We start from the raw sequence: 53,587 nt of genomic DNA, 5'->3' as shown, positions 1-53,587 counted from the left end.
GCATTTCTCTGAGGACCTGTATTTATGTCTTTTAGACCTTTCGAATGCTTACAAGAAGGAAAATGTGAATTCAATAAATTGGTTTAAACACTTTTAAATGACTTCACATTTATATGTGTCTTCTCTGTCACATGCCAGTATCGTGCCTTTTTCACAGAGTATAGACCTCTGGGCCATCCAGGTCATCAGAAATGCAGTCTTTCTTTCTCTCTTTCCTTCTTAAGATTTTTTTTAAAGCTATTCATTACTAGATAGAAACAGAGAGAAATCTATAGGGGAAGGGAAGGTAGAGAGAAAGAGAGATCGATACCTGCAGCCCTGCTTCACCACTCATGAAGCTTTCCCCCTGTAGGTGGGGGCCAGGGGTTGAACTTGGGTCTTTGTACACTGTAATGTGTACTCTTAAGAAGATGTGCCACCGCTTGGTTCTGCAATGCAGTTTTTCTTCAAAGCCAGTTTCATGATCGTTTGAGATTCTTTTCCAAGTGACTGGCACTCATCCCCTAAGTTTTGATGTATTCACGTAGATGATGATAGCAGGATGGCCGAATCCCAGACTCGGTGACGTGAATGTATAATATGGTGGCGATAGAGTCAGTGAGATCTGCTAACAAACTGGAGTGCAGAATATAGTGAGATACAGCTAAGAGTTTTGCCCTTCTTCCCTTCCGGAAATTTCCAGAGTAAAGAGTTAAGTGCTAGTTCTGTTGATATGAAGACATGCGATTGTGGCTCTAGGGGCTCCAGTTCGGAGCTCCCAGAATTAAGCGGCTTATTTATGGCCCATCAGAGTGGCTCTGCTATTGCGACCCTATGACACGCTCCCTAGATTCTCTGGGGCAGGTGTGTCCTAGAACCTCTCTTGGATGCACACAGTCAGAGGCACCTTCACAACTTTCGCTCTCAGATCATAGACTTTAAGACTTCCTGAAGTCTGTGGGAGCCAAAAAAGTAAAAAGACTTATTTTTAATATTTTACTTATTTTATTTTAATGGGAGAGAGACACAGAGAGAAAGAGACACAGAGAAAGATGAGAAAGTTGCTCACATATGGCTGATGGTGCTGGGAACGGAACCTGAGACATAGGAGCCTCAGGCATGAAATTCTTTTGTGTAACCATTATGCTGCTTCCCTAGCCCAAATAAAAGTATTTTAAAATATTTATTTTATCTGAATGAGAGAAGGGATTCATTTTCAAGAAGGTCATAATGTGGCTCCTCATTGGGGACATCTTGGAAAGAAAGGAACAAGATATTTTAACATCAGTTTAGAAAACGAGTCTGAACTTCCAGCTCCTGAAGAGTTCCAAGTAAGGAGCTTGGATATTATGCTTATCTCTCTTTCTCTTTCTTCATTTTATCTATTTGTCTCTTTTGAAAAAACATTCAACCATTTTTTTTTACATTTATTTATTTTCCCTTTTGTTGCCCTTTTTATTGTTGTAGTTATTATTGATGTCGTCGTTGTTAGATAGGACAGAGAAATGGAGAGAGGAGGGGAAGACAGAGAGGGGGAGAGAAAGATAGACACCTGCAGATCTGCTTCACCACCTGTGAAGAGACGTCCCTGCAGGTGGAGAGCCGGGGGCTCGAACCGGGATCCTTAAACGCTGGTCCTTGCATTTTGTGCCACATGTGCTTAACCTGCTGATCTACCGCCTGACTCCCAACATTCAGCCATTTATCCAACCCACATACTGTGTAAAGTCTAAGGCTGTTCATTGCTAGACAAACAAATGAGTCTGGTGAGGGTGAGGGTGAGTGTGGTCCCGATTAAGATCTTCTTCCATGATAAGAAGGGCCAGCACTTATGGAAGTGTCATGTTGTCAGAGAAGCAAAGTAGCAGAATCATTTTCGATGCTTCCTGTGTTAATCAGAGATCCCACTCTTCCTAAAATTCCTAGCGAGAATTCCAAATGTCTTAGCAACCACTTGAAACATGACCTTTTAACCTATGTTCTCTATGTCAGATAGTTCTAACCTCTAAATAACTTTCAATACTCAAGCTAATCTCTTTGTCATTTAGGAAAATACCTCTTTTGGCCTACAAGAACAATTTGGTGAGCTGTTAGTCATCCCATACTGGGAAGGGCTGAGGTGGTTGCAAGGAGGAGTGGTGAAGTCTTCCTAAGTGGGAACGGTGATACCCAGCTTACGTTCTGTGAACTGAATAACTGAAGTCTTCCATCAGGTTAGCAGAGTGGAGAACTGGGTGAGACTGAGCTGGATAGTCACAGACTCATTTTATTTTCTGGTATATTTCATCTTCTGGAATGATAAAACTTGACACCTGTGTTTTGCGTTCCCGGACTCAAAGTCTTCATACTTTCAATATTTGTTAGTGATTTAACAATGATTTTTGAAGTTATAAGATTTCAAGGGTATATTTTCACACCCACATATGGTGTATGTGAGTTACTACACCCTCTGCTGAAGTTCTAGGCAAGTGTTCCCCGCTCCCTCATAACCGCTGTAGTTTTCACAAGGTTCAAGAGGAAGTTTTGTAAGCTTTGGTTTTGTAAGCTCATTTGTTTTAGTCGTTTATGTTCCAGACATGAGTGAAACCACCCGGCAGTTGCCTGGATTCAGTTTCTCGTGTGAGTGGGCAGAGGTGAACTACATCAACAACTGTCCCAAACACTAGTAGAATGCTAGCAAACTCACCTCAGCCCTGACACACTATTGCACAGCAGAGCCGACAAATTGTCACCTGGGTTCTTGACTAAGTTACAAATCGGAGAGTCTTGCAACCTTCTCCTCAGGTTTGACTAATTTGCTACATAGGCTCATGGAACTCAGGAAACTCATTTACATCATAAAAGTTACAAACCAACAGCCAAATGAAGAGGGACAGAGGATGAAGTCCTGAACAAGGGTGCTTCTGTCCTCATGAGCTTGGGGTCTAGTACAGTGACATGTGGAAGCACTGTTTTCTCAACCTGAGAGTTCTCCAAAGCCCTCCCTCCTCTTCCTCCTTCTCCCCCTCCTCTCTGTCCTCCTCTTCCTCTTCTACTTCCCTTTCCTCTTCCCCTTCCCCCCGCTTTTTTTTTGTGAAGGTGTTGAGGGTACCTGGAGGGTACCGCACAGAAAATGGGAATGTGACAGGTATGGCTTGGAAAGGGTGTGGGGCTTGGGTGTTAAAAGCTAGACCTGTGGGCTTCTCCTGCACTTTGTCATCATGTTAGTATGAGCTCTGCTTCTCTCCTCTCCCTCTCCCTCTCCCTCTCCCTCTCCCTCTCCCTCTCCCACCCTCTCCCTCTCTCACCCTCTCCCTCTCCCTCTCCCTCTCCCTCTCCCTCTCCCTCTCCCTCTCCCTCTCCCACTCCCTCTCCCTCTCCCGCCCTCTCCCTCTCCCTCTCCTGCCCTCTCCCTCTCCTGCCCTCTCCTCCCGCCCTCTCCCTCTCCCTCTCCCTCTCCCTCTCTCTCTGCATAACAGGTGAATGTTCTCAATTTTCCCAAATAAAATTTAAAATTCCCCAAAATCAATTCTCCTCAATTCTTTGTTGTGATAATTCGTGATGAACTTTTCAGACGCTGGGGAAGCAAGTGCTGGCACCCTCTTTCCCCCAATACAAAGGGTTTATTATTTACGCAGGGCTGACTAAATCACTGCTCACTGATGATTGAACTTAGTCTCCATCCCTTCCCTCCTCAGAGGATCTGGGATGGGAAAAATATTTCTAACCAGTTATCACAAATATGTTTCACCAGGCAACCAGCCCCTGTCTTTAACCCCTTGCTCCCATGTCATTCATGAGACAAAAGATGTCTTTTTAATTTTTTTATTATCTTTATTTATTGGATAGAGACAGCTAGAAATCAAGAGGGTGATAGAGAGGGAGAGAGATACCTGTAGCACTGCTTCACCACTCTCAAAGCTGTTGCTGAGGAGTTATTCTGATGCAGTCTCCGCCCCCAGGTTTTACTACGCCCTGCAAAATCCTAGCAGTGCCTCCTTCAACCAATCCTGGCCCTACATGTCACCCCTGGTTGTCGCCCAATAAAAAGCCCCCTCACCCCCCCCCCTCTCTGGGCTCTCAGCTCTCCCTCTCTGAGGTCTCGCTCCCTGCTCTCCCCCCGTGGTCGGCCATTGCCGACCAAACCCCCCCCATCCTATAATAAAGATTTGTGTACCCCTTTGCTCTGGACGTCCACTCTCTTCTCCGCGGTGCAGCCCAACACCAGACTGCCACAACAACACAAAGCTTTCCCCCTGCAGGTGGGGACCAGGGGCTCAAACCTGGGTCCTGGCGCATTGTAATGCATGCGCTCAACCAGGTGTGCCACTACCTAGCCCCAAGACAAAAGATGCCTTTATCATCTTTAAAACTTAAGAAATTCTTAGATTTTTGGAAGCCGTGAGTCAGGAACTGTGAATGAAGACCAACTATATATGAGAAATATATTTTTGTCATTTGTAGCATGAGAGACATTTTTCTCATTAATCACAATACTTCAATCTATATGGTAACTTACAGTTGAAGTCATGTTTTCACATCTACACTCTTCTTTGATCTTTTTTGAAAGGGATAGTGTTTCTCTATTCATTATATTTTTTTTTCAGAAAAGATGACTTCATGTGATTGTTTACATGAAGACTGGTTGATGTCTTACAATAGGATTGATGCTGGAGCTGGGACACCAGTGTGAATCCTCTGGCTCTAAGTTCAGACCTCTTTTTCCCTCTCACACTCCTTTTCATCAAACATCAGGGTAACACACGGGGCTTCTGAGTTTGAGTTCACAGTCAAATGTAGAAGACAATGTCCTCTGGCTGGAATCTCTCACAGATGGGACTCAGAACTCTAGTTGGAGGAAGAGCCAGCTGTTATAAAAACTTGCCCAACTTCCCACATTGAATCTATCAGAAATAGAGGCAAAGAGAAGTAGGTAATGGGTAGGGATCGCTGCTCACACATTCCCCAATCTAGACATTCTCACTGTAAAATTAGCTTTTGCTAATGTGAAGCCAGGGTTTCTAGTTTTGGCCAGTGTTAAACAAACAAACAAACAAACTCTTGATAGAGGGTGGGTGGGGGAAGGGCAGATACTGAATCTCTGTATGTGGCAGTAAATACAATAGTTTGTACATGCATAACATTTCCCAGTTTTCCACATAACAATACAACCCCCTTGGGTCCTCTGCCATTATGTTCCAGGACCCACCCCAAACTCTTTTCCTTTGGTGCAACACACCAGCTCCAGTCCAGGTTCTGCTTAGTGTTTTCTCTTCTGATCTTATTTTCAACTTCTGCCTCAGAGTGAGATCATCCCATATTCATCCTTCTGTTTCTGACTTATTTCACTCAACATGATTTCTTCAAGCTCCATCCAAGATGGGTTGAAAATGGTGAAATTGCTGTTTTTAGTAGCTGAGTAGTATTCCATCAGAAAAGATAGCAGCAACAAATGCTAGAGAGGTTGTGGGGACAAAGGAGCCCTCCTGCACTGCCGGTGGGAATGTAAATTAGCCCAATACGTGGGGAGAACAGTCTGGAGAACTCTCAGAAGGCTAGAAATGGACCTACCCTATGACCTTGCAATTCCCCTCCTGGGGATAGATCCTAAGGAACCAAACACAACCATCCAAAAAGATTTGTATATACCTATGTTCTTAGCAGCACTATTTGTAGTAGCCAAAACCTGGAAGCAACCCAGCTGTCCAACAACTGATAGTGGCAGAAACTCTCGGTTGAAGTTTGTAGCCGACACTGTGAATGTCTCTGCTATGTTCTAAGTCTCTTTCACATTTATCATTCCTGCAGGCCGCTTTACTGGAGGCACTTGTGATCGCATCCCAATCAACGACAGCCCTGACCTACTCACTAACACAAAACAGAAGGCCCTATTCGGGCAAGAAACCTAGTTAAGACAGGTGCACTTTTAACTTTACTTTTATTAGCAAATGTAACTTTTTAGAAAAAGACCTAGACATCTAATGGATCCCTCTCTGTACCACCACTGGTTGCTTCCATCAGGAAAGTCATCATAAGCCCTTTTGTGGGCCTTCCCAGGACCTTGCCCTCACCATGAAGCAGTGAGGATAGGGACTGCCCCAGTCTCAGAAGGTTGGGATATCCTTCCCTGCCATTTGAGGAACATTGGTCCTGAAATGAGTGCAGCCTGCAATGTTCCCAGCTGTGACCATGAGCTCTAAGCTCAGACAAATAGGGACTTACAGGCTACAAAGCTCTTGTGCTAAATATAAATATATATATGGGCCCTGGGGCAGGTAGATGGAGGTAAATAGTTAATTATATTCAGAAAATTTTTTTTTTCAAGAATGGGAACTACTATCTGCCCTAATCCGACTTTCTAGCCCTTTTCTCTACTCTGATACCATCTTCTCAGACATTATTTTTATCCAACTTCTTTTTAGCTATCAAACTTAGGCAAAAGCTACCACAGTAATGAGCCCCTAGAAATATGCCTAAAATGGTCTCCCATTCTAAGATCCCTAATCTCTTCTACTCTGTTCCTATAATTTGGTTCCTGTTCATTAATCACATTGTCTCTGCCACCTTCCAGACACCACATTGTGGACATGACCATGATTCCATCCTGACTTCTCTGGGCAGACAATTTACCCATGTGTCCTGGAACCCCACCTCTCCAGAGCCTTGCCCCACCAGGGAAAGATAGAAATAGGCTGCGGGTGTGGATAGACCTGTCAATATCCATATCCAGTGGAGAAGCAATTACAGAAGCCAGACTTTCCACCTTCTACACCCCCAAAACAATTTTGATTGTTACTCCCAATGGGGGGAAAGTGATCAGAGGAACCATCAGGACCCAGAGGGAGAGGAAGAAAAAGGGAGGAAATTTGGATGTAGTAATAGAATTATGTGTGGCTTAGAGAGAAAGAAAGGACTAGCCTTGGAAGAAAAAGGGGGCTATTATGGACAAACATAAACAGTTGCAGAGATGATAGTCAACCCTTGTCTACAACCTTAGGAGAACTGCTGTGGCTTGCAATGGAGGGATTAGGGATTCAGAACTTTGGTGGTGGGAAAGGTGTGGCATTATATCCCTGTTGACATGTAATTTTATAAATCAGTATTAAATCACTAATAAATTGTAAAAAATTAAAGCTGCCCAGATCATCAAAGTCTACTTTACTATTGAGTTTGTCTTTATTAAAAGATTGAAAGAAAGAATTGGTGAGGTAATTTTTTTTTTTTTAGTTTTTTGTTAAATCTTTTTTTTTTTTCATTTTTAATTCTTTTTTTTTAAAATTTTTTTATTTAAGAAAGGATTAGTGAACAAAAACATAAGGTAGGAGTGGTACAACTCCACACAATTCCCACCACCCAATCTCCATATCCCACCCCCTCCCCTGATAGCTTTCCCATTCTCTAGCCCTCTGGGAGCATGGACCCAGGGTCGTTGAGGGTTGCAGAAGGTAGAAGGTCTGGCTTCTGTAATTGCTTCCCCGCTGAACATGGGCATTGACTGGTAGGTCCATACTCCCAGTCTGCCTCTCTCTTTCCCTAGTAAGGTGTGTCTCTGGGGAAGCTGAGCTCCAGGACACATTGGTGGGGTCTTCAATACAGGGAAGCCTGGCCAGCATCCTGGTGGCATCTGGAACCTGGTGATTGAAAAGAGAGTTAACATATGAAGCCAAACAATTTGTTGAGCAATCATGGATCCCAAGCTTGGAATAGTGGAGAGGAAGGGTTAGGGAGGTACTCACTGCAAACTCTAGTGTACTTCTGCTTTCAGGTATATATTTTGCAGTAGTTTATGGATACGTGTGCACATAAGCTCTCTCTCACAGAAACTGGTGTATATCTAGATTATGGGACTTTGTTAGAAAGTGAACTACCTGAGATGAAATTAGAGTGTACTATAAAAGGAAAGGTCTCACCCGAGTAATGAAGTTGAAGGGTTGTCATTCCACACGTGAAGTCTCTGGATACAGTCTGAGGTGAAGCATGTTGAGGTGGCAATCGTTGCTTTGGTTAGGTTGTGATCGGCGGATGCCGATAATAAAAAAAACTTTATTTATTATTGGATAGAGAAAGAGAGAAGTTGAGAGGGGGAGGGGAGATAGAGAGGGAGAGAAACAGATAATCACCTACAGCCCTGCTTCACCGCTCATGAAGCTTTCCCCCAGCAGATGGGGACTGGGGTCTTGTACCCTGGTCCTTGCACACTGTACTGTGTGCTCTTATCCAGGTGCGCCACTGTCTGGCCCTATGCAGTAGTTCTCTGGGGAAAACTATTTAAGTCAAGGCATCAGATCCTTTTAAAAGAATGAAACAAGTTTTTATTTTCTTATTACTTAATTTTTACTGGTATTATTTGATAGGGCAGGGAGAAATTGAGAAAAGAAGGGGTGATAGGGAGAGAGAAAGACAGACACCTGCAATATTGTTTCACCACTAGTGTAATTTTACAACTATAGATGGGGACTCGGGCCTTGAACCTGGGCCCTTGCATATGCTCAGCCAGGTGTGTGATTATCTAGCCTCAGAATGAAACCAATTTGTAGACATTCAGACTCTTGATAATAACATTGATGTGCCCCTTTTGATCCTCCTCACATATTACTGAGTCAAAAAGGAGAGTGCAGTGGGTCTAAGGCATGTGTGATCTGTGGCTCGCATGACTTGGCAGTGGCAGAGCTATTTCTGAAAGCCTCTAGGCTGTTCCTCAGAACAGGAGGTTTTGAGAAGACTTTCTGGGGTTTACAATGACTGACCTGTGACCACATAGTTTTTAACATTAATTGTTTATTGGATAGAGACAGCCAGAAATTGAGAAGGGAGGGGAAGATAGAGACAGAGAGACACTTGCAGCCCTGCTTCACCACTTGCAAAGTTTTTCCCCTGCAGGTGGGTGGGGTTCAGGGGCTTGAACCCGGGTCCTTGTGCACTGTAATGTGTGCGCTCGAGCAGGTGTGCCACCACCCACCCCCACCTGTGACCACATACATATTTTATGAGGGTTCTGTCAGCCCTGAACTCCCATGAACTTCTCAGTGTGGGTGTGGGGCTGCCAGACACAGGACTGGCAGCTTAGAGGACCAGCTTGGTCACTGTGACATGATGGGTAAACAGCTCTGCATAACTACGGACACAGACGTCACCCCCGCAAAGGAGGACTCACTGGCTGCCCCTTGATTTGACTTGCCCAAGAACTTCATTTTGCCTCCTCTGGTGGAAAGAAAAAAAAAAAGAATACACTGGTATGTATTTCAGTTTACTACCTTCTGAAAATAGTTCTAGTGACTTGTCTATATGCACATGCAATGTTAAGCTTCTAGTGACTAGATAATACACTAGACATCGATACAACTGACCACAACTGGTGTCCAGACATGAAGACTTTCAGATGGTGCCAACAAGCAGAATTGAACAAAACCCAAAATTGATCAAAAGTGGCTGGAGACATGGCACCCAGTAGAGTGTGCATGAGGCCCTGGGCTGAAGATCCATCACCACACAGAAACACCATCCCACAGGGGAAGCTCCATGTGTGGTGGAGTAGCACCGTGCTAGCTCCTCCTCTCCATCTGTTTCTCTTTCTTCTCTCCCTTAAAAGATGATAAAAAAAACTAGAAAACGAAAACCAAACACACATACAGCTCAGCCAAGCTGAAAGCAAGTCTCATATACCCAGATTTCTTCATTGTCTTTAGAAATTTCCATCTTCAACTTTATAATTTATTTTAAATCAAACCTATCAGGTGAAGAGATTTGTGGGAAAGGCACTGTCAGTATAGTATAGTATAGTATAGTATAGTATAGTATAGTATAGTGTAGTGTAGTGTAGTGTAGTGTAGTGTAGTGTAGTGTAGTGTAGTGTAGTGTGGTGTAGTGTAGTGTTGGGTCAGGTTGTGTAGTGTTGGGTCGGGTTGTGTAGTGTTGGGTCATGTAGTATAGTGTAGCATAGTATAGTGTAGTGTAGTATAGTGTAGTGTGGTGTGGTGTAGTGTAGTGTTGGGTTGTGTAGTATAGTGTAGTGTAGTGTTAGGTTGTGTAGTATAGTGTAGCATAATATAGTGTAGTATAGTGTAGCGTAGTGTAGTGTAGTGTAGGATAGTGTAGTGTAGTGTAGTGTAATGTAGTGTAGTGTAGTGTTGGGTCGTGTAGTATAGTATAGCGTAGTATAGAATAGTATAATATAGTGTAGTATAGTGTTGTGTAGCGTAGTATGGTGTAGTACAGTACAGTGTAGTGTAGTATAGTGTAGCGTAGTAAAGAATAGTATAGTATAGTGTAGTATAGTATAGTACAGTGTAGTGTAGTGTGTGTCATGTAGTATAGTGTAGTGTAGTATAGTGTAGTATGGTATAGTACAGTATAGTGTAGTGCATTGTAGTATAGTACAGTATAGTGTAGTGTGGTATAGTGTAGTATAGTACAGTGTAGTATAGTACAATATAGTATTGTGTAATGTAGTGTAGTATAGTATAGTGTGATGTACTATGGTACAGTATAGTATAGTGTAGTGTAGTATCATATAGTATAGTACAGTGTAGTATAGTACAGTATAGTATAGTGTAGTATAGTACAGTATATAGCACAGTGTAGTGTAGTGTAGTATCATATAGTATAGTACAGTGTAGTACAGTACAGTATAGTATAGTGTAGTGTAGTATAGTACAGTATATAGCACAGTGTAGTGTAGTATCATATAGTATAGTATAGTACAGTGTAGTATAGTACAGTATATTATAGTGTAGTGTAGTATAGTACAGTATATAGTACAGTGTAGTATAGTGTAGTATAGTATCATATAGTATAGTATAGTACAGTATAGTATAGTACAGTGTAGTATAGTACAGTATAGTATAGTACAGTGTAGTATAGTACAGTATATAGCACAGTGTAGTGTAATGTAGTGTAGTATAGTATAGTGTAATGTAGTATGGTACAGTACAGTATAGTATAGTGTAGTGTAGTATCATATAGTATAGTATAGTACAGTATATAGCACAGTGTAGTGTAATGTAGTATAGTATAGTATAGTGTAATGTAGTATGGTACAGTACAGTGTAGTATAGTACAGTATATAGCACAGTGTAGTGTAGTATAGTACAGTATATAGCACAGTGTAGTGTAATGTAGTGTAGTATAGTATAGTGTAATGTAGTATGGTACAGTACAGTATAGTGTAGTGTAGTATCATATAGTATAGTATAGTACAGTGTAGTATAGTACAGTATAGTATAGTGTAGTGTAGCATAGTACAGTATATAGTACAGTGTAGTATAGTGTAATGTAGTATAGCACAGTATAGTATAGTGTAGTGTAGTATCATATAGTATAGTATAGCACAGTATAGTATAGTGTAGTGTAGTATCATATAGTATAGTATAGTACAGTATAGTATAGTGTAGTGTAGCATAGTACAGTATATAGTACAGTGTAGTATAGTGTAATGTAGTATGGTACAGTACAGTATAGTATAGTGTAGTATCATATAGTATAGTATAGTGTAGTGTAGTATCATATAGTATAGTACAGTGTAGTATAGTACAGTATAGTATAGTGTAGTGTAGCATAGTACAGTATATAGTACAGTGTAGTATAGTGTAATGTAGTATGGTACAGTACAGTATAGTATAGTGTAGTATCATATAGTATAGTATAGTGTAGTGTAGTATCATATAGTATAGTACAGTGTAGTATAGTACAGTATAGTATAGTGTAGTGTAGCATAGTACAGTATATAGTACAGTGTAGTACAGTGTAGTATAGTGTAATGTAGTATGGTACAGTACAGTATAGTATAGTGTAGTATCATACAGTATAGTATAGTACAGTATAGTATAGTGTAGTATAGTACAGTATATAGTACAGTGTAGTATAGTTCGACATCCTCGAGGAAACATGAAAGACATGTCTCTGATATCTGATTACTGTAAAAAATGGTGACTAATCCCTAGCACTGCAAAAATGGTATCATCTGTTTTCCATCTACACCATGCCTCGGCCTCGCGTGAGCTTAATGTGCAGCTTGATGATACGAGAATCCGGCACGAAGCCCAGCCAGTCTCTCTTGGCGTTACTCTCGATCGCACCCTGTCATTTCACGAACATCTCATAAAAACTGCAGCAAAGGTGGGCGCGAGGAATCACATCATTGCAAGACTGGCCAGCTCCTCATGGGGCGCGAGCGCTTCCACACTACGATCATCATCTCTGGCATTATGCTATTCCACTGCAGAATACTGTGCCCCAGTATGGTTCCGTAGCCCCCATGTCCACTTGGTCGATTCCAAATTATATTCCTCCATGAGGATAATTTCTGGAACCATCCGTTCCACCCTGGTTCCATGGCTGCCAGTTCTCAGCAACATAGCCCCGCCAGATATTCGTCGGGATGCGGCATCATCTAAGTTCATTTCCCACGTCTACGCTCGACCGGACCTGCCAATATACGTGGATATCTTCGCCCACCCTGTCCAACGCTTGACGTCTCGTCATCCAATCTGGTCCCCTACGCCTACACTGAACTTCTCTGTTCCAGACTCTTGGAAACAGAGTTGGCAGTCAGCTGAGGTCAAGAACAAACACCTCATCACAGACCCCTGCAAGCATCAACCCGGCTTTGACCTAGCACATTATGATTGGGCCCTCCTCAATCGCTATCGGACAGGCCATGGCCGGTGCACCGCTATGTTCCATTGCTGGGGAGCCAGAGACGACCCGAACTGCCCCTGCGGCTCCAGACAGACTATGACCCACATAGTCAACGACTGCCACCTCTCCAGATTCAAAGGAGATCTTGAAACTTTACATCAGGCTCAACCTGACACTGTTGACTGGCTACAGAAGAAGGGTAAATGCTAGAAGAAGAAGAAGTGTAGTGTAGTGTAGTGTAGTGTAGTGTAGTGTAGTGTGGTGTGGTGTGGTGTGGTGTGGTGTGGTGTAATGTAGTGTCGTATAAATTTAACCTGACCATGAGCATTTGGAAGCTTCCCAGAGCCTTTCTCACTTTGCCTGCCCAGAAAAAAAAGTATGGTATTTGGTTACAAGTCATCATACTAAATGAAACTAAGCTCAATGTACCCATGTACATTTACTTAGACTTAATTTTCTGCTGGGAATAATACTGAGTTTAAGAAAAAGTTATTTGTTATCTGGGTTAGTTATTTGGTTTTTATCCTTTCCCTCACCCCCATGGCAGAAGGCTGCATGAGATCTTTTAGATACCACGATGGTATGGTTTGACTCACTATCGCTTGAACTTGCATTTTCAGAGTTGCAGAAAGCTTATGTGATTACACTTGGTCTTTTCCACTCTTTAATTTGACAGATGATACACAGGCATCCTGAAAGATTTGCCAGCACCAGCTCAAGCAAACCACATTGGATAGACGTCCTGCCTTCACTGTCTATAGTCTTGCCCATGCGTTACAATTTTTTTGTTTGATCTGCTTTATTTTAACTTCATTTTTAATAATTAGTTCTATCAAAATAGTCCACTTGACTGTGCTCATGGCACAGCTGGTGTTAGAATATTCTAGCCGTATTCTAGCCAGATGACACATCTTGATCTTCAGTCTTGTCACCACCCTGTTTCCATCAATATTACAACCAAACGTGAGAGGGAGAAAGTGAGTCAGTTATTTTCTGATTACTGCCATCTGCATAAGTCAGTTACCCCCTGGACACGAGTTCTCTAAACTGCAACAGTGTTCTGAGAACTGGAGCGGGCAGATGGCATATAGTAAAATACTCACCAGTTTTGTCAGTATACAACACATCTTAGTATAGAAGGAATTAGATGCTTCTGTGGTCAACATAACAATTTTTTCACAAGTTTTCAACAAAATGTAGCAACTTAGCATAAAATAGGTGGGAAAATAAAATTGTAGGGGTGTTTTTATCCTGCTATTTTTAGAAGAGTCTGATCATAATTTCATTTGGCATTTTTGAATTATTTTAATGGATTATGTCCCAGATGGGTATTAGCCTGTTGGTAGGACATGGTCAAAACTTTTTTTCAATAAAAGCAACAGCTACTAGTTTGGCTTGAACTTTTTCCTTAAAATGGCAGATTAGTTTTATAAGTGGTGTTTTTTTAAAATTTTATTAGTGATTTAAACTGATTTACAAAATTGTGAGAAAACAGGAGAATAATTCTGCACCGTTTCCACCATCAGAACTCTGTGTCCCTATTTCCTCCATTGGAAACTGCAGTAGTTCTCCCAAGACCACAGACATGGGATGACTATTGTTTCTTTTTTTACTGTTATTTCTATAACTACCTATATTTATACATATTTGTTCATTTTTTTCTCTATCGTCCTGCCTGATACCTTACTTTTTTTTTTTTTTTTTTGGCTGGAGATAGGAGTCAATACCTTGCTGATTGATTTCCTCACCCATTGTGGTATTGCTAACTTTCTTCATAAAACTAGTTGATCTGGGGTAAATGTTAGGAAAGATAGGAATACACTTTAATACAGTCCTACTAGGGAATGTGCTGGGACAATTTTTGGTTAGTCATAGAAAGAACTGAAGACTCCAAATATGAGTCATTAGGTACTAGCTAGAAAGATAGTTCTACTATTTGTGAATTTAGTTGGGCATATTTTTTTTTTACTCTTCCATGCATTGTATTTGATTTATTATTCTTGTGAACTTGATACAGTCAACTGACATCTCTCTTAGTCACCTGAGTGCAGAAGATGGGTGTCCATGGAAACCCTCTTCTCCTGCTTCATTTTGCTCTCCTCCCCTCCTTTTCCCTTCTCCTTCGGCTCCTCCTCTTTCTTGACATTACTTGTGGCTTTGGCCCTCGACTCACTATTGTTTCATAATAAACTAACTATAAAACTAATAAGTAAGGACAATAGAGGAAAACATAAGGTGAAACATGGACTGAGTGTGATGTATTGCATCAAAGCAAAGGACTCTGGGGAAGAAAGGATAGAGATGGGATGGAGGGGCTCTGGGCTCCTAATATATGATGGTGGAAAATGACACAAATTGGTGGTATCTTTCAGACACCTATTATAGGGAGGAAAAAGGTTGCACCTATGTGCTAACAACTACACTGTAAACCATTACCTCCCACTCCATAAAGTGGGAAAACTTACTGTAAGGTACCAGAAGGCTCTAACTTTTTCCTGTTTTCTCTGCCAGTGCTACAATGACTGTATTTAAAAAAAATTATTATTATTATTATTTTTACCAGAGCACTGCTCAGCTCTGGCTTATGGTAGTGTGGGAGATTGAACCTAGGACTTAGGAGCCTCAAGCATGAGAGTCTCTCTGCACAACCATTATGGTATCTACCCTCACCCCAATGACTATTTTTAAAATGAAGATTCATCATTCATTGAGTAGATACTGCTTGATAGACAGTTGCCATCTCTTATAAAACCTAATGTGATATGAAGGTTTTAGAAGTCCCCTGGTACCTCATGATGAAATGGAAGCTTGGTGACATTAAACTAAGTAAGCTCTCAGTCCCTTAGGTAGTAAGTAGCAGAGATTCAAATCAATACTGTTAGTTTCCTTTTTTTTTTTTTTTGGTAGAGTTGGGACCTCATGTATGCATAATTTCATCACTCTCAGATCAACTTTTCATCAGATAGAGGGGGAGAGAGTGGAAAAGAGAGGAAGGGAGAGAGGAAAAAAATACGAGAGACATCACAACACCAGAGCTTCCCCCATGCTCTGACACTCCCATATAGTGCCAGTACTTGAACCTGGGTTGAAAGCTTGACAAGACACATGCCAGTGAGTTATCTACCCCGTGACTTATCTCTATAGTCCAGATTCCAAAATTTTAACAACATTATAGTAAGACCAAGTAGGTATTCATACAGGATCTTATCCATAGAAAACAAGGACATTTGTACCATTTTCTAATTTGAATGAAATACTGACCAGCCCTTAAAAATTAAGATAGTACATGAAAATATGGATCCTGGCTCCTCTTTAAAAATCCTAGAAGATGGTAGGCACGGTGGGCTCATATTCTTGCCTGGCAGCAGGCAGGGGGCCAAAGGAAAGACCACTGACCCTTACTGAGCATAAGCACTCCTTGGTGGACAAGGTTGAATCCTTGTATTATGCTTGGTATAACTATCTACTTGCTTGCTTGGATGGCCAGTGTGTATTTGTTTAGGCAACCTTTATTCCAGTCTCTAAAGATGATCTATCTTAGGGATGGAATTCTGCTCTCTTAATTTGCTGTGTGACCCTGGATGGGTTGGTTACTTAAACCTTCAAGACCTTAGTGTTTTTTTTTTTTTTTTTTTTTTTACATCTGAGGTAGTAATAGGATCCACTTGATAATAAGGATTGTTTTGAATATTAAATGCAATCATTCTTATAAAATGCAAAGAGTTGTATCTGGCACATAGTAAAGATTTTATAGTGGTTAGGGGTTGTTACTAACCACTGTTCTATTTATTTATTTATTAAATTTATTTATTTCCTTTTGTTGCCCTTGTTTTTATTGTTGTAGTTATTATTGTTATTATTATTGTTGTCGTTGTTGGATAGGACAGAAAGAAATGGAGAGAGGAGGGGAAGACAGATGGGGGAGAGGATGATAGACACCTGCAGACCTGCTTCACCACCTGTGAAGCGACTCCCCTGCAGGTGAGGAGCTGGGAGCTCGAACCGGAGATCCTTACTCCAGTCCTTGCGTTTTGCACCACGTGCACTTAACTTGCTGCGCTACTGCCCGACTCCCTATATATTTATTTTTTACCAAAGCATTGCTCAACTCTGGCTTATGATGGTGCTGGGGATTGAACCTGGGGCTTCAGAGCCTCAGGCATGAGTATTCTGCATAGCTATTATGCTGTCTCCCCAGCCCTGTCCTTTATCTTTAAACCACTATTCTAATTAACTACACTCTGCTCAGAAAGCAGTGAGTGCTCAGTAAAATTTGAACAAGAAATCATTCCTGGGATCAGCCCAAATTGTAAAAGATTCTATCATTCTATCAGAATCAGAATTGTGGGAACACAATTTTGTTTGCAATAGGCAATATTCAAGTTCAATATATAACAGTTTGAAGGTCTTTGGGGAGAAATTATTTATTCTTTTTCTGATTTAATTTTCTCATTAGTAAAGTGTATAATACAACCTATTTTGTAAGATTGTGATGAGGAGTAAGGTAATAAGCCCAACCAGTCTATCTTGGCGTTACTCTCGATCGCACTCTGTCATTTCACAAACATCTCATAAAAACTGCAGCAAAGGTGGGCGCGAGGAATCACATCATTGCAAGACTGGCCAGCTCCTCATGGGGCGCGAGCGCTTCCACACTACGATCATCATCTCTGGCATTATGCTATTCCACTGCAGAATACTGTGCCCCAGTATGGTTCCGTAGCCCCCATGTCCACTTGGTCGATTGCAAATTATATTCCTCCATGAGGATCATTTCTGGAACTATCCGTTCCACCCCGGTTCCATGGCTGCCAGTTCTCAGCAACATCGCCCCACCAGATATTCGTCAGGATGCGGCATCATTTAAGTTCATTTCCCACGTCTACGCTCGACCGGACCTGCCAATATACGCGGATATCTTCGCCCACCCTGTCCAACGCTTGACGTCTCGTCACCCAATCTGGTCCCCTACGCCTACACTGAACTTCTCTGTTCCAGACTCTTGGAAACAGAGTTGGCAGTCAGCTGAGGTCAAGAACAAACACCTCATCACAGACCCCTGCAAGCGTCAACCTGGCTTTGACCTAGTACTTTATGACTGGGCCCTCCTCAATCGCTATCGAACAGGCCATGGCCGGTGTGCCGCTATGTTCCATCGCTGGGGAGCCAGAGACGACCCGAACTGCCCCTGCAGCTCCAGACAGACTATGACCCACATAGTCAACGACTGCCACCTCTCCAGATTCAAAGGAGGTCTCAAAACTTTACATCAGGCTCAACCTGACGCTGTTGACTGGCTAAGGAAGAAGGGCAAACGCTAGAAGAAGGTAATAATATGCATGAAATATTTTTAGACCAGTGCCTGTCACATACTATGAGCTCAGTAATGCTACCTACATTAAAAAAAAAAAACCCAAAGTATCATTTTGCTATGCATTTGTTTCTGGGAGAGATGAAGAAAGAATATTTCAAATTGGATTGTGGGGAATCTAAGACATTTGTCTTCATATCCTACCTCCTCGATTCCCTGCTGCCCAGCTTAGGTTGGTTCCATCCTTTTAAAGTTGTACCTTTGTACCTTTGAAGCTACTTATCTAGCCACATCCAATGTCCTATGTCTTAACTTTGAGGGCCAGGATCATGGTTTGCAGAGGTCTGTAAGTCTCACCTTGTCAAGTCTCAAAAGAGGAGGGCAGGCTGAGTGAGTTCTTGTGACTTGTCCATAAGTACTTTGAGACAGGGAGAGAGGGAGAGAGAGGGAGAAAGAGAGAAGGAGAGAGAGGAAGAGAGGGGGAGAGGGAGAGAGAGGGAGAGAGAGGGAGAGAGAGGGAGAGAGAGGGAGAGATAGAGAGGGAGAGAGAGGGAGAGAGAGGGAGAGATAGAGAGGGAGAGAGAGGGAGAGAGAGGGAGAGAGGGGGAGAGAGGGGGAGAGAGAGGGAGAGAGAGGGAAAGAGGGGGAAAGAGGGGGAGAGAGGGAGAGAGAGAGAGAGGGAGAGGGAGAGAGAGAGAGAGGGAATTTATAAAATGAGAGTGAATTTGCATCGAGGGAGAGAGAGAGAGACAAGGAGAGGGAGAGAGAGAGATGGAGAGAGAATTTATAAAATGAGAGTGAGTTTGTATTTTTTGACAAGTAATAGGAAGCGGAAGCAACATTGGAAAATTGGAATCTCTTCTCTGCCTCTCTCTCTTTTTTCCACCTTGCTCTTTCAGTCCCCACAAACCTTGTTTAACAAGGCCTTGGGCCAGTTGATATTTTAAGAAGTCTGCTCTGTCTTCTTCAGTGCACCAAGACCCTGTGACCCTCCCATGAGACAAAGACCTTATTTCCTGGTGGGTTGTGTTTTTCCCTGCCTGTGACTTGCCTCTCTGAGCCACACTCCAGTTTCCCTGCTGGTGCATTTGTTGCTCTGGGCTGCCTGCCTTGTTTGGCAGTTTCTAATGAGAGCTCTGATAGATGCCAGAAGGTAAGGGGAAGGGCTCCGAATGGGTTCTGTCATTGGACAGACAGACGTGGTGATGGATGAGCCTTCTCCCCAGGGAATTTTGGGTCAGGAGAAGTCCAACTGATAACTTTTTCCAGAATTGAGTAACCCAGAAACAGTGCCAGGAGCATCTTACCTCCTTTGTGGCTTTTGTTTGATTTTAAAGGAATTTCTCAGCGGTAGCACCATGTCCCGCTAGAAATAAAACTGGAGTTTCGAAAAAATGTGTGTGTGCACACATGCTATGAATTGATTTAGAAATAACAAGGGAGGAAAAGAGGGGAAGAAAAGGTCTTAAAAACCTCTTTCAAAATATTTTCTTTCTCCTAAGTATTGAAAAGGCACAATCTAATCCTGTCTTCTTCCAAATGATCTCATAGCTATTTATTGAAGGAAAATACCAAAATGTTTGCTTATTATTATTATTTTTTAAAGGAGCTTCTTCGGTCTTGGTGATTCATGTCGGTATCACTTTCCTCCTGACCCCAAAGCCTCTAAGACAAAGCTCTACCCTGAGTGCTGTGCTGGTGTCTGAACAATTCCTGTCTTGAAGGAGGGAATGTAACTGTCTCTATTCCCTTTCACAGATGTCCTTGAGCCCTTGAGACGGATGTGAGCGTGTTTTTCAGTCCTCGTGCAAAACAACCATCTAAACATAACAGATGACATCAGCTTGGGCTTTTCAATTCCTGGATGGCAGCAGTGTGTTAATCCACCCTTCATCCTGGATTTGATAAACTAAAACAAGAGAGCCTGGCAGAAGGATAGCGCTGCTGCTGGCTTGAGGAAATTGATGACGGAGAGGCATGCAGGCAACCCAGTATATAAAACTCATCAACGTGTAGGCAGAGGTTCAGCTACCACTTTGGACAGCTGCTTCCCTCCAGCCAAGTCCACACTGCAGGAGGCAGAGCCCGAGCCTGAGCCCGCTGGAAACATGAAGAACCTCTTGCTGTTGGCCACGCTCCTTGTACCTGTGCACCTGGCGGCGGCCTGGAGCTCCAAGTATGCGGTCGATTGCCCTGAACACTGTGACAGCAGTGAGTGCAAAATCAATCAGCGCTGTAAGAAGACAGTGTTGGATGACTGTGGCTGCTGCCGGGTGTGTGCCGCAGAGCAGGGAGAAATCTGTTACCGCACAGTCTCAGCGATGGATGGTGTGAAGTGTGGCCCCGGGCTGAGGTGTCAGCTTTACAATGAAGAAGATGCTTTTGGTGACGAGTTTGGTGTCTGCAAAGGTAAAGAGTGAGCCCTTGCTTCTCCTTGCCCAGGGCACTGCTGAGGGCTGTTAGGGTTTTCAGACAGTGCAGGTGGGTTAGGACAAGGCTCCACAAAGGTGTGATCATAGGAGAGAGAGAGAGAGAGAGAGAGAGAGAGAGAGAGAGAGAGAGGGATTTTCCTATAAATTACGTGTAAACCCTATGTAGGAAAACACAGAAAGAAACACATTTCATTCGTTATGCTTAGGGGATTTAAGGGGAAGAAGTCCAGCAGAGAACTGTGTTACCCATTCCCCCCACCTCAGCTTTAGAAACTTGACAGGCAATCTGATATGGATGGCTTAGGGTCTGCACTTGATAACCTCACAGAGAGGTTTCAAGCTCCAAGGTTTAGTGGTTCTTTGATCTTGAAAGGTCTCAGGGGATGTATAACATCTCTCCAAATAAAATGCTTCTGAAGAATGCACTTTGTGAAATAGGGTGGACTTAAATTATTTAACACAAGGACTCTCATTCTTGGGCGAGGGTACCGTGAAGTGTAAAACAAGGCTCCTATTTTTTTATCAAGGTTTTTAGCCCTCTAGAAAAATATCTGTTTATGCAAAAAAGGAGAGAAAATAATAATAAAGAAAAAAAAGGAGAAAAGAATGGGAAGTCTGTAAAGAGTGACATTGGTGGTTTTACAAAGTTTAAGTGAACAAAGCTCATTCAGCTGAAGTCATAACCAGACAACGTAGTTTATCATTTGGAGAACTTACTTCAAGCTTAACAAGTACAGTTGAAAGTGTTTAGAATGAGAAGAATGTTAATTAAAATAGCCTATGGATGTCTCATTATTCAGAGCTATTATTAAAATGTAACACATTTATATATAGCCTCATTCATCAGTTTTTTCACACAAAGAAACTTTAAAATTATGAAAAGGGTTGGAAAATTCTAAATCACTTTTATATGTATATGTATGTTTATGCCACTTTTATGAATAATAATCACCCAACATTGAGCTATTTTCATAAATTCTCCTCCCTTTTAGAAAAATAACTTATAAACAAGTCACATTTTCATGTGCAAAATCTACAAAAAGTTTAAAGATAAATGTCTGAGCTGTTGGGGGTCATTTTCTATTTTGCTTAGTTTGTTTTTGTTGCAATCAACAAACAGCTGAATAATGAAATTTTTTGGAGGGTGTGTGCACACAGATGTATCTATTTCAGGTGAGTGGGGTCTATATTTTCTGTAAATAACTGGGTTTATCAGCCAAGAAAACAGTACTTCACAGAAGGAAATTAGGAAGGAAGTGGTTAACACAATCATACTCATGAATCACCAAGAATATGCAGTGGGTCATCATTACCTCTGACAAAGGCAAATGTATAGTAACATATGTGTGCAGGAAGGGAGGTAAGGTATCTGGAGTCTAGTATTTTATACTGAATGACGGAGGTAGACCGAGACTATTAGTGCTTGAAGATGTTAATAAGAGCTATTTAAAAATATATTTAGGATTGCTTTTTTTCTGGCATTCTCTAGATTGAAAACAAGCCTAGCTTAATTTTTTTCTTTCTCTTTTTTTTTGCTGAAAATAGTGAGCCTATGAACTCTAGTAACTGGGTAGAGATACTATTTTGCTACAAGCAAATTCTCCTCTCCAAAATTTTTATAGGCTACTCATTAAAACTGTATTACAGCTGTCATGTTTTCTAAATATTCAGATGTTTGGCACTGTGTTGTCCAGATAACAATTAGCCAACTAACACGTCTTTAACACTCACTTTCTCTGCCTGGCACTATTTAATATACGTAGGGATACAATAGTGATGTAACTGAGAATTTGGCTCAAGTTTCTTTCTTTTTATTTTTTTTCTTTGATTTCTCTCTCCTTTTCTTTTCTTTTTTGATAGAGGCAGAGAAGACAGAAGAAGAGAGAGAGAGAGAGAGAGAGAGAGAGAGAGAGAGAGAAGGAGAAGAGAAGAGAAGAGAGACACCATAGCACCAAAGCTTCCTTTGATGAAGTGAGAGCCAGGTTCAAACCCGAGTTATGCATAAGACAAAGCGGTGCACTATCCAAGTGTATTATTTTGCTGGTGCACAAGTTGCAGTTTTTAATATTATTAGAAACACAAATTAGTCTTAAACCTATGTGCTTTTCTGCAAGAGATTTTCCCCAGGATTTCCTTTAAAGACTGTTCTTCTCAGAAGAGAGACATTTGCAATCATTTGAAGTAGGCTGAAAAAAAAATTCTAAGTTTCTTTAAAATATAAATGTTTCAGACCATTGAAGTAGCTCATCTGAGTGGAGTTCTGCTTTGCCAAGCACAGGACTCAGGTTCGAGTCCAGCACCCATGACATTGAAGGAAACTTTGTTGTGGTGGTCTCATTTACTCTCTCTCTTTCTCTTTCTTTCTGCTTCTCGGTCTCTACTTAATATTATCATGAATATTTATTGATATTCTAATGATCAAATATTTCATGAATATCTATTGATCATTTTTAGCATGAAAGATGGATAAAGTATCAGCTCCCTCACCACTCACATAGGAAAATAGCAATGGGTGTGAGAGAAACAAAAAGTAGTAATAAAGAAAAAGAAAAATTATACATTCTCAAGGATATCCTCATGCCAAGAGGATGAATATTCTACATCTATTCTGTTTAGCTACTTGAGACTAATTTATCGAAAGGCTTATTTTCACTTTCAATAAATGCCTTTGGACTTTTAAAAATCAACATACTGTGTTTGAGTCTGAGTATAAGAACATCGAGGTTCTAAAGGCCTCCAGATTTGGATGAACATGTTAATAGTTCAAAAGAAAAATCTCAGGGCCGGGTGGTGGCGCACCTGGTTGAATGCACATGTTACAGTGTGCAAGGATGCAGGTTCGAGTCCCTGGTCCCCACCTGCAGGGGGAAAGCTTTGCGAGTGGTGAAGCAATGCTGCAGATGTCTCTCTGCCTCTCTTCCTCTCTATCCCTCCCATTCCCTATTTCTGGCTGTCTCTATCCAATAAATACATAAAGGTAACAAAAAAAAAAAAAAACAACTCTACATTCTTGTTCACTCAACATGTCACATCTTAACTTTGCAGAGTGTTTGGTGAATTTTCCCTTCTGGGGAGGCAGGAAAATTGTGCCATCATTTGGGCAGATAAGGAAGCTGATAAAGAGTTGGGGGGGTGAAGACTGGATCTCATAGATGGCTTGACTTACAGCCTTCTTAGGCTCTCATTGATTTGAAGTCCTTTCCTGTACATTTAAACTGTGAACACAGCGTCACCCTGTTTAGACTCTTGAGGAGGCATTCAGTTGCCAACCTCCACTGACTTGTCACAGATGCACTCTCTGAGGAAGAGCCTATTGATGTCTGAACAGAAAATACCTAGAATTAAGGCCAGTTCAAGAAAATTGGTTGTGTTGTCAATGAAATGTCATAGCATTCTGCTATAACTGGAGCATCTGCAATGTCATTAAACTGTGTGATTTCATATTTGTGACCTAAAGTCTGAACTTCCAAAGTCTAGATTGTTATCTTATGGTCAAGATGTCTGAAGTTGGTCTATACCCTGAGAAGAGGGATGAAGGCTTGGCACAGCGAGTCGCTCCTTTTCTAAACCTTCCCTTTGTCCCCAGACTGTCCCTATGGCACCTTTGGGATGGACTGCAAAGAGACTTGCAACTGTAAAGCAGGCATCTGTAACAGGGTGACTGGGAAATGCATGAATTTCCCCTTCTTTCAGTATTCAGTAGCCACGTCTTCCAACAGGAAATTTGTATCTCACACGGGTAAGAATACATCCCAGCCTAAACATTGGAATAATAATCTCTTCATTTTGAATAATTTAAAAAAGATTCATGTGCGGAGTGAGAAGTTGATTTGAATGCTTGTGTTTCATTTATTCAGGGGGGACGGTGGGTAGTTGTTCACTTTGATTGCTGTTGTTATTTTTTTTAAACTCTTATAAACACTACCAATATTAGTTACATAAAAATGATGATGATTATTATTGTCATCGTCATAGTTATTATTAGTATAGTAAAATATGTTTAATAACTGATTCACTAAAATAGAAAAGATCTCAGTAATAATTTTGAGAGCAATATAATTTCTGATAAATTTTACCCAGCTTATATGAAGGACAAATATGATTTCTTATACTCTCTATAATATCTTTGAATGGTCCGGGAGGTGGCGCAGTGGATAAAGCATCGGACTCTCAAGCATGAGGTCCTGAGTTCAATGCCCAGCAGCACATGGACCAGAGTGATGTCTGGTTCTTTCTCTCTCTCTCCTCCTATGTTTCTTATTAATAAATAAATAAAATCTTAAAAAATAAATAATATCTTTGATTGAAATTAAAAATCGTACCTAAAATTTTGAATGAACTACTAGTATTTGCCTGTGCTTGTTAGTACACATCTGCTCCTTACACAAGTTAGAATGGGAGAAGAAAAATCTTGTTCTTCTATGCATCATTCACTTATCTTGTTGAATAAATGACCAAAAAAGTCTTCTTGAGGTAAATGTAGCTTCTTAAAAATAACATTCAATCACAACGCCTGTGAGTCTTTAACTAACTGTGTGTTTCCCCATTAGATATAGTTGACAGTCCAAGTCCATTTTACTTGGTTTTTGTCTCTGGTCCTTTGCACGTCAGATTAAGATTTGAAACACTCCAGATATATGTATTTTTTCAAGCTACCTCTTTACACATGGGTACATTTATATTAAAACATAGCGGGAATAACGAGCTCTTAAATTATTGTTTTTAATAAGGTTATGTCTTTAAACATTAATTTAAAATAAAAACCTTTCTCTAAAAGCTTACTTGGTAAGTATCTTTGTGAATATTTGATCTGGATATTGAAATAGTTGTTCTATTTCAAGTACTTACGACTTGCCCCTGTAGTGTTTGAGAAGGAAAACGGAAGAATATTGAGCTGAAGTCCTGAAAAGGAACTTTATGGAAGCAAAAACCACCCATTTCAAAGTGAATGACTCGGGGGCTGGGCAGTGGCGCACCAGGTTAAGTGCCCATGTTACCAGGTGCAAGGACCCAGGTTTAAGCCCTTACTCACCACCTGTGGGGGTGGGAATGGGGTTCATGGCTGATGAAGCAGTGCTGCTTCTATCTCTCTTTCTTTCTTCATCTTTATCACCCTCTCGATCTCTCTCTGTCTTATCAAATCAAATAGATGAACATTTAAGAAATCTATTAAAAAGGACAGTTTTTTTTTAAAAAAAAGCTAATGACTCAATGGTATTTCATACTTCACAGTATTTGTATAGTCTCTACAACCATTAGTTCCAGAACATATTTATCAGCCTCCTGTAAACCCAAGTAACTAGCTAATTTCATGCCTAATAGCCTCCCTCCAAGCCCCACCAACCTTCTCTTAGAGACCTAAGACTTTTTTAAATGGCTGTATTAGGTGAGAGCAGATAGCATAATGGATTTACAGAGAGACTCTCTCACACCTGAGGCTTTGAGGTTCCAGGTTCAATCCCCCATACCACCATAAGACAGAGTTTAGCAGTGCTCTGCTAAGATAAATAAACAAATAAATAAATAAAACAAAATGGCTGTATTGCTTTTTAGAATAGCTTTAATACCTCCTCACTTAGGGCAGCTGTTTGAAACATTTGCGTCTTTCTTTTGTCTTTTTTTTTTTTTCTTAAAAACACATGCTAACAAGAACTTTGAAGGGAAAGCTTCCACATCTCTCTCCACTCATATAAGATCACATTTGAGCCTTAAACACCAAGAGAAAATTGAGTCCCCTGTGAATTTTTTTTTTCATTTTTCAGAAGTTGTGATTAATAGTAGGTTACAAGATTGTGAGATCGCCGCACACAGCTCCACACCACACCCACCACCAAAGCCCTGTATCCCCATCCTCCCATCTAAAGATAACCACCAGAGTCCTCACAGGTCTTAGACAGAATTTGGTTGCCTCTGTTTCTGCCCCCAAGTTCATGGGTATCCAATCTTCAGATTCCACATATGAGTGAAACCAGCTGGTAGTTGTCTTTCATCTCTGCTTATTTTGCTAAACATAGTCACCACCAGTTCCATCCATTTTGCTCCAAAGACTACAATATCGTCTTTTTGATTGCAGAGTAGTATTCCATGGAATACACAGCCCACAGTTTCCTCAGTCAGTCATCGGTTGATGGGAATTTATCCTCTAAATTTTTTAATATCTATTTTTGTTTGTTTTTTGTTTTTAGCTTATGAATTTTTGTTGGTGTTTGAGATGGTATGTGAGAAACTTTTGGGGTAATCCCCAGTGGCAAGAATTTTTGCTGTCTTGTTGCTCTTGTCCTTGGGAGGCCATGTCCCTTTCTTCACAGACTGTTGACTGTTTCTCCCTCTCAGGCCTGTCTCCCTCTGTCATTTGCTTGCAGACTGTAAATGTCTTGCCAGCTCTACAGATGCCTTTGAAACATAGCTTGCTGGGCTGGATTTACATCACAGATAATACAAAAATGTTTCTATATCAAAACTGATATCTAGATTCTTATTAGAAATTTATGGCAGAAACTTTTTTTTAGAATTTTTAAAATATTTATTTATTCTCTTTTGTTGCCCTTTTTATTGTTGTAGTTGTTATTGTTGTTGTTGATGTTGTCGTTGTTGGATAGGACAAAGAGAAATGGAGAGAGGAGGGGAAGACAGAGAGGGGGAGGGGAAGACAGAGAGGGGGACAGAAAGACAGACACCTGCAGACCTGCTTCACCGCCTGTGAAGTGACTCCCCAGCAGGTGGGGAGCCCCGGGCTTGAACCGGTATCCTTACGCTGGTCCTTGCGCTTTACGCCATGTGCAGTTAACCTGTTGCACTACCGCCCGATTCCCGGCAGAAACATTTTTTAACCAAATGATATTTTGTTGACCAAAACTACCACGAGGATAATCTTAGTAAACTGCAGTCACTTCAGGTTGGAGAATCCTAAAGATGTCCAGGGAGAGGCTGACAGAAATCCCTCTTCTCACCTCTTCTCAGCTATGAATTGTCTACTGCTGGGCTTTCTGGAATTCTCCAGTCACAGTTTACAGGAGTGGGGCTGTGGCCTAAATCCTGTGATGGGCTTCAGCGTCATCTCTACACAAATCCGCCTGAACGAAACCTTGGAGAACCAAGTTAGTTCCCTGGGCATGGGGACTTCCAGGATTCACTCCATAGCTTGAAGATACTAGAAGTTCTCTAACTTTATGCTTGCTGGTTAAACACTTAGCAAGTGGGTTCCAGGTTCATTATTATTTGGTAATGAGCTATCCAATTTCCAAAACTGAGAATTCACAGACAACATTTCTGGGAAAAGGATAGTAAGTTCTGGAATGTTTCATGAATTTACACTCATTTATCTGCCAGGTTACTTTCCATTTCAGGATATGCACTACTGAGGCAAACATGTTTTATTCTTTTTAGAAAGTAGAAGAACACCATTTTAGGATATTCTCAGTGTTATAAAAGTCTATAGAGAGCAATAACTTTATTTATTTATTTTAATTTCTTTATTGGGGAATTAGTATTTTACATTTGACAGTAAATACAATAGTTTGTACATGCACAGCATTTCCCAGTTTTCCATATAACAATACAACCCCCACTAGGTCCTCTGTCATCCTTTTTGGACCTGTATTCTCCCCCCCACCCACCCCCGTCCACACCCACCCTAGAGTCTTTTACTTTGGTGTAATACACCAACTCCACTTCAGGTTCTACTTATGTTTTATCTTCTGATCTTGTTTTTCAACTTCTGCCTGAGAGTGAGATCATCCTATATTCATCCTTCTGTTTCTGACTTATTTCACTTAACATGATTTTTTCAAGCTCCATCCAAGATGAGCTGAAAAAGTTAGCTGAGTAGTATTCCATTGTGTATATATACGACAACTTGAGAACAATAACTTTATTAATGAAAGTTCTACCCCTTGGCCTTACTCCTATCATCTGGGGCCACATGTGCAAGCCAACTTCTCTTTTCTTTTTAAAAAATAAATACAACAACAACAACAACATTGTATTGTTTTAATTTTATTGGATAGAAAAAGAGAAACAGGGGCTGGGTGGTGGCACAGTGGGTTAAGCGCACATAGCACGAAGTGCAAGGACCGGTGTAAGGATCCCGATTTGAACCCCCAGCTCCCCATCTGCGGGGGTGGGGGATCGCTTCACAAGTGGTGAAGCAGGTCTGCAGGTGTCTATCTTTCTCTCCCCCTCTCTGTCTTCCCCTCCACTCTCCATTTCTCTCTGTCCTATTCAACAACAATGACAGCAACAACAACAATAACAACAATAAACAACAAGGGCAACAAAGGGGAAAATAGACTCCAGGAGCAGTTTATTCACAGTGCAGGCACCAAGTCCCAGTGATAAGCCTGGAGGTAAATCAATCAATCAATCAATCAATATAAAAGAAAAAGAGAGAAACTGCTAAAGAGGTGATAGAGAGGAAGAGAGGAATGAAGCATGCTTCATTGCTTCACAGCTTATGAAGATTTCCTTTCTCAGGTGGGGACCAGGGACCTGCACCAGGGTCCCTGCACACTGTAACATGTTCACTCTACCAGATGAACCACCTCCCCGACCCCTCCAACCACTCTTCCATCCCAGACAGAATGAAAATCTGACATAAAGATCTAGTCTCACAGCACTTGCTCATTCTGTAAATGTTCTTAGTGCTTCCTGTGTTCCAGAAGCCACTACGACAGTGAACAAAACGAAGCCCCCACTTTCACGGTGCTGTTATTCTAGCAATGGAGTGAGATGACAGAAAAAAGCACAAACGCATGTGTTGGATAATGCTACAAACGCGCGTATAAGCTAATGTCAGTGATGATGGATGTCTGAAGAGAATTAATTCAGGGCATATTCTCTAGAATGGAGGCTACTAATTAATAGGTATTGGTTAATGGTATTAGCACAGAATCTATGAATCTATAAAAGATTTTCTTGTAAGTTTTTTTTTTTTGTGGCACAAAAATGAGACACCCCCCAGAAAAAAAAATGTGCCAGATTTTTGAGTCACAAACATTTGGTCCTGACTCATATTCTCTCCTTTCAGAGCATGATATGGCATCCGGAGATGGCAGTGCTGTGAGAGAACTTGTGAAGAATAGCGCTGCCCCCCGGTCTCCTGTAATGAAATGGCTACATCCACGCTGACTTTGGCGGCATGCCCTGAGAAGGCTGTATCTGAGAGATCCTCCAATATTTTAGGAACAGTCTAGATTGTAGCATATGGACATGTAATTTTTGGAGACAAAATGTGATTCGGGGTGGGACCAGGAAAAAAAAATGCTACCAACAGCCCGTAAAATGAAACTTAGATCATCTTGGCTTGGAATCAGGTCAACCGAAAAGAAAGTTGGCCACAGTGGAAGCCCATGGCAAGTCCATGATTTTTTGACTCAGACGTATATTAATGCTGGGGTCCAGGATGAAGGAAGAGTTAGGAGCAAGAAAAGATGGGGGTTCAGGGAGGGAGCACATTATTTAAGTCTTCATCAGGGTCGTTTCAATAGAATTTAATTTTTTTTCACTTCAGGGACAAATCAAAGCAAAACAGTCTCTGAAAGAGGTGGGAGTCTGAGTAGTAGACTTGGATTGGGGGCAGGTTTTGAAGTGCTGCTGCTAATGTAGTCCCCAAGATATCCTTGTCTGAAAGTGGTCCTGGTGCAGGGGTCAAACAAAACTTCCAAATGTGTTTTAAAAAAATGCCACCCCAGAGAGGGCTAGGAAGTACTTTCCTACTTGTGTGAGGTATGAAGGTAAAAATTATATTTTTGTGAACACTTATGTTAGTACGAGTCGCCCTCCATACCTATATTTATCACCCTCTTGAGGAATCAGTATAATACTGTTTGTTCCAAATGACTAAAATAAAGACATAACTATATAAGGTTTTCAAGAATCCTTGGTGTGGTATATTTGTTATTAATGGCAGTAAACAAATTATTATTAATGGTAAACAAATTATTAATTAATTAAATTATTAATGGTAAACAAAACCTAATTAAGCTTAGTCACTATTGATTTATCAGATGCTAAGAATAAGCAACATGGGGAGATTATTTAAAATAAGTGCAATTGGGCAGTGGTAGATAGCATAATGGTTATGCAGAGAAACTCTCATGCCTGTGGCTCCAAAGACTCAGGTTCAGTCCTCCACACCACCATAAGTCAGAGCTGAACAGTGATCTGGTAAAATAAACAAATAAATAAATAAGTGCAATGACTTAGACAAGTTCAAAGGTGAAAGTAGCAAAATGAAGAGAAAAGTCAGGTTTCAGCAAGAAGCATCAACTTTATAGTTTGTTTGCATATATACATAAAGTTTTTTTTTGGTATCTTGGTTGATAAGTGGGATGCGGAGCACAGCTGAGAAGATCTTAGCACAAACAACTGGAGCACTAAGTTTTGCTAGAAATATTTGCAGAAGTCTTGTTTGGAGTGAAGGATTATTTAAGATAATTTTTTTCCCTTTTTTTTAGAATTTACTTATATTTCACTTTTAAAGTTGCCAATAGAGGTGTGTGTGTGTGTGTGTGTGTGTGTGTGTGTGTGTGTGTTGTAAGCTGAATATGCTGTTAGGACTGGTTTTACAATGACACATTATTTTTATTGTTCAATAAAAGAAGCAAGACACAGTTGTTGTGAGTCTGTTCTTAAGCAGCTTGGGAGGTGGTACTGCAGAGATGCATAGCGCTTATATGCATGAGGTCCTGTGAGAAGTACTAGAGTGATCTGGTTCTCTGTCTTATAAAATAAATAAATAAATAAATAAATAAATAAATTCAAATTATTTAAACAATAAATATATAAGTAGGACCTCATTTCTGCATATTAAAGAAAGGTTCCTCAGATTAATTTCCTTGATGCTTTCTTCTGTCAAAACAGAAGTCTAGGGGCTGACTTGGTGGTGCACCTGGTTGGGTGCACATGTTACAGTGCGCAAAGACCTGGGTTCGAGCCCCCAGTCCCCACCTACAAGGGGAAATCTTTGCAAGTGGTGAAGCAGGGCTGCAGGTGTCTCTCTGTCTCTTTCCTTCTCTATCTCCCTCTTCACTCTTGATTTCTGGCTGTCTCTACCCAATAAATAAAGATAATAAAAAAGGTAAAAAAAAAGGGAGTCGGGCGGTGGCACAGTGGGTTAAGCACACATGGCGCAAAGCACAAGGACTGGCTAAGGATCCTGGTTTGAGCCCCCGGCTCCTCATCTGCAACAGGCAGTGAGGCAGGTGTGCAGGTGCCTGTCTTTCTCTCCCCTTCTCTGCTTTTCACTTCTCTCTCCAGTTCTCTCTATCCTACCCAACAACAACGACATCAATAACCACAACAATGTTAAACAACAAGGGCAACAAAAGGTAAAATAAATAAATAAATATAATAAAAAAATTTAAAAAGGGGAAAAAAAGAAGTCTAGGATATTTATTTATTTGCCTCATATTTTTTGTCTACTTGTACTTTTGAACTAATACTTGATTTTAAGAAGGGTTCCAATGTATTAACCCGTTCTACAGATGGAAAAAAAAAGAAGAGAAGAGGAACACTTCCGCTCGCTGTAGAGTAAGGTTTGATGTTTCAGTTCCTCTGTCACTACTAGGTGAGCTCTTTCCCACAACATCAAAATACTTAATCTGGAGCATATTTTGGCCTTTAGGTTCTTTTTCTTTTGTGTTGTTTTCGCTTCCTAGATTTTAACTTGAGTGTAGAATATTTGCTTTTAAACAGTTACTGAGGGCTTCTGTGCACTGATGTAGGCTCTATAAGAAGACAACTAAGTAAATCTCTCTCAGTTGTTAGCTGATTGATTGAAAGTTATTCATTAGAAACATTTCAACCCATTTTGCTTTCATCTGTTTAGGTGAATCATTCTTGCTTCCGCTCCTAATTAATGCCCCTACTTATTTTCACGTGCTTTCTAGTAGTTTTGAAGGTGGCTACACAATAGGCACAATAGGATACACCAGCAGAGTTAAGCCTTTCAGTGATTATAAAAGAATAAAGTAAGGGGATGGTTAGTGGCGCACCTGGTTGAGTGCATATGTTACAACGCGCAAGGACTCAGGTTCGAGTCCCCCTGGTTACACGTGCAGGGGGAAAGCTTCACGAGTGGTGAAGCAGTGCTGCATGTGTCTCTCTGTCTCTCTTCCTCTCTATCCCTCCTTCCCCTCTTGATTTGTGGCAGTCTATAGCCAATAAATAAAGATAATTAAAAAAATTAAAAACAAGAATAAAGTAACACAAACTTTACAACTTGAGAGGATTGTATATGAGTATTTGCACAGTATCCAAATGTATTTAATCTGATGGACAAATCATGAAAATGATAAATAGTGAATCAATAAAATACTAAGTAATGTATGACTCTACTAGGAAAAATCTTGTTTAATGGAATCAATCTTTCTCTTTTTTTAATATGGAAAAAAAGTGTAAGTGAGATTAGAATTTATACTCTTAGATATTAATACTCTTATTAAATATTAATATTATTATTGAATAAAGGTACTAAGCATTGAACAATCTTTATTTTCACCAGTGTTCAATGAAGTTTCAGGACATAGCTTCAGAGAGGAACGATCGTTACTTTAAAATCTGCTGCCTTAACCTGAAGTCCAGGTCACAGTGAAAATCCCCACTGGGGTACTGTGGGGTCAGACTGTGGTTGTGTTTGTCTCTGCTCTCAGATCTGTAGTCACTACATGACAAAACAGTGGAGTTACGGTAAGCACATCAGTTCAGCTGCAGGTACATGCAGTACTAGCTTCTTAGTTTCGTGTCACGGGGCATCTTTGTAGCCTTCACTTCAAATGCTAGAACCTGTCTGTCCCAAGTAGCTGCAGAGCCTCTAGCTATATTCTTCATGACAGTGAACTGCAAAATCTTTCAGTTTTGATTGTATTTTTTTTTTGAACATATAGTTTAGAATGGGATACAGAGTATGGTATAAAAATACCATACTTATTATAGAAAACACTAAAACTAGAGAATCTTATTTTTAATCTTTGTTTTTTCTTAAGTTTAATTAATATCTTTGATAGAACAGCAGAAAGAGAAAAAAGGAGAAAGAAGAGAGAGAGAGAGAGAGAGGCACCTACAACACTTCTTTACCACTAGTGAAACTTGCCCCTTACAAGCAGGGACTGGGGGCTTGAACTCATAGGGGGGTGCGAACAACAAATCACATTCAAGACCATAACAACTGGGCCAAAGTCCAAGCTTGTTGGACAAAGAGGAGACCACAAAGATTGGAAAAGGGCAAGAGAATGACTCAGTTAGTGATGACCATTTTGGTTAATAGGAGGCCACCTTGTCACCTGAGGTCTCAGTCACAGAATCCTTGGATTTCTCCATATATACTATGGGCCTAGATCTCTAACAGACCCATCTCTTCACCATCAGTGGTCACTTTCATCGGGAACATCATCGTAAGCCCTTTTGTGGGCCTCTCCAGGACCTTTCCCTCACTGTAAAGTAACAATGGTTACTCCCCCACTCTCCAGAGGGAGGCTGGGTCAGCCCACTCTGACTCTCAAGGAAACTGGTCCTGAAATGAGTGCAGCCTAGAATGTTCTCAGCTGTGACCATGGACTGTGAATACAGACTGACAGCGATTCAGAGGTTATTTATACAAGGTCAGATCGACGGGATAAAGAGTTAATTATATATTTCAAGTTTGGAAGCCACTCTCTGCCCTAACCTGGTTTTGATGTTCTATTTTCTACTCTGACACCACCTTACCAAACAATATTTCTAGTCATTCTCCAAGTTAACTATCCAGCTCAAGCAAAGATAACTAAAGTTATACCTAAAATTGACATCCTAGCTTTTTTCCACCCTAGAGTCCCTATTTTCATTCACTCAGTTTCTACTCCTTGGTTCCTGTTTATTAAACACTTTGCCTTGCTTTATATCTTACTGTGTTTCAGCCACCAAGTTCCAGATCCCACTACAATTTTTTCCTGACCTCACTAGACAAATGACTTTGCCAGGGTGTCCAGGAACCTTACATCTCCAGAGTCCCATCCTACTATGGAAAAATAGAGATAGGTTGGCCATGTGGATCGACTGGGCTATGTCTATGTCCAGCAGAGAAGTAATTACAGAAGCCAGAATTCCTTCCTTCTGCACTCCAAAGAGAATTTTGGTCCATACCTCCAAGTGTATGTGTGTGTGTGGGTGTTGTTGTTAGGGGAAGATGACCAGTGGGCTCCAAATCCCAATTCCACAAGGACCTGGAATGCTTGTAACCAGGGATCTTTGTTATTTTTTTAATTAATTATTTTATTTTCCCTTTTGTTGCCCCTTTTTTGTTGTTATTGTTGTAGTTATTGTTGTTGTTGATGTTGTTGCTGTTGTTGGATAGGACAGAGAGAAATGGAGAGAGGAGGGGAAGACAGAGAGGGGGAGAGAAAGACAGACACCTGCAGACCTGCTTCACCATCTGTGAAGTGACTCCCCTGCAGGTGGGGAGCCAGGGGCTCGAACCAGGATCCTTATGCCGGTCCTTGTGCTTTGCGCCACATGCGCTTAACCTGCTGCACTACCGCCCAACTCCCAGGATCTTTGTTTTTATACCATCACTGAGAGAATAGAGAATATGGAAAACACTATTGGAAGTCAGCCAGGTGCTGTTTCTCTTATCTGAGAGGGAAGAGGTAAAAGGAAGGAAACTTGGAAGTAGTTGTAGGGGTAGGTGTGACTTAGGAAGTAAAGACAGGGCCATAGAAATGAATAAAAATGGTCAAAAAGCAAGCAAACAAAACCCCCTATCTATCTATCTATCTATCTATCTATCTATCTATCTATCTATCTATCTATCTGTCATCTAACTGTATTTAGGTATGTAGTTAACCCCTATCTGTGACCTTGGTAGAGCTATTACCGTTCCCAATGGAGGAAGATAGGGACACAGAATTCTGATGTTGGGAATGGTCTGGAATTACACTCATATTATCTAATAATTTTTAAGTCACTAATAAAAAATGAAAGAGGCCAAAAGCAACAACGAAAAAAATTGAGCTGGGAGGTTGCTCAGTGGTATCACTCCTGTGAAAGTTTTGGGTTCATTTCCTGGCCTATAATTAACAGATAAAAGAAATGAAAAGTACATCCAAGAAGTGACTGTGACTTGGACATAGCAGGAGTAATGTAGAGGTTGATATAGGACATGCTCACTCCAGAATGAAGGAGGACAATGAAACTCTGGATGGAGCACCCTTGATCTTACTTGCCTAAACTCCATCTGGATTTTTATTATTTGTTTATTTATTATATTTAGTTATTTTTTAATCTGCCTCTAGATTTATTGCTGGGGTTCGGTGCATGCACTATAAATCCACTGCTCCTGAAGGCCATTCCTCCCCTTGCCCATTTTATTGGGTAGGATAGAGAGAAATTCTGAGGTGGTGGTGGGGGATCGAGAGGGGGAGGGAAAGACAGACACCTGCAGAACTGATTCACCTCTTGTAAAGTGACTCCTTTGTAGGTGGGGAGCCGGGGGCTTGAACCGTTATCTTTGCACCTGTCTTTGAACCTCGTACTATGTGTGCTCACTGGGTTGTATCAGCATCTGACCCTCTATATGGATTTTTTTCTTTTATAAAAGTCTAGTCTTCCCATTTTGAGAGCAGTCATGTTTTGAAATACCTTTATCAGATTGCTCTAAAACATTCACTTCACTTGTCCTTGAAAAGCTCAACTTTTTTTTTGTATTGCTAGCTTATTTTTAAAATTTTTTTTACATTTATTTATTTACCCTTTTGTTGTCCTTGTTGTTTATCATTGTTGTTATTGCTGTCATTGTTGTTGGATAGGGCAGAGAAAAATGGAGAGAAGAGGGGAAGACAGAGAGGGGGTGGGAAAGATAGACACCTGCAGACCTGCTTCACTGCCTGTGAAGTGACTCCCTTGCAGGTGGGGAGCCAGGGACTCGAACCGGGAACCTTATACCAGTCCTTGCACTTTGCGCCACCTGCACTTAACCCGCTGAGCTATGCCCAACTCCCTAGCTTTTTAATCTAATAATATTTTTTTTATGACACTATATGATAGTAATCACACAAATAGGTTTGGAACAAATGCAATAGATTCCTGGCATGTTTTTCATCCCAACTGGTTAAAATTTAAGAGTGCAGGTGTACCCTAGGAGACCTGAAACTACCTGCATTCTTCAGTGTTCACACTCCATGTGAAGTTGTTTCTCATGCACACACAACTGATAATGGGGCTGCATTGTGACTTTTTAAGTTAACTTATTAATCTTCAATTATTCTTTCTTTTTAAAATTATTGCCACCAGAGTTGTCGTTAGGGCTTAGTGCCTGCATGATGAGCCCATTATTCCCAGTGACCATTCCACACACACCCTCTTTTTCCCCTTTTTGATAGAAATTGAGAGGGAAGGGGGATTATTGGAAGAGAAAAAGAGAGGTACCTGCAGCGTTGCTTCACCCTGGCAGGTGGGGACTTGAACCCAGATCCTTGCACATGGTGATGTGTAAGCTCAACCAGGTGCACCGTTGCTAGGTCCCCTGAATTTTGATTTCAGTAGAAAGGTTACTTCAGAGGATTTCTGCTGTGCTTTAAGGGAAAATATATGCTATAATGCCATGTGATTAGTATTAATTTCTGTAAAAACTTTTTCTATAAATTGAGATATTAAACAGTGAATGCTTATTTATACTTTTAACTATTTCTTGAGAAATGGGCAATGAACTTTATAGGAATGAGGGAAATGAAGTAAACCCTCATCTTTGAAAATGGCATTGCAGTTAACTTAAATAGATGAAAACAAATTACTGGCTTACAAAATCAGTGGTGAGTAAAGAGCATAGCCCAGTAGTTCTGAAATGTACTTTGTCATCTTGGCACTTGGTGTGATATAGAAGTAGGATTTCAAATCAAGTTAATGTAGTGAATTGGAGCTTTCTTTTCAATACTGTAAATACAAAGCACACAGGCACATGTCACATTTCTTTTATGGAACAAATCATTAGACCCACAGAAGCCAAGACAGAAAAATACCTGGAGTATATAGAAAAGGGTCTTTGGCTCATACATTTGATGTTTTTAATCCCTATATAGTTTTTAACATACCTTTTTCACCTATGCACAGAAATGCTATCTGCTAAAGCAGGTAGTTCAAGCCACCAGAGTTTTTAAAGCATTTCCTGACACCTGTGAAGTCGGTAAATATTTCCTGTTTTTGTTGTGTCTAGAGAAAACAGGAACTAACAACGTGGAAGTGGTTATTAAACAAGCATTGTGAATGACCTCTAGATAGGCATTCCCTGTATAAGTGTTCATTTTCTTAAAATTTGGCATAACACATGCATGTCAAAGTCTTTCCTCTGAAAGGAAAAAGTGGTTATCACAATAATCCAACAGCTGATTAAGTGATGGAAGATAAGCCTTATACCCAGAAGAAAGGGCATTAGTTGTAGTTGTGTGCCGTGTATTGTCAGACTAGCACATTAGAAGTGTTTTTTTGTTTCTTTGTTTTTAATAGTCTGCCTTTAGTATCTTCTGTGTGAAGTGTGGGTAATGGCTTTTATACACACCTGCAGGGACCTCAGTGTATGTTCTAGGTCTGTTTCCTGATCCTATTACTAGGCTTGGCATCTACTAAATTTTCCAATGAATGGAAAAGACATGCTCTTGTATAAGATAACTTCAGGGGTTTTTTTGTGTGTGGTTTTTTTTTTTTTTGTATTTCAAGTGTTCATTCTCACAGTAAGGTGATGTTAAAAATATTTTACATGTCTTACTTAAGGTGAAGAAATGAAAAAGAGATTGGGAAGAAAATTGGCTGTCTTTTGCAAACTTAAAGATGTCCATAAAAGCTTCACAGCAAAGAGTGAAATTCAGTGATTACTGTTGGAAACACACAATTCTACAAAAGAAGTGACTATTTTAAAGAGAACAAATAACAGTGTGCTATTTAAATCTCTAAACAATTATTTGCATGCTCCTGAAAAAAGTCACAATGCTTCAGGAGAATGCAAGGAGTCCTACAGAGGAGACATATTTCCCTGCCTGCTATTTTTAGTTCTCTATTCCTGCCTTTTATTTTGGGACATGGTCAGCTTCCTTTGTAGTTTCCCCTTAACTTGTTCATACCTTTCTTTCTTATATAATGCATTTTAGGCTATCTTTTTTTTTTTTTTCACCTCTCAAAGGAAACTCAAGGAATGTTGGCTAATATAGGAACTCCTGCTAGTCTTGGCACCAGCAAAGTTCTTGGTTTGAAAACAACCTAGGAAATCCAGGATTGTGGGCTGACTTTCTAGTTATTTAATGGATCAGAGCTTATGGGAGAGCCTGAGACTAGAGATGAGTAGATTTTTAATGACATGAAATTCTTTTCTGGCTTTAGAGTTTCGGTGGGATTTGAAAATTAAATCTGGCTTTGGTGGATCTCTGCGAAAACAGTATGCTGTTGATTCAAAGGGAAGGGGGATGATTGAGAAGGTGGTTCAGGAGTAGATCACCTACCCTGCATGCCTGGGACCCTGGACTTTATAACCACATGAGATCAACAAAGACAAAATGAGTAGACTTCCATGAATGGGTGTGACAGTGATTTGTGTGCCTTCTCTGTAAACTTCACTTTCATACAATTAAAAATGTGAATTGGGAAAGTGACTCAGTAGTAAGTTATATGCATGAGACCCTGAGCTTGATCTCCTGCAAGTATAAAAGGTGAGATGCAAATCCATTTAGTCCAGCCCAGGCCTATATCACCTGCCACCAGGGCACAGTTCAATCACCTGGTTGAAGGAGCGCTCAGTCTGCACAATCATTGGAAGCAGAGTGAGGAGACAAGAAAGTGTTGAAAGATTCATGTGGACAATAACTTGGGTCTACCTACATATCAAATGTTAGGCTCAGAAAAAAACAAAATAAAACAAAACAAAACAAAAACATTAGTATAATCACGGGCCCTTTGGAATAGAACTAAAGTAGGTCTACTAACTATCTACAAAACGGAGACAAATCTTGATCTGCATTATTCCAGCCTTTAGGTTCATAATTAGTCAACAATTTGTTTGGCTTTTTATGTTAACTTTTCTTTCGGCCACCAGGTTCCGGATGATACAGTGATGTCAGCCGGACTTCCCTGGGCAGATGACCCCAACAGTGTGTCCTGGAGCCCCACTTCACCAGAGCCCTGCCCCACCAGGGAAAGAGGGAGACAGGCTGGGAGTATGGATTGACCTGTCCACACCCATGTTCAGCAGGGAAGCAATTACAGAAGCCAGACGCTTCACCTTCTGCATCTCACAATGTCTCTTGGTCCATGCTCCCAGAGGGATAAAGAATAGGAAAGCTATCAGGGGAGGGGATGGGATACGGAGTTCTGGTGGTGGGAACTGTGTGGAGTTGTATCCCGCTTATCCTATGGTTTTTTTGTCAGTGTTTTCTTTTTATAAATAAAAATTATATTTACAAAAAGAGTCTTGTGGAAAAAATGAGGAGATGGAACCAAGAAATTGAATAGAAAAATTTAATCATGGAGGTGCAGTTTCTGGTTTTTTAGTTGTAAGTTTTTCAAACAAAAAGTTTAAAAAGCAAAGTCAGATGATTTGACAAAAATGTACATTATTAGTTGGATAAAGGGTTCTTTATAAAGTGGAAAAGGAAAAAAAAGATTACATAATAGGGAGATTGCAAGAAGCTGGGAAGAGGCAGGTGACAGGGACAATCTTGCTGCTGAACTAGCTGCCCACACAGAGACCCTTCTTGCTCACACTCCAGGGCCGCCACTGTGCTATCACTCTCAGAAAGTCTTCTTCTTCTTTTTTTTTTTTTTTGAGAGGGGTATTACCTTCAGATCTATGGCTGATTTTAATACAAGCTCAGTCATGACATATTTCCTTTGTAGGTATATTTTGAATATTGCCACAGGCACTCAGAGTCCAAGTCTAGTGAGTGAACTATTTATCAATTTGGGCAATACTGGTCTGGTGGGAACTCATCTGAGTAAAATAATAAGAGCATCAGGGTTTTCTGAAGAGTGTTGGGGAGCCAAGAAACAAATCCTCTGGTCTTGGGGAATAATGATCCACCCGAGGTCATTTGTACTATTAGTGCTTTCAGGAGAAACACCAGGTGTGTTGCTTAAGTGTCTCTGCTGGTTGGTTCAAGCTTCTTGAAGGACAACCAGATTCGGACAAGACTATCATGGGGCCAAGGGCTACAGTGTTGATGACAAGAAGTAGTGATCCTTTGACTGCTCCCTTCACTGATCTCATAGTCTAACCAAGGCCTCCATCCATCCTTCCTTTCTTCTCTCTATTTATTTACTTATTTATTGGTGCATACCTTTTGTCTGTTTTGTTTGATAGGAAAGAGAAACTGAGAGGGGAGGAGGAGACAGGGAGGGAGAGAGAGAGATAGACAGCTGCAGATCTGCTCCAATGTTTGTGAAGTGACCTCCCCTGCTGGTGGGGGTCTCTCTATTTATTAAAAAGACTTGATTTAGTGACTGGGTAGGTAGTTCGGCAGGTAGAGTACATATTTTGCAGGTTTAAGGTCCTGGGTTTGATCCCTGGCATCACATATGACTGAGCCATGCTCTAGTCTCTCTCTCTTCCTCACATCTCTCTCAGCAAATAAATAAAAATAAATATATGAAAATGATAGTTGTTTTAGGAAGACAAAAATATTACTCACAATAACTTTAAGGCAACATCATCTTAAGAATCCAGGTCGTCAGCACTAATGACTATTTATCTTCATCTTGAAGTGCATTTTTCAAAATCTTCGTTCCAACCCTACCTAAGTGACTGAAATTATGCATACACATGGAAGATATATGATATTGTTACATACTAAGGGAGAGAATGATAAAGTAAATGAGATAAAAAGTTAACATTTGGAGAATCTGGAAGAAAGGTATGTGGGCACTTTCTTATTTTTTAAGATATTTTAAAAATGATCTTTAATCACTTACTGGATAGAGACAGCCAGAAATCAAGAGTGTCGGGGGAGATAAAGAGGAAAGGAGACAGAGAGACACCTGCAGCACTATTTCACCACTGGAAAAGTCTTCCCTCCACAGATGGGACCGGGGGCTCCAGCCTGAGTCCTTGTAATTGTAATGTGCGCTCACCCAGGTGCACCACCACCCAGCTCCTTGGAATTTTCTTTTTTCTGTTCTTGAAATATTTCTGTAAACCAGAAATTAGATCAAAGTAAAAGTAAAAGAATGACCATTGATAATATTTCTCATACTGTTCTTTGTCTCACTGTCTTTGCAATCATCGACCCAACATAGTAGCAAAAACCTTGAACAGCTGCCACTCCTTGGGGATGTGCTCTGGCTGGTGACTGCTCCGGATAAGCAGCTGTGAAAGGGCAGTGACCTTGAAGGGCTCTGCTCTTCCATCCCGGAGAGAGTCTGCACAGGGACTGCCGCAGCCGCAAGGACCAGAAGGCCTGCATTTTGCAAATGGGAGAGCATCAGTGCTGGTCAGGGTCAAGGCAAGACTGGCTCTGAAAGCTGCAGCCAGGAAAGGCAGTGATGAGAAGAGGTGTCCAAGCCTAAGCGTAACGGTGTGCCAGTTGGGAGCAGTTTTCCAGGGTGTAGCAAAGGTTCCCTTTAACTCAGACCTTTTTTTTTTTTTTTTTTTTTTTTTTGCCTCCAAGGTTATTGATGTGGCTCAGTGCCTGCACTACAAATCCATTGCTCCTGCAGCCATTTTTTTATTTAGGTTTATTTTTTTTGGGGGGGGGGCTACGACAAAAATTGAGAGGGAGAGAGAAAGATAGACACCTGCAGACCTGCTTCACTGCTTGTGAAGTGACTCTCCCCCCCCCCACTGTAGCTGGGGAGCCTGGGGCTCAAACTAGGATCCTCGCCGGTGTCCTTGCGCTTGGTACTATGTGCGTTTAACCTGGTGCGCTACTGCCCGGCCCCTTAATTCAGATCTTTGTCAATTGTTGTAAGGTAACATATCTAGCCAATATTATCTTCCTTTGTGCAACTATCTTCCAGGCCATAAAGAATTAATGAACTCTACCTATATGTTCCTTCCCAGGCAAAGTTAGTATTCTATTTCCAGAGAAATATTCTAATTGACAGAAAGATTATTAGTTTATTTGTATATTTCTATTTTCATGGGTTGGTAGCAGTCATAGAAACTGACTTGCGTTGTCAGGGCAGTGATGCTGAAGTTTTAAAGTTCAGGATGCATGAGAATATTGACAGTTTGATGGGAAAAGCCTAGATGGGGATTATTGGGCCAGATGCTTTCATCCTTCTCAGTGTCTGTTTCCTTTGCTCATATAGTTTTAAAAAAATATTTATTTTATTTATTTTTGATAGAAGTTGAGAGGGAGAGGGAAAGGAAGAGAGAGAGAGAGAGAAGGAGAGAGATAGAGATACACCTGACCACAGCTTCACCACTTGTGAAGCTCACCGCCCCCCCCCCCCCAGATGCTCACAAGTGTGGACCACGGGCCTAAACCTGGGTCCTTGCACATAGTTATGCGTACACTTAACCAGGTGCACCACCACCTGGCCCTTGGTTTAGTTTTTCTATGTGCTTTGAAGTAAGGGGCAAAGGCATGAGGAGAAGATCGCATGTGAGGACCCGGGAATAAATCTTCTCAGGCATGCTGTCTACTCACTAACAAGGGACGTGTCGGTGTGTGGTTTGGGGTCTTCTCCTAAGGAGACACTTCATCTGTGTCTTTTGACATGAAACATCTTGGGTACAATGAAGTGGACTCACGCATTCTACTGTGGGAAAGGCTTTCTCCCTCATGACTCGAAAACATGAGGTTGTTATTCTGAAGAAGCAGAGTGCATCCTCATTCCACACAAACAATGTGACACAGACCTGGCGCCAGGCCAAAGTTTTCTATGAATAGAACTTAGCGAAGAGAGTGTTAGAAACACAGGATTCCCATGGCAATCCTGGAAGTCTGATCTCATCAAAGGAAATCATTTACCTGCTCTTCAGAGGTGGGAATTTAAGAGGATTCTTTCTTGTCAGCCTACACTTGATGGGGCCTGGGCTTCCTGGTTAACATAATGCTTGTCCATTCTTGGAGCAGGTCAACTCTGGTGACTGCCATGTAAGAAATATTTGCTTTTGAGTTGTTTTTATTTTTTTCCAGAAATAAGTTGAATTTTTGATGAAGACAATGCAAACGAATGGGGCATCACCCTCAGACCTGTGCTATGCTCTGTGTACACCATACTCCTGTCTAGACTTGTTAGGTGAAAGGAACTAAAACCCTATCAAAGAAGTTTAAGTTATTTTTAAAGAGGGGGTGGTTGGGTATTTTAAGAATATAGAAGTCTTATATAGTATGGCTGCTCCCTTAATTCAGGGGCTACACTTGCTTTTTTTTAAAAAAGAATTTTTTTAAAGTTTTATTTGATTTTTTATATATTTATTTTCCCTTTTGTTGCCCTTTTTTTAAATTGTCGTAGTTATTTTTGTTGTTGTCATTGATGTCGTCATTGTTAGATGGGACAGAGAGAAATGGAGAGAGGAGGGGAAGACAGAGAGGGAGAGAGAAAGACAGACACCTGCAGACCAGTTTCACCACTTGTGAAGCGACTCCCCTGCAGGTGGAGAGCTGGGGGCTCGAACCGTGATCCTCTCGCCGGTCCTTGTGCTTTGTGCCACATGCGCTTAACTCGCTGCGCTACCGCCTGACTCCCAAAAAAGGATTTTATTTATTTATTAATGAGAAAGATAGGAGGAGAGAGAAAGAACCGGACATCACTCTGGTACATGTGCTACCAGGGATTGAACTTGAAACCTCTTGCTTGAGAGTCCAATGCTTTATCCACTGTGCCACCTCCCGGACCACTACACTTGCCTTTTCTAAGTGTAGACAGGTCTCCTTTCTCCCTAAGGAGCAGGGCATGAGGGACTGCTCATTTGATCTACTGACTGCATAACTTAATAGCTACAACAGAAAAGGCCTAGTAAATATCCTGCTGGGACAGTGCAAATGACCCAGCCAAGACTGGGAGTGAGACAGGAAAAATGTTTTATAGGAAAAAGGGGTTCAGGTACTGAAGAGAAAAACAGAGCAGAAGATAGAATGCATGCCAATTCCAAGATGACAGCCTGCTCTTCCTGGGGAGAGATGCAAGTGCTTGCATAGTACCAGATAGAATGAAGACAGGAAGAGCAGCAGCTAGAAGGAGAAGTCTCAGATGAGGCGGTTAACAGTGGAGCAAATGTGCCAAAGTATTTTAAACACAACCATCGAAACAAGTTACCTCTGGGAAGTATGTTGTATCACCTGACTGTAACCAAAAGAAGCACTCAGGTTCCAAGAGATATGAATCTTAATTCATGTACAGTTAATGAGGGGTCTGAAATTGGGTAGTAGCACAATCTTTGTGTGTTATTCGGTTTTCTCATCTGTAAACCATCTGTAACAGAGTTTGGTTAACTGACATTCACTCATCCCTATTCATTTTAAACTTCTCTCATGTTTTCAAGGTCTTGAATTATACTTTGTTCCTCTGAGCTATAGTGATAATCTGATTACTCAAGATGATGATGATCAAGAGTAGAAAGACTGAGTCCAGAAAGTGTGTGTGTGTGTGTGTGTGTGTGTGTGTGTGTGTGTGTGTGTACCTAATCTCATGAGTCGTTCATGAATATAGTTGACTTTCCATAGAAAACAGTTGGATGATGTCAGAACGGTCACCAACCCACTTTCTACACAGTGCTTGGCACTCTAGTATTGGTATTTTAGTATCAATACAAAATTGATATTAAATAAATGAAAAAATTTGCATCAGACATCCAAGTTATTTCATTTTACACTAACTAGTCTGACACCCTCTAATCACTCTGGCTTTACTTTTTCACTCTTGTTCCTTAGCCTATAATAGTCCTTTATACCACCATTTGCTAAGTCAACTATTATTCCTCTTATTTAAGTTTAATTGTCTGAACCCCCACGTTTATAGGAGCTTTATTCACAATAGCAAAAAACTTGGAAACAACCAAACTGTTCTTCAACAGATGACTGGATAAAAAACGTTATGGGACATGTACTCAATGGAGTATTACTCAGCAATAAAAAGATGACATTGTGTCCTTTGGGATAAAGTGGCTGGGACTGGAGAGGGTTATGCTTAATGTAAACCATCATGTCCTCAATAAAATGATCTAAAAAATAAAAAAATAAAAATAAGCATCTCACATGACCCAAAAATCCCACTTCTAGGTATTTATCCAACGTATTTGAAATAAGATCATGAAAAGTTATTAAAAATTGTGTCAGGCAAAGTTTCTCTCTTGTGAATTTCTCTCCAGCTTACATTTCATGGATATCATCTAAGACTGACTGAACAATGAGAAAGGGAAGATGGTCCCGGGACTGCTGAATGCTTTTTCCCTCAGTCAAGAGGTAGCAGATACAATCAGGTTTTTCATCATTGAGATTTTATACCCCTCTCCCAATACAAACCCTTAATTCTAAGTATCATATAGGACCCAGAGACTCTTAAAGAAGATTCCAACCTTCATCTGGCAAGACAGGAAAACCAAGCTATATTTCACTGATGAGATGGCAGAACCATTTCTTAACCCATGCATATTTTTCACTTTGCACAGAAGCACTACAATCTCTAAGAGTCCTTGACACTTAGAATGCTTCACGAATGCAGAGTAGAATGGTGACATTGTGTTGGCTCATGTCCTTAAGTTCTCCCTAGAATCAGGAAGGCAAGTTGAGGGTTCAGGTCCTGGAACATGATGGCAGAGGAGGACCTAGTGGGGACTGAATTATTATATGTAAAACTGGGAAATATTATGTATGTACAAACTATTGTATTTTACTGCCAACTGTAAACCACTAATCCTACAATAAAGAAATAGAAAAAAAAAAAAGAATTAGGAAGACACTGTGTCTACTGCAGGGTATTGATAAATCTACCAAGATAGTCTTGGTTCTGGGAGACCAAGAACATGCTGAAGCAGAGGGCACTGAATGTAGATGGGAACGTGAGTCCAAGAAATTCTCTCATTTGAAACAGGTCTCTTCTTTGAAGTGCAGTAATCAACACTAGCTTTGTGCTTATCCTACTGAAACTATACACCAACCCCTTTCAGTTAAAGCATGTCTTGATCTAACTCCATATTCTTATTTCTATCACTGGAGTTCTCACTTGTATCTGAAATGTTTATACTCTGAAATCTATGAATAAAAATTTCCCCAGACCTAGAGATAAGTCAGGGTAGCGAATGCTATATCCCAGTGGCCATGTTTCCTCTCTTCACTTTTCTACCAGAATCCATCTTTCCTCAAAATTACCTCTGAAAATGTATTTGAGATTTGAGTTTAAAATTTTCATAAAGGTTTCCAGGACATTTATGCTGTGATTGATTTATTTTTTCAGTTCAGTATCCTCATGCACACACACAACTATAGATTTTTTTTAAAAATAATGTTTATTGGGGCCGGGTGGTGGCGCACCTGGTTGAGTGCACATGTTACAGTGCACAAGGACCCGGGTTCAAATCCCTAGTCCCCTCCTGCAGGGGGAAAGCTTTGCGAGTGGTGAAGCAGGTCTGCAGGTGTCTGTTTCTCTACCTCTCTATCTCCCCTCTTCCTCTCAATTTCTGGCTGTCTCTATTCAATAAATAAATGAAAATAATTAAAAAATGAAATAAAATAGCTTTAAAAACAAACAAAAATAATGTTTATTTTGTGTGTCTCAGTATTCATTAAGCACTGAAAAAGTTTATGTGTGGCGGCTCTGTGTTTGTTGGGTGTTAATGTGGAGGATATTGGCAGGGAGTGCTGGAGAGACTGACTGAATATGTTTGTGCAGCTCTTCAGTGGAAGCTCCAACATGGTGGCTAAAAATTCCCTAGGGATGAGGGAGTGCAATGGGAGTGCAATTCTAGGATTGCCTCTGTTGAAGTGCATCTTTGTAGGGGCCAGCCTCATGAAAAGACTGACCAGCATGGGACTCTGTAAACCCAATCCCATTGTACCAACTTGGAACATATCTGAATGGTCTTCCTGACTTCAAGACTCCCATCTGGACCCCTGAGGTTTCCATTGAGACTGTAACTATTCAACTATCCTTTCCCTCCAGTCCTATTTCCCTTCCCTCCACTTCCCTTCCCTTCCCTTCCCTTCCCTTCCCTTCCCTTCCCTTCCCTTCCCTTCCCTTCCCTTCCCTTCCCTTCCCTTCCCTTCCCTTCCCTTCCCTTCCCTTCCCTTCCCTTCACTTCCCTTCACTTCACTTCGTCCCATCTCACCTCACCTCACCCCATTTCACCTTACCCTACCTCACCTTACCTCGCCTTGCCTCGCCTCGCCTCACCTGACCCCACCTCACCTCACCTCACCTCACCTCACCCCACCCCACCCCACCCCACCCCACCCCACCTCACCTCACCTCACCTCACCTCACCTCACCTCACCTCACCTCACCTCACCTCACCTCACACCACCTCACCTCACCTCACCTCACCTCACCTCACCTCACCTCACCTCACCTCACCTCACTTCCTTAGTTGTTGCTCCAAGAGTTCTTCCTAATACACCCCTGCATTTCCCCTCTATCTCAGAGTCAACTTCCCAGGGAACTTGACCTGTGAGGAGCGCCCAGTTAAAGAGCTAAAGAGTACTTCCAAACAGATCACTTCTGCTACCAAAACTTAGCCAGCTGGACCCTAACAGCTATCTTTTTGTGTTCAAATGGCTTGAATGTCCTCCCTTTTTTGCAACACATTTGCCTAGAGGACAGAGGGGATGCTTATGTGCAGTTGATCAACTAGGAGGAGCCACCTTTGTAATTTATCTTCCCAGAGAGTTTGGCAATTTATATGAGACCAGGAGAAATGCTTTTGCCAACCCAAGCTCCATATTGTCAAGGTGCAGGACCATTACTTAATTTGGATTAACTACAAAAAAGATAAAAATATTTCTGGGAAAAAATTCAAGGAAGTAGTGAAATATAGTGTCTTGAATTTGAGGGAAAAAATAAACTGAAAGGAAATCCCATAGGTAGTTCATCAGAGCTTAGGTCCTTGGAATTTTATTAATCTGAAGGGGAAAAATGCGAAACGGAAATCACTTTTCAGATTTATAGGCAACTCCTGAGGTGGCAGGAAAATGGCTGAGGAATCCATTGGTGTTTCTATTTAGGCACAATCAAAAATATTTTCAGCGGTGTGTGTCATCTCCTGGGTATTGCGATAGCTCACCACTATGCCCATGAGCTCTTGCCAAACAATAGGCAGGAACCAGAGAAAAGGCACCACAATTCCATCAGGACTACTTAAATTTTATTTTAGGCCAAGTAAAAGAAACTCTAGATGGAACATCCAAAGTATTCACATAGTAAAAATAGGAACATTCCTTTGTAAAGAGGATTCAGAACATTGAGATAAGTTTGAAGATTTGCCTCAAATTGTTAGTTGGACATGTTATGATCCTGAACAGATTGTAAACTTTTTAAAGACAGAGGAAGCCATTTTGTAGCCTTCATAAACCTGCTCCAACATTCCATATGTTGGAAGAGCGGTGTTTAGTTATTAGCATCAGGAAGATAGCATAGTGGATATGCTTATGGTGATGCTGGAGACTGAAGCCAGAGTCTGACTTTCAAGTCTGTGGCTCTCAGGCTCTGGGTTCAGTCTCCAGCACCACCATAATCCAGAGCTGAGTGGTACTCTGGTTTATTCATATATATATATATATATATATATATTTATATTTATATGCTTAGTTATTAATGAGTGCATTCAGGAATGAATGCCAACCAGACCAATACATGTCTTTTCACTGATTTATCTGTTCAGTATATTTAAATAACTACTGTCTATGAATCAGGGTACTAGGTCTAAAAGAGAATTCTCTTTCTCTCTTTCTTTCTTTTTTTCTTTCCATATTTTCTTTTCTCTTAGCTCTGCCAAGGTAAATCTTGTTAAGCAATTAAACAATGAAGATAATGAGAAGTAATGACAGTGAACTTGATCTGTCAAGCTACTCACCGTGTGGTACAATCATCTCAATGATCAGGAGCAGGGTAAACACAAATAACTGAATAATTTCCCCTTACAAGTATAGACAATTTCCAGTCCTCAGAAGTCTTCTAAACATAAAGAAACACAGAACCTTTCACGATGATGTGAGATGGGCAGCAACAGAGATTATCGAGGCTCCAGCGGGTAGCTGAGTGGTGAAGTCTAAATGAACAGCAGTTTGTAGCAGATGCCCTCTGCCTGTAGAAACTCACAGTTGCCAGACGTGATCCATCTCCTGGAAAGGCAGAGGTCTGTGGGAAGGTCTTTGCCTCTCCACACTATTTTCATTAATAATATCTGTGGAAATGCAGCGCTGGGTCAGAAGACCCAGGGGAACACACCCGAAGAGGTAAGTGGATGTGGATGTGCTTCCTGAGTGCCTATTTGCCCATACTGATACTTGAGTTCATTTCTGTAGCCCATATTAAAATGGCTAAGATTTGGGGGCGGCGGGGAGGGGGGGGAAGAAGTACAGAATCTTCTTTAGCAAAACTCCGGTACTGAGAGAAGGCAAGCGTGCAACTAGCCATGCGAAACATGAGTTGTCTTGGGCAAGAACAAACTTCTCCATGGAAAAGGAAACAGGTGCCATTTATTTCAGGTTCTGCCATCAGATTTTACAACTTTCTCTTGCTCACTTTAACATCTTGAACAAAGGTGAAAACAAGTCAGGTCCCCCCCCCCCCAAAAAAAAAGTGAGTATGTTTGAGATCAGATAGAAGGATAAATGAAGACATCTGTATGAAAGCTGAATATATGTTATATATGTATTATACATATATAGAACACAGATTCAGATGAAGCCTTTGCTAAAAGAATGACTACACTTTAAAATTTTTGGCCCAAAGATCCCTAGATACATTTCAAATTTCCTATCTTAAAGTTTAAATAGAAAATCTTGGCATATATTTTTGTGGTCTCTAACCCATTCATTAACTTGACACTTGCTACATTCAACCTAGTATTCCTAGTATTTAGTCTATACAGAATTATTGCCAGGACAGTTGTTTTATTTTATGTTGGCTGTTTGTTTTCTTGAAAATAGAATATATTTATAACTTAATAGTCAAGAACCAAAATTACTGTAAAGCCACATTGCCACCAACATATCTAAAATGTCTCCAGAGAGAATATAAACTGTAACAGGAGAAAAGCACACTAAAATTTTGAATTGCAAAGTAATCTTTTACAATTTAAAAAGATTTGTCACTTCATATTTGTTTTCAGTATAAGATTTAAAAGATTCTCCATAAAAATGAAAAAAAATTTTTTCTCTCTTTTAAAAGTATTTCCATATTAACATGAGAGAGAGAGAGAGAGAGAGAGAGAGAGAGAGAAAGGGAGGGGGAAAAAAACCACAGCATCATTCTGTTTCATGCAATGTGGGGACTGAACCTGGTATCTTACGCTTTTAGGTTCAATGCTCTAGATAGTTTGCCAGCTCTCAAGGCACTCTGCTTCTCTTCCCTTCCCTTCCCTTCCCTTCCCTTCCCTTCCCTTCCCTTCCCTTCCCTTCCCTTCCCTTCCCTTCCCTTCCCTTCCCTTCCCTTCCCCTCCCCTCCCCTTCACTCCCCTCCCCTCCCCTCCCCTTCACTCCCCTTCCCTCCCCTTCTCCTCCCCTCCCCTTCTCCTCCCCTCCCCTTCCCCTCCCCTCCCCCCTCCCCCTCCCCTCCCCTCCCCTCCCCTTCCCTTCACTCCCCTCCCCTTCCCCTCCCCTTCCCTTCACTCCCCTCCCCTCCCCTTCCCCTCCCCTTCCCTTCACTCCCCTCCCCTCCCCCTCCCCTCCCCTTCCCCTTCCCTCCCCTCCCCCTCCCCTCCCCTCCCCTTCCCCTCCCCTCCCCTCCCCTCCCCTCCCCTTCCCTTCCCTTCCCTTCCCTTCTCTCCCCAACTCCTCTTGTCTTTTTTTTTTTGCCACCAGGACTATCACTTGGGTTCAGTGCCTGCATATCAACTCTACAGCTCCTGGTGACCACTTTTTTTTTCTTTTTTCCCCATAGAGATAGAGAGAAGTAGAGAAAGAGAGAGGAGAGACACCTTTAGCACTACTCCATCGCTTGCAAAGCCTCCCCTGAAGGTGGACATCTAGGGCTTGAGCCTAGGTCTTTGCACATAACAAGTTCATGTTTGCCTAGTTCTACCTGTGCCAAATACATACATTGAGAAAATAAGAAGCACATACCTAGATTTAAAAAACAAAAGATATACATCCTCATGAAATCACATCCAAGAGTCTGCTGACCTCTGGGCTGAAACTGGAAGGTTAGTTCCAGCAGTTCTGTAAGGATAATAGGAACAGAAATGAAAGCACACAGTGGATTTTTGTAGGTGTGACAGTAGGTTGAAAAGTCTACAAGGTGTGGTGATTCAAGGAAATTTCTGCCTGCCTGCTGATGCTGTCCTACGAACCAACAGACCCTCTGACTGGGTGGCTGGATCAGATTCTCTCAAAAAACCATCCTTGAACAGGCTCCCTGCACTTAGCTAGGGTCTTTTAAAAAAATGCTCTCTATATTTATTTATTGGATAGAGCAAGAAAGAAATCAAAAGATGAGAGAAGTTGAGAGGGAGAAAGATAGAGAAATACCCACAGCTCTGCTTCATCACTTGTGGTGGGGACTGGATCTTGAATCTGGATCCTTGAGCATGGTAGCATCTGTGTTCAGTTGGCTTATCACCATCCCGTCCCTTCCCCCCCAACACCTTATGAATTAAACTGCAAAACCACTACATAGGGAAAAACATGGAAGCGGGGGAAGCACCAAAATTCTACAGCCCCCTAATCAAAAATACATCTGCACATCAGAATTCCAAAATACATGCTAAGAAAGACAACTTAGGGAGTCAGGTGGTAGTGCAGCGGGTTAAGTGCATGTGGCGCAAAGCACAATGACCAGCGTAAGGATCCTGGTTCGAGCCCCCAGCTCCCCACCTGCAGGGGAGTCGCTTTACAAGTGGTGAAGCAAGTCGCTTTACAAGTGGTCTGCATGTGTCTATCTTTCTCTCCCCCTCTCTGTCCTATCCAACAAGGACGACATCAATAACTACAACGATAAAAACAAGGGAATAAATAAATAAATATTTAAGAAAAAAGACAACTAATAAAATCAGTAATTAGAACACAATTTTTCTGCAAATGGAAAAAATACAAAGCTTGAGCACTTTAAATTTCTACAGAGAAATACATAGATGCACACAAAAAGAAGCAAAAAGTTGTAAAAGAGAACCAGATAGAAATCATGGAAATACAAAAGATAGTTACTAGATTATTAAAGGAAAAGACTCAGTAAAATCATGAATTAGTAGATGATATTGAGAAATTCAACCTTAATAAAAGATCTGTTAACAAGTATGGACTTAGTGAGCAGCAAAACCATGCCAAAGTCTCTCAGCTGCTTCTTCACTGGTATCCAGGTGGTGGTTGTTAAGAATTGTAAGGAACTATAGAGAATTGGAGAAAAGCAAATAGCTAAATACTGACTGAATCAATAACGAACCTGAGTTCTCATATTGAAAATGTACTTTGAAAGGTAAGAATAAATACATTCACAGTGAAATACATCATACTACAACTGCAGAACTTTAGAAATAAAGGAGAAAAAAATACAGTTTTTAGAGTAAGAAGACTATGGGTCTGGCATAATTTTTGGTTGAAAAATTCTTTTGGACAGCAACTGATGTCATTCCAAACTAGAATGGTGTCTTCAACGTTACAAATGACCCTCAAGAACTATCACATCCAAATAAATTATCATTCCAAGAGAAAGATAGAAAAATGATAGTTTCTGACATTCCAGACTAAAGGGACTTACCATCTTCAGGTACTTAGGGAATAATTGATGTTCCGTCTATTCCAACAAAAGGAAAACTGAGCCCCAGTATAATGTCTACAAGTGAAGATCCAACTGCCACCGTCTCGACCTCCTACTGATCGGCTCCATTTCTCTTTCCCTGAAATATGGATTTCTGGGGCTCTTGGCTCATAACTTTATTATTTTTTATTTTTATTTATAAAAAGGAAACACTGACAAAACCATAGGATAAGAGGGCTACCACTTCACACAATTCCCACCTCCAGAACTCCACATCCCATCCCCTCCCCTGATAGCTTTCCTATTCTTTATCCCTCTGGGAGTATGGACCCAGGATCATTATGGGGTGCAGAAGGTGGAAGGTCTGGCTTCTGTAACTGCTTCCCAGCTGAACATGGGTGTTGACTGGTCGATCCATACTCCCATCCTGTCTCTCTCTTTCCCCAGT

At 41.0% G+C, this 53,587-nt stretch overlaps 1 protein-coding gene across 2 annotated transcripts; it reads left to right on the top strand.

Annotated features, from left to right (window-relative positions):
* The first annotated feature begins 18,975 nt into the window (after positions 1-18,975).
* ESM1 (endothelial cell specific molecule 1) lies at positions 18,976-30,947 on the top strand. Of its 2 annotated transcripts, XM_007518895.3 has the most exons (4): positions 18,976-19,058; positions 19,664-20,314; positions 23,924-24,076; positions 29,363-30,947. In XM_007518895.3, exons 2-4 carry the CDS (start codon positions 19,870-19,872, stop codon positions 29,461-29,463), a joined length of 699 nt encoding a protein of 232 aa, XP_007518957.2. In that variant the 5' UTR covers positions 18,976-19,058; positions 19,664-19,869; the 3' UTR covers positions 29,464-30,947. The 2 variants fall into 2 exon arrangements, with proteins under 2 accessions (XP_007518957.2, XP_007518958.2); XM_007518896.3 differs by lacking the exon at positions 23,924-24,076.
* Positions 30,948-53,587: the final 22,640 nt, after the last annotated feature.

Source organism: Erinaceus europaeus, chromosome 5 (genome assembly GCF_950295315.1).
Source record: "Erinaceus europaeus chromosome 5, mEriEur2.1, whole genome shotgun sequence".
NCBI lineage: Eukaryota > Metazoa > Chordata > Mammalia > Eulipotyphla > Erinaceidae > Erinaceus > Erinaceus europaeus.
The sequence above is the reverse complement of the archived record's forward strand: the minus strand, read 5'-3'. Positions and strand labels throughout refer to the sequence as shown.

What these genes read in the sequence shown, in the direction of transcription:
- ESM1 (XM_007518895.3), top strand. Translation starts at nt 19,870, where the DNA reads ATGACGGAGAGGCATGCAGGCAACCCAGTATATAAAACTCATCAACGT. An exon ending in CGAGTTTGGTGTCTGCAAAG is followed by an intron (nt 20,315 to 23,923) that starts GTAAAGAGTGAG and finishes CTTTGTCCCCAG; the next exon opens with ACTGTCCCTATGGCACCTTT. An exon ending in GAAATTTGTATCTCACACGG is followed by an intron (nt 24,077 to 29,362) that starts GTAAGAATACAT and finishes CTCTCCTTTCAG; the next exon opens with AGCATGATATGGCATCCGGA.